The 72089-nt window shown below is 35.2% G+C and overlaps 1 protein-coding gene across 2 annotated transcripts; it reads left to right on the forward strand.

Moving 5' to 3' along the window:
* The first annotated feature begins 13850 nt into the window (after positions 1–13850).
* On the forward strand, positions 13851–19846 carry pcdh18a (protocadherin 18a). Of its 2 annotated transcripts, none has more exons than XM_088630216.1 (4): positions 13851–16861; positions 17278–17333; positions 17862–18031; positions 18732–19846. In XM_088630216.1, the coding sequence occupies exons 1-4, from the start codon at positions 14363–14365 to the stop codon at positions 19394–19396; spliced, it is 3390 nt and encodes a 1129-aa protein (XP_088486342.1). In that variant the 5' UTR covers positions 13851–14362; the 3' UTR covers positions 19397–19846. The 2 variants fall into 2 exon arrangements, with proteins under 2 accessions (XP_088486342.1, XP_088486333.1); XM_088630207.1 differs by having other exon boundaries at positions 13852–16861; positions 17245–17333.
* Positions 19847–72089: the final 52243 nt, after the last annotated feature.

Consider the following 72089-nt stretch of genomic DNA (forward strand, 5'->3'; position numbering starts at 1 on the left):
ACCTAAGATCTTGCTGTTCTTTCTGTATTTTCTGTTGCCCAAAGCACTGAAATCAAATGTGTAAAAAAAATATAAATACTGACTTGATTCATTCTTGTGTCTGTGTTTTTGCATCAAGACAAAGATATAACGTTGTACCATAAAACTACAACTATGGACATTTCTATGTCATATGTGTTTGTGTATGAGAAAGAAATGAGAATAGAGTGATGGATTGAATCAATTTTTTTAAAGTCTTAATTCCTCAAAGCAGAATTGTCGCTCAAAGACCAGCGATTCCTACTGTTCAGATCTACCACATCAAATGGTTAGGTGCATTTTCAATGTTGACTAATATCCACTAGGAGCCTCAATTCACATGACAAAAATGCATTCACTATTGAACTTCACTGATAATCTCCTGAGAGTGAATATGGTAAAAGATGGCAAAATGTATGTACTTATTGATAACATGAATGTCAGGATATTATTTAGAAGATATGGATCTGGAAATACATACTGAATAGACTGATGTTAGAGACAAACATTGCATAATTATAAAATGATCCCAGTCAGATTTTCAGCATCTTCATTCTACTTCTCACATTCTCATTATTTAAAATAATCTCAAATGGAGAATACTAGTTGGAGACTAGTGACTATAAGACTAGATACTTGACTAGTGTTTGGAGCGAATTGAAGGCAAATACTGAAGATTCTTCCACCCTGTCTCTTTGTCCAGTGGTGTTTATTAATCAGTCTGTTGAGCTAAAATGAAAATAAAACTTGAGAAGGACCATACACATCATATAGGACTTTAAAGATAAAATCTATCACTGTACTATTATAATCAATTATTTCTGTGGTTGTTTAATGGAAAAACCCTCTGCTTCATTTGTGTTCTCTTTAAGGAGAAAGATACAGGAAGAGTTAAAATATGAGTAGATTATAGGTATGAATAGACACTAATCATACCAGTAATCTGCTATAATGATTACAGGTACTGTACGTAGAACTGTGTGATTACAGGCCCTTTACAAATTACTTGGATTATGTCAGTAAACAGCATTTGAAAGTCCCCCCAGCCAACGCACATACAAAATTTCAATTTCCAGCCATAACAATTTAATGCAAAACATGATTCGTATACAATATGATTAATCTTATATTTTGTGAAGCACTTCACTTTCTCCCCAGCATCCATAACTACTGTATAACACTTTTCAATAATATGGATGTTAATCACAAAATTCTTTAATTATTAAATTGTTATTCTTTTAATCTGGAATTCATTTTAACTCCACAAAACGGGTTTATGAATATCCTGTGTGCTTTTTTGTATATATTTTGTGTTGTTTTTTTTTTTTTAAATGGCCTTTGAAGGTTATTTAAATCCACACATCAATTGGTGTATGTACTGTATATACATTTTAATAGCAGGAAGCCACAACTGAAGTTCAATATAAAGTGGACTTAAGTTAATGTCTGTCCTAGAAAGACTTTAATGATTTCTATGTTTCCTTTCTATGTAAAAGTCAAAATGGTGGAACATAAACAATAAACTTACCAAATAAAGTGATAAAAAATCATTCTTATTTTTTCATAGATTCAAATGTTTACATACATAAACTGATGCACTTCAAAAGAACTAATATTCTCAAAAACTGAGGGCACTGTACTTGGAAAATATTCATTGGATTTTGTGAAACAACTGTCACTAAGGAACAGATATTTAGCACTATCACTAAGGACATCAGATGATATCGAATACTTTGTCCACAGATTTTGTGACTTCTGACTAAATAATAGCTTTTTATATAATATGTACGTAATTCCATTTGAGACACACACAATGGCTCATCAACCATACCTTATCCTGGTTTCTAGGCATGAAGGGGTCAGAGTTTCCCCCCCTGGACGAGTGGCAAGTCCATCACAAAGCCTACCCCCAATAATGCTTATTCCCTTTTATACAGCTAAGTGAACTGGGGCAATCAGAGTAAATATCCTCACTCAAGGTACTGTAATTATAATCCTTATACTTACATAGCACTTTTCTGGACCCTCCACTCTAAGCGTTTTACAGGTATTGGGGACTCCCCTATAACACCACCAGGTGTTGATCTGGATGATGTGACAGCAGCCATAGTACACCTGTACACTCACCACACACCAGGTATCAGTGGGGAGGAGAACAGAGTAATGACACCAATTCATAGATTTGGGATTATTAGGAGGCTGTGATTGGTAAAGGCCAGAGGAAATTTGGCCAGGACACCAGCGATAACATCCCTATACATTTTGTGAAATGCCCTGGGATGTTAATAACTAGTGGGAATCAGGACTTCAATTTTACATCTCATCCGAAGGACAGTGCCTTTTTTGCAGTATACTGTCCCCATCACTATACTGGGGCATTCCTTTCTGGCCCCAGTAAAACCTCTTCCAGCAGCAACATTAGCTTTCCCAGGAGGTATATATATATAGCTAATAATACTCTTTTGAATCACAGTGTATTTATGATCAAGAAGGCTGATTTTATTAAAACAGTAAATAAACGTATTTGGCATCATAGTACTTTGTAAAAACTCTTTTTTCCATATTTAATAATGCCATTACAAACACCCCTTGTAGGTACAATTCAATATTATGTATCACAATAGCAAAAGCCAAACCTGAGAAATTTCGTAATTCGCTGTAAGATTCAAAAGTCATATAATATTCAACACAACAGCTATGTTTTAATTTGGCACTCTTCTTTTTAATTAAAACAAGATTCCTAATCATATCCTCAACAGACTTGCTTGCTAATGAGCCTAAGAAATCTTACCTCCCACCAAGAAAGTTATCTGACTCTGCTCAGACTTGTGTCTTTCATGCTGTCACTGCTTGACTGTCTCCTCTGTTATTATTAGAGTGTTTGTGGGGTCAGGAGATCATTCAGGGTTTGACAAAAGCCTAACCACCACACAAGTCACAAAGTGTGCCAGGCCAGATTAACATACTGGATAAAGCAATGATAAAATTCTATCAGGCAATGACATCTTTAAGTTTTACATGTCACTTATCTATATTCAAGAAGTACCAGAAGATGTGAAATGAAAAACACATGGCAAGGTTAATTGTGGAATACTAATGGTTTTTCCCCTAAGGGAAAATACTTCAAAATTAAAAACATATTTCTAATTTATCATCTATCTATTAACTCTCACTCTTTCAGGGTTTATAGTCATAGTTATGGGCAAGCAGTTCCCATGAATTATGGAAACAAATGTTAATTAGCTTTCACCTTTTCTCAATGCTTTGAGGCAGAACTGCCTAAAGAGACTTCTAAGTCCCATAATTCACAGTGACTCCTTGTTCTTAAAACACACCATAACATTGAATGACATTTTTCATAAGACATTATCTGATAGATGGAACTTTTGGTAAGAATTACCTTCATCCGTGTATGACAATAAAACATGAGAGGTCTCTGAATGGTCCACAAAAGAAGAGATAATACTCTCAAAAAACTGATTAATAAAGTTAATGCAGTTATCTTGGTAATGTAAATCAACACTACTGCAAATTAGCATGGTCTCTGAAAAATAATTATGTTAATTTTTGTTTCATTGGATGCCTGGGAAAAATTGAAGTGAAAATATTTGAGCATTCAGCAGCTCTTCTATACTCTGTCTGAATGCAAGTAAGACTGAATCATAAAACTCCTGAAACAAGAAAAATATTTTGACCCATTTATTTCATATGAGGTTTGACTCTAATAAATAGCTCACTAGTCAATTACCACATTTTTTAAACTCAGTTGCCATGACTTGAAAATGTGTGTAAATTAAACTGAAAAGTAAATGATTAATTTATGAGGGTACGTAGCTCTTAAAATGGCTAAGTGTTCTGATAATATTTTGAAACATATGGTGGCTTTTAATATGTCTTACTTAATTTGTGTTTCTTTTGACCCACAATGCAACTTTTGTATGTAATTGAATTCGAACCTTGGAAACCTTGCAGTTTTTTTCAGTATTGCAAGACCAGACTGGAAGTGCCTTAAGTGCCTAAGTTCCTGGTCTTTCATTCATTACATTTGGTAATAAACTTCTGATGGGTATTCTCATGTCTTTTGTTTAAAATTACTAGTTAATAAAAATATAAATCATTGTTATATTCCTTTATATTCTTTAAAGTGGACATTACATTCAGACTTGCAAATATTTAGTATTCTAAAGCATGTTTTGTGAGTTTTTTAGAATTTGCAATATTTTTCAAATCATAAAACCTAAATCAGCATGCAGAATATAGAAGACCTGGTAAGATGATATTTCTGCTTATGTTTATTATAATCAAAACAAAAAAAAAATTAAGCATATACTGTATGGTCTTGATAACAGGAAATTCTGAAAAGTCTCCAGGTAAGTTCTTTGATTTGAATGTGGTTTTGAATAACCCTTTTCACAGAAGGAGCTATACTGTATCTCAGCCAATTTTGAGGAAAGATTTGAAAGCTCTTTATATGGGGTATGCCTGTGCCTCAGACAGAATGTTGCATGGTTTGGTGGGATACAGAGCAAGGCAGAAGTAATTTAATTTTGGGACACATGATTTTTTAACTGTGAACTGTAGTATGTTTGAAAGGGCATTGGAATAAATGCAAAAATAAATTCATAGCAAAGTGCTGGAGATATCCCAGGAAACGGAACTGTATTGTTACAGTACATTGTATTTTTCAAATTAATAGGACATATCCAGGTAGTACCAAAAATTGGAAATAAACTCTATAATAATGGAATAATTTATGTTGTACTAAGATCAGGTATTATTGCTCTCAGGGTATAGAAATAATTTGGAGAGACAAAGAATTTGATGATTTTTTTTCTTTCATTTCATTTTCTTTTTTTTTTTTAGTCTCACCAGTTTCTTATGTTCTTTTGAGATGGCCAACAAATGCCTTCTGGAGAGACACATTTACATACAGATTTAGTGGATGTTACTTTCAGACTGAATGTTAAGATTTTCAGAGATGAGACTATTGGATATCCAATTATTGTCAAGTTGAGGTCATGTGGTTTTGTGGGCTTGTATTCATTGTTGACTATTGTGTCTTTCCCCGTGTTTGTTTAAATGAGCTGAAAAGCAGGCTACCTATACTATTTAATTATAATGATCAACATCCTTTGTAGATTGAAATGTTGAGCATTTTATATGTCTGATGAGATAATAAAAATATGTTTAGAGCAAATAATCAAGAGTTCAGGCAGACACACAGATATTTGCAATTGATAAAATATGTTGAAAATGTACAGTGTGTGCATGGGGTTTTCAACACCCAAAATTCTCATTATAAGATTGGCAGTGCAAGGAAACAAAGAACTTCTACAAATCAAGACACACAATTCCCTGGAGTGAAGTCAAATTTATAAAAGGAACTGGGTTCCTTTACTTCTGTAAGCACACAAAAATAAAGTTATATTTTTCTTCAACAAAGCAAAAGGAATTCCTTGAAGCACATTTGAGTTTCCACAGAAATAATCTGAAATTGAAAACACCTGGCACTATGTGATGGAGACAGGACAGCATGAAACTATTGCACATCTGCCAGAATTAAGAAGAAAAGAAAATGCAAATCTTATGCTCACTAAAAACAAACCACAGAAAAATGTCATTGATGGCCTCTTAAACATGAAGGAGTGCCAAGACAGTTTCCTTTATTATGTTTTTCTTCAGTTAAATGTCACTGTTTTGCTGCAATATATCATATTAAAAACTAATAATAAGAATAAAAGGTACAAAATATACAATATGCATAAGAGAATGTTAGTGTTCAAAAATGATAATAAAAGATCAAAATGTATAATCGTTTTGCTGATTTGCTTAACATATGGGCTGATAAGCATATTGAGATGAATCTAGAGGGTTGTCTCAGAAACAAACATGTTTTTAATTAGATAGAACTTTTCTCAACTGTTGCACACTTCAGATATTAACACTCATTTTACTACATGGAGAGCAGGAATGAGCTGGGGTGAGATCAGAGGGACATCTATATGAAAATAAAAGCCTAAGGTATAGTCAGTTTGGAAATAAAAAGTTATTTCTTTCTTACCTTTACTTTGAACAAACAATTGCAGTAATGAACATACAAAGAGCATAAAATACTACATATTTAGATTTATAGATTAGATTAGAAGATCGTGATAAAGTTCTTCAGATTAATTCTAAGATCACAGACATTAAACATTCAATGCAATGCATGTGTTTTGATTAAGAAGTTGTTAATAGAAAAACAAAATATACAGTAAAGGGGTTAATGTTCCAATTGAAATGCGGTACTATAACTAGTGGAGTATATCTCTACTAAAACAACTTATTTTCCTAATTTATATCAATGATCTACATTCTAGTATACTTTTGGTGTAGAAAGCTTTCAATCAATAGCAAAATAGGATGATTAGGAAATTCTGTATAAACTGGAAAGGAAATTATAAAAGGGTGGGTAAACACATGGCGGATGCCATTTAATGTACACTTATTGTAAGTGAAGAGTATAATACAGATGTAGCAAAAACATAGTAAGCCATAAATTTAAAATGGTACTTGAAGCTGCTTATGAAACTTATCTAGGCATCTGTGTTACAGATGATCTGTGATCACCTACATATTCTATACAGTTTGAGGAAAAACAAAAAAGATTAACAGAATTTGAGGTCATATAGTTAATACAGTGTGCAGTTAATATAGTATAATTGAAACAGAGAAATGTTATTATTACAATGGATTCATGGGACTCTAATAATATTTTGTATATTTTAGATGACTGCATTACAAAATATATTTCTGTTCTGGTATCAGTAAATAGAACACCAACTGGATTCACTTCTAGTCTTAAAGGTGAATGCCAAACTAACAGGTTAAAACAATCTTTTGTATCATTAATAGAGAAGACTATGAGTGAAGCTGAATAAAGTATTCAACATCCTCAATGTTTTTGACAAGGTCAACCCTACGGATGTCTACAGAATCAGTGAAACATGAACACAAATGGAAACAAAGGAGAGATGCATGTAAAACTGACAACATAAAATACTTTTTTACAAAAAAACATCTGGGACTCTGGAACAAGGTACAGTTTGTTGATTCTTATTTCGTGACATGGGTGGATGTGATCCCCTGCTAATAAAAATCAAATGGGTTAAATCTAATATCCTCATGTCTGTAACCTTTCTTATTTTCCCAGACTAGTATGAGATTGAACAAGAATTTGTTTTTTTACAGATTTTATCCTTATACAGTACATTATTCCTATTTCAGGTTTCAGAATCCTTTTCAAAACATTTTTAATGTAATATGTAATCAAAGCACAGGCAACTGTAACACGTTTCAAATTAAACGAAAATTATAATAATTCACTGTAAACCTATATAAAGCACAACATTATATGAGTTGTCTGTGTCTATCTAGCACCTGTTAGAGGTATTCAGTTGTTCACTTGAAAAGGGTGGAACGCACTGTTTTAAAAAGTATTGGTTACTAATTTGGTATAAAAGAGCTGACATCTGATAGCTGAGTTCTAATAATAGGAAAATTGTTGAGGATGTCATTATACAGTACATTGCAAAAGAAGTTATCGGGTTTCTCTGTAACATATGTTAGATGCAAAATTACTGGCTTTCAATTTCTGTTTTTTTAAGATTTTTGTAAGTCATTTAAAAACATACAATTTACAAATAGAAATGTGAAATATGAATATTTTCCTTTAAATACAATTCTCTAATCATGTTGTCTTTAAAATTCTCTCTGAGCATCACTTACACAACATAAAGGCATCCAAAAATCCTGTGGGATTTCAGTGTGGATTCAGTAATTATTCTGTATTGTGATTGGGATTCAAATACAGAAACCCAGAGCAAACACATGCAAGACAACTCTACTAATTAATTTGGCTTAAGGTGTATGGCCACTGAGCCCTGTTACACTTAAATTAGTGTATTTCAGTTCAGTATGTGTAAAGTAAGCTTGGACAATGTGTTCATATTTCAGAATATCATTATATAATCAGAAACAGACAGTACTGAGTTTGTGTTCAGTAACAGCATTTTAATTTTCAAAATTATACCACCCATATTTTACTTATCTCTGACTCATATAAGAGTTCAGTTGTTGTTTTCACTTTTCAGAATGCAATTTCAATTTCATTCGACGTGAGGTGGGGCTGGACCATATGCTTAGGTGGGTTTCCTCCAGATCCTCTGGTTTCCTCCCACAGTACAAAGAAATACTGGTAGTTTAATTGGCTTCTTTATTAGGGTCTCGGAAGTTTAATTCTTATTATGGTATACAGTACGTGTGTGTGTGTGTGTTTGTGTCTGTGTGTTCCCTGCAATGGACTGGCATCTCATCCACGGTGTACCCTGCTCTGTAACCAATGCGGCTCCAGTTCCCCCGTAACACTGTATTGGATAAAGCAGTTAGATACTGGAATGATGAGATGGAGCTGTAACAGTTGGATGGCACTTAATTTCATTGACAGTCTTTTTCTGAGCAACACGCCTCTTGGCCTGGTCATCATCTACTTAAATAAAAGCTTATTAAATGCACATTCTGTCTTGATTTTACTGTCAAGACGACCTGGATCATGAGGCAGCATTAAGAATGATTCTTGCCAGACAGTCATAAAACATGACAAATGCTTGGCTTAAATTAAACTAAAATGAGCATGTAAGCACATATCCCCTGGTTTAACTCTCTTGTATTAGCTCCCTGTGGATTTCTGAATAAAATTCAAAATACTGCTGCTCACCTTTAATGGTTTGGCTCCTGTCCTGACTATATCAGTGAACTACCAATCTCCCTGTACACCTACATGTTGTTTGTGATCTTTGGACTCTGGCATTCTTTCAGTTCCAAAAATGAGGCTCAGGGCCCTTGGAGACCATGATTTGTGTTCTGTTGATTCAGGACTGTGGAAAAATCTCCTTACCCAAATTAAATCCTGCAAGTCAGTCAGCACTTTCAAATCCTGACTTAAAGCTCACTTTTATATATCAGCATTTAATTATTTTTAACTTACTTAGATAAAATTATCTTCATTGTTTATGCCTTTGTCTTGTGATATTCAAAGTGCCTTTGAAGTGTTATGTCATGAAAGAACCTATATAAAATATATAATTATATATCACTGTTTATTTGGAACTACTGTAGAAGCAGTCAAGAGGATGGCCTGGTACATGAGATCTTCTGATGTCAGCCTTGTTGAGCATGGCATAGCAAAGCAACCCAGGACCAAATGGGGCTCAAGGATGTCTATAACTAAATATGAACTCTAAAAATGTTTATGCTATGTGTTTTCTGGGATGTTAATATGCTTTTTTTTCAACTAATCATGGTCAATCACCAGAATTGACTCCTTATTCTATTCATATCTGACCATAGTTTTCTCAGACCTTTGTGAGGTGGCATTTTCTATCATTAACAATTAATGAATTGATGTCTTTTTTTATTAAATGTGGATTTTCTTTAAGATAATAAACTAAAGGACTTTTTAACCTGAAAATACATTGCTGTAACATGCATATTATACTTATCATTATATCAATTCAAATGAAAAATGTCATATTTAATCATTTAAACTGTTTGCATTTTTGGTTCACTGATTTGGTTCCAAAGGAGTTCCTAAAAAGCTCAATAAAGAATATAAATGTTGCGACAAATTGTAAAGCCATTTACCTGTACCAAACCAGCATTACAAAACAGAGAACAAGTACATTTTATCTCCTAAAATATTTTAGTTCTACACGTGTCATAAAGCAATAAACTTTGCTTGTTACTGAAAGTAGTGAAAGTTGGTCAGCAGATGAATAACAATGAGCATTGTTGAGGGCTCTGAGGGGCCACACAATTGAATAGCTCTGTTGAGTCTAAGATCCGCGGGAGCTAATTGAATGAATGATAATGAGACAGACAAGGCAGCAGATGCTCGCGTGCCTTTACAACACCAGTCCTAACGACGCATTCCACCAACACAAACTTTTGAGTGATGTTCTGGCACCCTGCAGTTGGTCTGAACCTCATCTCGGCTACGTTCCACCTGCTAGATCTATTGTTAGAAGGCACCCCTTCATTTTAATAACAAACTTCAATGCCCTTGTTTACAATGACTTTATTGCACCAGGACAGGAATACTACGTCTTTCGAAGGGCTAACTGATGCTGTAACAGTCTACATGTCAAGTTCTTGGCAACTTTTTCTAAAAGCAAATGCGATATACCGAACGTCTGATATCCAGATTAAGAATGTTTTGCTGTGTTAATTGCCATTATGTAATGCATATGGTAACCCTACTAGTATTTGATGTTGTCAGACCCTTCCATAATCATCGTGCCCAAGTTGTTGAATATTCTATAAAAAGTTAGGTTTCGTACATCCGAAATTAAATTTTCTCATAAATCAACATTGTATTGGTGTTTATCCTAATGTAAATTAAATCATTAGAAAAAATAAAAGCTAGGATATGTTTTATCATGGCTTTTTAAGGGGAATTTGTAAAACTAATTTACCTATGCTCTAAACCTAAAACTATACACACAAATGCGTTAAAAAGTTTAATCGAGGGGAAAAAAATCAATGTTTTAAGAACAAACAGAAAAACGTATTTGCTAACACAAGCCTGTTTGAAAAATGTTTATTAATTAGTCACTGCATCTGTAATTCCTTTTTGAATGAACTTATTGAGACCCCAAAAGTGCTCAGTAAACATTCTTTTCACTATTTCAGGGTGTGAACACAGAAAATCGATGGTCTCTTTCAGAAGGAACCATGTCTAAATTTATTACGTCTGCATCTGCTTTCAGAACGTCTGAAGTTATTTTCTCTTTTTTTTTTCACCAGCGGACAATGTTCTTGAAATACCCTGTCTAACTTGTTTAAACCCACATTGATTTCAACTTCTTGTGCCAGGAATGTGATCAGCACCTAGTTCGTATAGCAGTAATTGCATTACTGCTTTGAGCTTGCTCTACGCTTTGGAGTAAAGATGCAAAAGAACCAGACCATCGGCCCGTATCTAACTTTATTAAATCTCATCATAGATAGCTCCTGGTTCTCAGAGCTACTAACGTTTTAGTAGCTCTGTGTAACGTTGTGAAGTATGAAAAGTATATTCAAAGCGAATAAAGTTCGCGTTCGTGACAAGATCTGAGAGGCTGATGGGCAAAAAACGATCCGACTGAGTTGCCGTATTGTAAAATTATACCATACTAAATGTGAATCCAGCTTCACATTTCTAAAATATAAATGGAACCTGAAAAGAAACGTTTTCCACATCTAGAGAGTTTGTATTGCAAGCGATACTTTATTCACATGTGTTTTTTCTCAGTAACCTGTCAGGGTTATGTCACGTTATTTTACGTTTTTACAGGCTACACTGTAAAACAAATATTCAGTAAAATTGTTCTGTTCTGTAGTAATCATCTGGATAAACGTGCAAAGTAGATAACAACAAAGATCGCTTTATTGGCCATTACATCCTATAATGACTAAAGTAAAGATATCATTCATTTATATCAGCACAAGCAAGCATGGCTCATGCTAAATTCTGTTTGGGGAGATAAGTTGAACATAATGGTTGAAAAACACTTGCACTCAATAATGATACCTCTTAAAAGGTCTTAATTGAATTGATCTCATCGTGCTAGTGACAAATCATAATGACGAACTATCAGCTCTTAGCAGTGTGTAAATAAGGAATTTTGCGAAAAGAACAGAAGGTAAATAAGTAGGCTGTTAGAAAATAAAACGTCCCAGACATTTTAGCATTATGCGCTTTACTTCTGATATTTTTAGTCATCTAACAAGTATCGTTTTATATTTATAGTAAAGAAAAACAAATCAATGTAACATAAACTGAAATCCTCTGTAATTGAATGTTATGGCTCCAAGGGAAAGAGCTGTGCATTTAAGGCCAAACATATTTGCTTTGGAATAAAAAAAATCACTTAAGACGTTGGTGCTGTGAAGTAAAAAGCTTTGAAAGTTTCCTAACAGGAGGGTGCTTTCGGGGCAGCGTAGCTTTCCTTTTCACTTGGAAACACTCACGTGCCAGAGGGGAAAGCACAAAGAGGAACCTATATTAAGGCAACGTAGCTGCACGTGTGGTTCTTCGCACTTCTTTTGTGTTCCTTAAGTCTGTCATGTCAAAGGGGGTGAAATAGGAAAAGTCAGTTACTGTACTCTGTTTTAACGATACACGCACCCGTTTTTTAGACACAGCCGTTATAATGAATGGGTAGGAAAGAGTTTAGTGTATATTTAGTACTTCTTGATTTTCACAGTAGGCTATAAAACATAATGAGCTAATGCAGAAGCAGGGCTGCTGCACAGCTGACGTCACATAAAAAAACTTGCTTTTGGTAGATCTACCCTCCTGAACAAAGTACAAAAGACAAAAAAGATCTGGATGACATATGGTATAGAGGATTGATTCTCTCCAACGGGACTATCAATAAAAAATAAATCCTGTTAATTTCAGGTTATGACACTAAATGCGGGTTAAAGTAAGCAATTTCTTTCAATTATGAGATGAAAAGAAGTTGCTGTTGGAGTTTACAAAAATGTTTTGGGAAGATTTATAAACGCTCTTGGAAAGCAGAGCGTGAACTAATGGAATTAGATTATCTCTGAATCACGATCTCAATGGGCACTAATTCCCCATTGGTGTTTTAAAGGGGGTTTGCTCAGAGCTGAATTGATGTAATTATTGGGTTGGATTGTTGGAGACCCACGCCAGATGGCCATGGGTTTCTAAAGCCCCAGTTGCTCATGTTTGCTTTTTAAGTCTGCATATAGGATGCTAATTCAGGGATCAGAAATCTGAAAGAGCTCCAAAGTTGTAAAACAGTATTATTCATGGGGACAGAATGTTCATCGGCGTGACCCAGTACTAAATACATTCATTAGAACGGATTCTTTTCACTACGATTAGTAACACGGCTGGATTCAGATAGAGGAGACAATGGCATGTAAAACGCATGTGAAATGTTAGAAAGGGGGAAAAAAGAGAGAGGAGTTCATGCCGCGATTTTGTTTTTCATTTTTACACTGGAATCGTCTTAGTGGATTCTCAGTTTCTCTCACACAACACAAGCAAGATCAAGAGAGAAAAGGAAAGCTGGGACTGAATGGTCTGGTCTGAACGATGTGCCAGAGAGCATATACGATTTTTTTTACACATCTTGAAAATGACCAACATCCAAAATGTTTCCCCAAACCTTCTGAAATACTCCTTTAGAAATGTTTTCCACATCAATGGTAATTCAGATGTAGCCATTAACATCGAAATTAGGTAAGGTAAAGCAAGTTATCCATTTATACTTGTTGCGCCTTGGTTTAATACATCACACACTGAAGCGCCACGACCCACTTTAAAGAAAGTTAGCCGCTTTTAAAGTTTCAAAACGATTGCCTTCATGCACATAATTTATTCGCATGAGATATTCTCAACTTGAACGAGTTAATAAAAAGCCATTAAACATGATTCCTGTTTTTCTCTTTTTGAACGCACCCACCCTTAACAACAACATTCTAACATTATCATGGAAATAACTTGTCGCACAACACAAAGACAACAACAGCGATAATAATAATAATAATAATAATAATAATAATAATAATAATAATAATCTAGATTGTGTTAAACCCTAAAAATTTCACAGGGACTATGAGTAGACGTCATTGGCGTAGACATCATTAAAGAACAAGGGAAAATCTCCAAAATAAAAGTTTGTCTTGAGCAATTTGTTTCAGCTTTTGTTCAGGCACGCTCTGAGAAAGTGAATTCAAAAAGGCGGGGTCTGGTCCTGTAGTCCTTTGTAAATCAATAGCTGCTCTGTTTTGAGTGGTCTTCGGGAGGCTATAGGGGCAGCACTTGATTTGGGTAGCGCCGTGAGTGTGTTGAAGAAAAGCTGCAGTTTTAGATTGGGGCGGGCTATCTGGGACAGTCAGTCTGCAGAAAATCATCACAGAAGGCAGGAGTTCTCTGCTGGGCGAACACGAACTGTAGTTGTTCTTCTTACGGATGCTTATGTGGATGCGTGTGCAACAGATCTGTCTACGCGAGCAATACTTTTCATAGAGAAGTTAAAATGTTTTTACATCAATAACACTTCAACGACCAAGCCTACGACCAAGTGTTTCATCTATAGGCTTCATTCTGTAAATCAGGGCGTTGTGCTACAGCAGAAGTTTAATTCGACTGGAAAAAAGAATCGTATGGCAAAATATTAAGATTTTTTTAGAGAACGAACTTTCAAAACCTGGTGGAATTAATATGTTCGAGGCTTAATACAGTTTTTCAAACCCTTTTTTCCCCCCGGGAGATATAAGCCTGTTGGAGATGATTTCCAAAATGAATTGCAGGAGGGGGAACGTATGTTTTTGCTTCTTATTTCTGAAACTACTTTTGGTGATCACGTTAACTCAGCATGTTTCAGGTAAGACGTTGAAGTATAAAGTGTATGAAGAACAGAAAGTAGGGACAGTAATTGCAAGACTTAAAGAAGATGTGTCTGATGTGCTATCGAAACTACCCAGTGACATTTCTTTGCGGTTCCGAGCTATGCAAAGGGGGAGCACGTCTCTGCTTTCTGTTCGTGAAGAAGACGGGGAAATCAGCATTGGGGCAAAAATTGACCGGGAACAGTTGTGTGAAAAAAACCTAAATTGTTCAATTGAGTTTGATGTTATTACTCTACCGACGGAACACTTACAGTTATTTCATATCGAAGTGGATGTGCTGGACATTAACGATAACTCACCACAGTTCTCTCGGTCCATTATTGCCATTGATATATCAGAAAGTGCAGCCGTGGGAACAAGAATCCCTTTGGACAGCGCTACAGATCCAGATGTTGCTGAAAACTCCCTTCACACTTACTCCTTGTCCCAAAATAACTATTTTACTATTGATGTGCGAACAAGGACTGATGGGGCCAAATACGCAGAGCTTGTTGTTGTTAGAGAATTAGACAGGGAAGTACAATCAAGCTATGAACTTCAGCTTATGGCTTCTGATAAAGGGGTTCCTCCCAAATCTGGCTCAACTCTTCTTAAAATTAGCATTTCAGATTCAAATGACAACAGCCCTCTTTTTGAAGAGCAATCTTATGTTATTAATCTACAAGAGAATTCACCTCTGGGATCTCTACTAATCGACCTCAATGCAACTGATCCAGATGAGGGCACTAATGGGAAAGTTGTCTATTCATTCAGTAGTCATGTGTCTCCAAAAATACTAGAAACTTTTAAAATCAATCCAGAAAATGGCCACCTAACTCTTTCAAAGCCAGTTGACTATGAAGCTTCTAATTCATATGAGATTGATGTTCAAGCTCAAGATCTGGGACCCAATTCAATTCCAGCTCACTGTAAGATTATTATTAAAGTGGTTGATGTCAATGATAATAAACCAGAGATTAATATTAATTTAATGACCCAGGGAAATGAAGAAGTGGCCTATATTTCCGAGGCAGCTCCCAAAGACACGTTTGTGGCTCTTATTAGAGTTGAAGACAAAGACTCAGGTTTGAATGGAGAAGTTATATGCAAGCTTCATGGTCATGGTCATTTTAAACTTCAAAAGACTCATGAAAAAAATTACATGATTCTAACTAATGCTTCCTTAGACAGAGAAAAGAGGTCTGAATACAGCCTGACAGTTATAGCAGAAGACAAAGGTATTCCAAGCCTCTCTACAATTAAACATTTTACTGTACAAGTTCAGGATGAGAATGACAATCCACCACATTTTGAGAAGAACAGATATGAAATTTTTAAGTCTGAAAACAATTCTCCTGGAGCCTATCTTACATCAGTGATGGCAAGTGATCCTGATCTTGGAGAGAATGGACAGGTTACCTACACAATTTTGGACACCTTTGTCTTGGGTAGCTCCATCACTACATATGTTACAATAGATCCATCTAATGGAGCCATCTATGCTCTCAGGAGTTTTGATCATGAAGATATCAGTAGAATTGTGTTTGTTGTGCAAGCAAGAGATGGAGGTGGCCACCAGCTCATTAGCAATACAACTGTGGTACTCACTATTTTAGATGAAAATGATAATCCACCAGTAATTGTTGTGCCACAGCTCCGTAACCATACTGCTGAAATATCTATCCCTAAATATGCTGATGTTGGACACTTAGTTACTGCTATTAGAGCAACAGATAGAGATACTGGTGTGAATTCTGAGTTAACGTGTCTTATTGTATCAGGCAATGAAGACAGTATCTTCACCATGGACCCAAAGAAATGTGAGATATATACCAATGTTAGCATGGAAGACATTCCATATGAAGAAATTGAAATTACAGTTGTAGTTCAAGATAAAGGAGCTACAAAGCTCAGTGCCAAAGCAGTTCTGAAGTGTATTTTATATGAAAACACGGACAATCACTTCCAGCCAGCACCAACAGCCAGCAGCCAGCCTTCACTTGATGTATCAATGATTATTATTATTTCCTTGGGAGCTATTTGTGCAGTTCTGCTGGTCATTATGGTAATGTTTGCCACCAGGTGCAATAGAGAAAAGAAAGACACAAGATCTTATAACTGCAGGGTCGCTGAATCCACTTACCAAAATCACCCCAAGAAGCCCTCCAGACAGATTCATAAAGGAGACATCACTTTAGTGCCAACTGTGAATGGCACATTGCCAATCAGGTCTCATCACAGATCACCTTCATCGTCACCAACCATGGAGAGGGGTCAGATGAGTAGCAGGCAGAGCCATCACAGTCGACAGTCATTGAACAGCCTGGTGACCATATCTTCCAACCATATTCCAGAGAATTTCTCCCTAGACCTTGCTCACACCACCCCACCAGTTGAGGTAAGAAATCATTATTAAAACTTTTAGACTAATTTATAATATATATATGTGTACATTTGTATATCACTTATAAATATAAAAGACAGGTTTTGAAAACATCACATTTTGATGTTTTTGTCTGCTCTCAAGTAACGTGTTTTTTTTTTCCTTTAAAAATCTCTGCTGGCAGTTGTGTAAAAGCCCACGATAAAATTCCTTTTTTTAATGAATGGACAGTTAATATTTTTTTTTAATTGTTATTAACATTTAACATTTAACATTTTCATTTGCATTAGTTTTCATACTCATTTTTCTCACTGTTTTGCATAACAAATTCATTCATTATTGTTTGTCATTTGTTCCATTAGTATTTATTTATTTTTATTTATTTATTTTTAATATAGCAAGTCTCACAGCTTCTGTCCATGCTTCATCAGGGCCAGTACCAGCCAAGACCAAGTTTCCGTGGGAATAAATATTCAAGAAGCTACAGGTAATCATTATATAAGTTAATGAAATAGAATGTTTTAATTTAAACAGTTTTTACAGGCTAGAGGCAAAACAACAATAACACATAAGGAGAATAAGAAAACAATGCTCCTTCAGCTACTTACTGTATACTGCATGATGTGAATATATCTACAGCCAAGTCACAGAATTCTTGTTTCTGTTAGTTGTATATTTGACAGGAGTAATGGATAATGGACGCAATTTTTTTAAAGTCTGCTGTTACATTATAATTAATACTGAAAGTAACCAAACTAAACAAAGAATGCTGAAATTATATTATGTGTTGTCAACACTTGTAGAAATGAATGTTTGTTGTTTGTTTTCTTTGTTTCTAAACTGAGTAATCTTTGAATATACAGACCAGTCAACTAAAGGATTAGTTGCCTTTCGAATCCAACTTTTAATTTGTGACTCATTGTAACTTTATATTTCAGTATATAACACTGTAATATGTCAAATTCAGAAAAGGAAAGCAGTTGCATTTTATATACATTATTTTTTAATCTTTCAGATATGCTCTTCAGGATATGGATAAGTTCAGTCTAAAGGACAGTGGTCGGGGAGACAGTGAAGCAGGAGACAGTGACTATGACTTGGGAAGAGAGTCTCCCATAGACAGACTTCTGGGTGAAGGATTTAGTGATCTTTTCCTAACAGAGGGGCATCACAGACTTCATCCAGGTATGGTTAACAATGTAGAAACTTTCAGGTTGTTAAAGTATTCTTCTAGTTTTTATTCCATGTGTTTAAAAAATAAATTCACTGAACTCATCAATGATTATTAATTATAATTATAAACCCATTGAAAGTAAAATGGTTCTCAATTTAATCACAATAATGGAAGATTAGGCTATATTCTTCCATTTTATTGGATTATAATTTCAAAAAGTTCTTCAGACAATTTGGACTATGTTTACAATCATTGTGGTTATTGATTTACAAGAAATAACACTCAAGAAAATAGTGGACTTACTTTTTAGCAGGTTTTCTTTTAAATAGCAGTTCTATTATACAGGCTTTTGACTAGCACACTTTCTTTGAAGGTCACAGATCTTATCTTTCATTGTATGGTATGCTTTTCAAATAAGACGTTGTTTTTAAACCTATTTGCTTCAAATAAAGCCAAATACGATTTTATTGAAGCAGAATTATTTATAAAACTTGATATAAGTGAAAAAAAAGTTTCATTGACTTGTGTTCTTGGTTGCCATACATTTATAGAAGTTTACACAATTTTACTATAGATAACAAAATAGTCAGTACACAAGTAATGAAAAACTGGAAAGGTCACGTATGGCTAAGAATAGCATTTTTGATGATTTGAGAAAGTTCTTAGATGGTTTGTGAGTTTTGAGTCATATTGGTACCCATTTTTGCACAGCCATGAAGCTATGCACAGAAGAATGCCGTGTTCTCGGGCACTCGGACCAGTGCTGGATGCCTCCATTACCCTCTCCAGCTTCATCTGACTATAGGAACAACATGTTTATTCCTGGAGAGGACCCTCAGCAGCCACCACTGGAAGAAGATCAGCAGTCAATAGATTCCAGTGACCGGAAAAAGAGCTTTTCCACCTTTGGCAAAGACTCAAATAGCAGTGGTGAAGAAGCAGCAGGTGACCTTTGCAGCACTTCTCTCCTCTCTGAAATGAACACGGTCTTCCAGCGCTTGTTGCCTCCATCACTGGACTCTTATGTGGAGTGCAATGAAGTGGAGAGAACAAACTCTCTAGAACGTAGGAAGGGACATTTGCCAGGAAAGTCTTTAACATACCCTCAGGGGGTGGCAGCCTGGGCAGCTAATACCCATTTCCAAAATCCAGGAAGTAGTATCGGGCCAACTCAAGTGAATCACATGAGTTCTCAGCCCCCCTTTAAATGGCTGCCAGCCATGGAGGAAATCCCAGAAAACTATGAAGAGGATGACTTTGATAATGTCCTCAACCAGCTTCAGGTGAATCGTAGTGACAGTAGGCATGAAATAATGGATGCCAGTGAGCTGGTTGCTGAAATAAACAAACTTTTACAAGATGTTCGGCAGAGCTAAGACATGGGAATGGACCCTTTTTATTTTTTCCATATTAATGGAAATGAAGAAAGCAAAGAGAAATTATCATTTAGTTGCATTTATAATGTAAATGTGTCTTTGAACGCTAATTATTTGAATATGTTGTATTTTATTGTTCGGTACACAGTGTACACAATGTGGGTGTAATTATCTTTGTATTTTAAAAATACATTTGTACTCTTTATATTTATATATGTATATATATACAGTAATTATTCAAAAGTCTATTTTTATATTATTAATGCATGTTGTAAGCAAATTTTGAAAATGTCTGAAAATATGAATTTAAATAGTTCTTTTTTTATTTTTTTCTGCAAATTTAAAATATTTAAGGGGCACAATTCTTTGTAATGTGACGTGGGTGGGTGGAGGAAGATGTCCAATGTTTGATAATTTGTTTAATAAAAACATTCAAACTTGTGAACAAAATTCAGTGAGGATTGAGTCCTGTTGTAATGAAAGTACAAAATATGCATTTGGTAATATCAGTGGTGTGAAAGTGATCACCATTTCTTGACACAAATATAAGTTTTAGAAGGAATTAATCAATGCGAATTTAAAATGTATTAATTGCATATATAGCACTTATAATTTCAAAGGTTCCAAAAGCACTTAACATACTGTATGGAAATCTTAATTCACTACTGAAATGGTACACCCAACATCCCCATTACATGGCATGTCTCGCCATTTGAATTAAAGGGGAACTTTAGGGTGACTAGATTGTGCAACAGTACCTTGGAATTGTTAATGGCTAAGTATAAGGACACCATCTCAAGACTCAGTTACATCTCACTATTCAATACTTAAATACTTAAATCTTTAAGTGGGTTTAGAAGTAGGGATTTTTTATCCTTTAAAAATACATTTGGAATTTCACGTCATTTTATTTATATCTCAAGCTAAAAGGTTTGTGTGAATTATGGACATTACAATAATTTCTGAAGTGTTAGCTTGAAACTGTGTGAAATAACACTATTCATGCTTTTTATGAGTTTATGCAAAAAATAGTTTAATGTACATATGAAGATATACAGTAAGTCTTCAGGAAGTTTGTTGCCCTTCCTTTTTGTTGAGCTCCTCCTGCTGTTTGGAGTAATGCATTACCATTTATGGATTCATCCTTCAAATGCAATTTTAGTTTTCAGACTGCACGCAAGTCAAAAACACAAACTTAATTTGAGTACTATTGATTTAACAAAGACCAGGTTATCTGTGTCCTGCCAGAGTCTTCATCCACCAGATATCAAATAAGTAAACCTGAAATTTTACAGGACCAAAGACATTTAAGTGTGTAATATATTATCTTTATACTACTTGCTTATCAATGGCATTTCTAAAAATGCATAAATACAAATTTCTCATTTGCTCAAATTGTAATAACATCTAAAATAAATCATACAAAATAAAATGCTAAAAATGTATCGAATATGTGTTATTATTAAATCCTCTGTGAGTTACAAATACATGTTTTTTTATCACTATAAACAAAACAAAACATAGATAATGCATATTTTAAAGTATGAATGCAAACAAACAGATAATAAGGGAGTGCTTGTAATAAGAGGATGTTGGGTTCTTTTTAGCCTCAAGATTAAATATGTTTATGAATATTTTAGACTCTCTAATTTCCAGGAAGACAATTCTAATTGTCTGGTTTTCATCCAGCCTAAAATTTTAATTTTGTAAGTAATAAAATGTGCCACATGTTATGCATTGGATATGCCCATTCTATATGTATGGTCACATAAACATACTGTATCTATTTCTTTGAAGGAACACCCTTACAGGTAAGAAGGTATTTAGAGCATATAGCTGCATTGAGTTATGGGCATGAATATTAATACGTTCTTCTCCAATGCTGTCATATTGTTGCAGGAGATACAACTCAAGACTTAGGACTTCTCATTCATGCATTCTATGTGCAAAATGATGGACTAAGAAGTTGTATTACAGTTGTGTTGTATTGCCTGTCGTATTGTGATTGTGCAATGGTTTCTTCATATTCATACCCCTAGACACCATCCATCTCTAGATACAGTACATTGGATTGCTTTTAAAATGGACCCATACTGGCCTGCTTAGAGAACTACAATATATTACATAACTAAGAATGTGGAGCATCATGGTTACACTGTTTTCAGAGAAATGGTAACTAAATGGTGAGATTGTTTCCTGTATCTCAAAATAATATTGGGAGTTCCTTATTTAAGCAGGTTTTACAAATGGTGCTACAGTACCCTTCTCATATCTGAAGTACAAATGTACTATTAATCATTTTTAATAAGTCATTGGACTGATGTTAATAATAATAATAATAATAATAATAATAATAATAATAATAATAATGTTAATAATGTTTCTTTATTAGCCCTATACAATTTCTTGCATTAGGAATGCGTCTTTTCGCATACCCCAGCTTTTCTCCAGGGAGACACAGACACAGAGACAGGGAGAGAAGCTTGGGGTCAGAGCGCAGGGTCTGCCGTTATTGTATTAATAATCACAAAGGGCAATACCATATTGTTTAGGTATAGTTTTTGAGCTTTTTATATGAAAATATTTTCATCTGTAAACAAGTCAAACTTAAAAATGTTTTACACTGAGTTATAACATAAACTGGGCTTGATATAGAGCTGAATTTCTACATACTAATTTATTAATGATATTTACAAGGCATTCATCTTTTACATCCTAGTTGTCTAACTGGATTTTTAATGTAGAGCAGAATTAGTTTCCAGGCAATAATTTATTAATTACATTTACTAGGCATTAATTTTTCATCTTATGTTGTCCATTTGAAATTTTAAAGGTCACAAAAAAAGCCCTTCAGTTTATGGAAATTATTACAAGTGGAGAACAAGACACTAAGAGAAACAATGCTGTGCTTCATTTGCAATAAATAAATCTAAATATAGTTCTTTATTAAAACTGTGTAGCCTGTATTCATAAAAAAATGATAATCATTGCAATTTACAATTCAAACAGTATTATATTGTGCCATTAATATTATATGGCATTTTGGAATAACTCAGATTTCAAGCATTAGACATTCCTATAAAAATTACAGCAGAAAGTAGTGGTTAAATGTCACAGTTTTCTATTAGTCAAACAGCAAAAAAAGCTATGATTGACATAAAGATGCACATTAAACTATCTTAAGTAATTTCATCTAACAATATGTAATTGTGTTATTTCTATTAATCCTATAACAGAGTATTTGATTGCTTATTAAAAATATAATATATCCTGTTTCAAAAAATGATATTTTAGATCACAGAAATTAGTTTTGTAAATGGTTAAATGGAGTGTAATACAGAGACCTCTAGGGATCACTAGAATGAATTGCATATAAGTTTAGGGAAAGAATACATGAACAAGTGATTTCATCTGATTGAGTTTGTAACGTCAAGAATAAAATATACCTAGGTAAATGTAAAGCAACATTTTCTGTTTTGAATTGATGTCATTTGTACTTAGATGCACTGAAGCAAAATAAGGTTTGACATTTTTATTCTAGAATATTATTTTATGGGTGTGTAAAAAATAAAATACAGTATATTGTATGCCTTGAAAATAGTATATTGGACCTTTCTTTTTTTATATGGTACAAATTAGTCTTCTAAAAATGAACCATGAATCCATAATTGATGTTTTAGTCATATTATTTTGCAGTATATTGAAGCATTAATGCAGTTACCTGCGAGTAAAATAAATTAGATAAAATAAAAAAAAAGAATTGCAATGGTTTAAGTGACAGTACAGTATTACTGAAAAAAAATATTTAAAATGTATTTGTTCTTATCTTGAAATCTCTCTCAAACACACATTTGTATTTCTATACTTGTGATCTCCTATTAAATCTTATTTTATTTTTTAATTTACTATATTCTGACAAAATGAAACTGAACACAAAGTGAGAGCAGAACTATAACAAACAGTTTTACCACTTAAGATTTTTAGAAAGACAATATGTTGTTTAAAAAAAGGACCTGTGAAATAAACACTATCTTTTTCTCAGGAGTTAATATTTTTGTGAGAGTGAATCTTTTTCTTATTTGCTCCACATGTACTGTATGTACTCTATGCATGTTCTTATATGCAGTACACACTTTTATTACTAACTTCAACATAGTAGATTCACTACCAATTGTTCTTATTATGGCAACAATATAATAACAAAATCAAACAAATTGATAAGATTTAAACAAAACCAGGACATATCCATTATTATGGTAAGCCAATTCCACACTATAACAAGGGGTTATACTAAGGAGTAAGTGAAAGGGTCACTATGCAGGATTATTACTTAGAATACCTTTCCTAGTGACCATTACACAGCCAAGCTATAGAAGTAGGTAGCACTATATTTTTTCACCCATAAATTAAAGTGTAAGATTCGAATTTGTCATGTATTGGAAAGTGAGTGGGAGGTACCCCAAAGTAGTACATTTGCTTGTGACTGGTCATGGACATACAGAATACAGGGAACCCACCAATAATCTTGATAGCGTGAAACAAGTTGCTGAATTTAACAAGAACTGGAAGGAGGGAATTGGGAGAAGATTTTGTTTTTTAGTAAGCATTTGCTACATATTGGTGTGATTGTCTATTAAATGTATGCTACAGTGCCTTGCGAAAGTATTCGGCCCCCTTGAACTTTTCAACCTTTTGCCACATTTCAGGCTTCAAACATAAAGATATAAATTTTTTATTTTATGTGAAGAATCACCAACAAGTGGGACACAATTGTGAAGTGGAACGAAATCTATTGGATTTTTGAAACTTTTTTGACTAATAAAAAAATGAAAAGTGGGGCGTGCAAAATTATTCGGCCCCCTTGCGTTAATACTTTGTAGAGCCACCTTTTGCTGCGATTACAGCTGCAAGTCGCTTGGGGTATGTCTCTATCAGTTTTGCACATCGAGAGACTGAAATTCTTGCCCATTCTTCCTTGCAAAACAGCTCGAGCTCAGTGAGGTTGGATGGAGAGCGTTTGTGAACAGCAGTTTTCAGCTCTTTCCACAGATTCTCGATTGGATTCAGGTCTGGACTTTGACTTGGCCATTCAAACACCTGGATAAGTTTATTTGTGAACCATTCCTTTGTAGATTTTGCTGTATGTTTGGGATCATTGTCTTGTTGGAAGATAAATCTCCGTCCCAGTTTCAGGTCTTTTGCAGACTCCAACAGGTTTTCATCCAGAATGGTCCTGTATTTGGCTGCATCCATCTTCCCCTCAATTTTAACCATCTTCCCTGTCCCTGCTGAAGAAAAGCAGGCCCAAACCATGATGCTGCCACCACCATGTTTGACAGTGGGGATGGTGTGTTGAGGGTGATGAGCTGTGTTGCTTTTACGCCAAACATATCGTTTTGCATTGTGGCCAAAAAGTTCGATTTTGGTTTCATCTGACCAGAGCACCTTCTTCCACATGTTTGGGGTGTCTCCCAGGTGGCTTGTGGCAAACTTTAGACGAGACTTTTTATGGATATCTTTGAGAAATGGCTTTCTTCTTGCCACTCTTCCATAAAGGCCAGATTTGTGCAGTGTAAGACTGATTGTTGTCCTATGGACAGACTCTCCCACCTCAGCTGTAGTTCTCTGCAGTTCATCCAGAGTGATCATGGGCCTCTTGGCTGCATCTCTGATCAGTCTTCTCCTTGTCTGAGCTGAAAGTTTAGAGGGACGGCCAGGTCTTGGTAGATTTGCAGTGGTCTGATACTCCTTCCATTTCAAGATGATCGCTTGCACAGTGCTCCTTGGGATGTTTGAAGCTTGGGAAATCTTTTTGTATCCAAATCCGGCTTTAAACTTCTCCACAACAGTATTACGGACCTGCCTGGTGTGTTCCTTGGTCTTCATGATGCTCTCTGCGCTTTCAACAGAACCTTGAGACTATCACAGAGCAGGTGCATTTATACAGAGACTTGATTACACACAGGTGGATTCTATTTATCACCATCAGTCATTTAGGACAACATTGGATCATTCAGAGATCCTCGCTGAACTTCTGGAGTGAGTTTGCTGCACTGAAAGTAAAGGGGCCGAATAATTTTGCACGCCCCACTTTTCATTTTTTTATTAGTTAAAAAAGTTTCAAAAATCCAATAGATTTCGTTCCACTTCACAATTGTGTCCCACTTGTTGGTGATTCTTCACATAAAATAAAAAATTTATATCTTTATGTTTGAAGCCTGAAATGTGGCAAAAGGTTGAAAAGTTCAAGGGGGCCGAATACTTTCGCAAGGCACTGTATATGTTTGAACCTTGTTTATAGAAAGTACATCATAATCAATTTAAATCAATTCAAATTTATAGTATATTCAACTGCTTACATATTGATAAAGGGGTTATTTTAAGGGTATAATCCAACATGTTAGCAATTTTAGCCATTTTCACTATACCAAAGACACTAAACCTTACACTAAACCTTCATCTGTGCAACACCATTAGAGATTCTGCCATTTTAAAAACTAACTTAGAGATCTATCTTTTTTACTAGAGCTTTAATTGGATACATTATTTTTACTTTTGACCCAATGTACTGGGTCACTTCACTGTCGTCTACATTCTTTATTATTTACTTTGAATATGTAAAAAAGATGTTATGAATAAAATGCATTAGGAGGCAGATTTATTTTTTATAACTATTGGTGTTATTGTTTCTACTGGTGCAGAATTGCTGCAGTGCTTTACTCAAATGAGTGCCTCACTTCACAGGTGCAAGATGCTTAGGGATCCTTTGCAATAAATAACACTAAACAAATTCAAGAAATTACCATTTTATTATAAAGGGAGAGTCCTGGCCAATTAATCTCACCAACTCTCAGTAGTGGTCGATCAATTGTGTGACATCTCTTGGGGAATCCTGGTCATAATTATTAATCAAGTCTCAAAACCATGATCATAGAACTCAAACTACTGTACATTTAGGCAATATTAATGAGTTATTTGGGAGGATTGATTTCTATATGAATTAATATCAATTGTTTGATGGTGCGTTTAACTGTGCACATACAGTATGTTATTCATTTTTCTGCGTTATGAATCTGGCTTTGTGAACCCACACATTTTGATGTAAATTTCGGTTTGGCTATTATTTTAAATATGCAGATCTTAAATGTTGTGAATTATTTATAATTAAAATTATAAAGATATGGAAAGAAAATGTGTGAAATTATAATATGCTAAATTTGATTAAAACAAAATAAATCCTATTCTATATTTTTTTACTACATGCATTAAATTGCATTTTATGTTTACTGTGTTATGACATTTTTGCTTTTTCTCTGCTTCATTCAATAAAATCCCATACATTATGTCTTAACAAGGTATATTATCAGGTGCTTAGAACATAAGACCAGTTACAAATGAGAGGAAGCCATTTAGTCCATAAATCTTGTTTGATTGCTAGTCACTGATTAAGCCAAGGATTTCACTCAGCCTTTGCTTGAAAGAAGCCAATGCTGAATAGCTTCTTCCATACACTTACTGCTAAAGCCTTTGGCAATGGTGGGATTCAAATCTACTCCTTCAAAAAGACTTGTCAGAACTCCTAGCTGATTAAAGTTGATGGTAATCACCATTACTAAGTTTTTTGCAGGTTGCCATCAGTAGCTGCTGAGCGCAATGATTTTAGAGACTCTTGTGAAGAGAAAAGTTATAATCTGTCCCTTGAAAAGGAGGAGAACTTCCTGTCTTGTCCACCTGATCTGGAATCTGGAGGATCTGCTAGGAAGGCTTTCTGTTATGATACATTTCACATTGATGACTTATTCCTGATATCACAGAATGATTCTCTTTGGCTGCATAAAAATCACTCTTACATGTACATACAGTATGGTATATTGTTTTCCTCTCCTGTTTTTGTAATGCCTATGTACTGTAATGTTGCTAACCTTGAGTGTGAAGAGGAGGAGGGAATTGATATAACTTCATAATATGTGTTTCCTTGCTTTGTCTTTCTGTGTTACATTGTGGGTTGGGCAGGATTACATATGACTAACATCACTTTATGTTTGCCATTATCCCTTATTGTTAGAGATTTTGAAAATCTCTGTGGAGAAGGGTATGCACTTTGATGTTGATTGTTTTTCTGTTTTGGTCTTATATGGGGTGATGGCATGTGTAAAATAAAATGAATTTTATTATTATAGCAGTTATGAGAACAGAATTTGTAGATGCTGAAAAGACCTTCAATGATATAGAATGGGACTGTCTGTGGGTGCTTAGAACATATGGGTTTAGAGAGAGAGTTAATTCAACTGATAAAAATTTTATATGCAAAACCCCTTGGTGGTGATGCTTTCAGGCACCAAATGTTCTGCATGGTTCTTTATTTCCAATGGCACTCATCAGGGGTGCCCTCTCTCCCCGCTGTTGTTTGCCAGTTTCATTAGAGCCCCTCACACAAACACTCTGCCAATCTGTTGATACTTTGGGACTATAAGTATTAAAGCATGCAGCATCACGTCTTAGTTTATGCTGATGATATTGTCTTATTTTTAAGTGATAAGATCATACTTTTGTGATATACAAGTATCTGGGTTTGAATTGTCCTGCTGCACTTCACTGACATAATTTTACCTGTAAACATACTCATTGTTAAGCATTTTATATATATTACCTATCATTACATACCATATAATATAACGCAAATGATTGCACTCTCCACATTATATTTTCCACTTTTTACCCGCCTACAGTATGCACAGTACAATTTACAATTCCTCATAAATTGTGTGGTAGGTACATTTCTGTGGAAAGGGATATGATTAAGCGTCAAACCCCTTACAATGTATACTTATGGGGCTAATCTGCTATCTGTGCTATCTGGAACAGGGACATAGCTCTTTTAGCTGAGACCATTTAATGGGGGATACAGCTTGGAATATCATCAGTTTGGTTTCTAAAAACCTTGATCATTAACTGATCCATATTAATTTTATTCATAGAAATTACTTGACTACTAAGAGACATTCCATAATGGAACTCCCCCAATACTGGCTCCCTAAAGTGTACTCGCTGTCCTCAGAAAGTGACAGGCACCTTTTTATTTAATGTGGGAGTGCTCAGATATGCCTATGCCCTTGAGTGGGTCTCAACAAATTTACTATTCTGGGGAGAAATATTCCTTGTTCTCAAGCCTTTCTTTTGTTGAATAGTAACTCATCACTTGATTAGTCTGTCAGAATAAGAATTTGTGAACTGTCAATACTGCTTCTTTTGATGTACAGTAGTTTATACAGAGCTTTCCCTAGCATGTGTCCATGATTTCAAGGGTCCAAGTCTGGGAAACTATTAATGAATCCTCCTTAAACATACTATCTTATGATGAGTTAAGGGTTCGCTTTAGGTTAGAAAGAGAGAGCTGAGATGTGGCCAGAGATGGTATGCTACAGGCAAGGGATGTCAGAATAAGGAATTATTGCTCATTTTATTGATTTTTTATGGTGTGTATAGTGGGAGTACACCTGGAGAGGGCTTGAGGAATAGAGGAAGGGGGGTAGAAGAAACCGTTATTATTCTTTATTACTATGTTACTATATTGTCTTGTTTCCTAGGAATTTGATCAAACAAAAGAAAAAGCATAGTCTATACTGAATACAAAAGGAATCTTAGTGCAGATGGAAAGAAAATTATGCTGCATGAATTATATTCATAATGATTTTAACATAAATGTTAACATGACAAAAGCATTTTGAATTATCAATTCATGTGGGGACTTTAAAGGTGGACTTTGCTGAATTAAATCAGCAATGGATTGGTCATTATAAACCTGCAGGGAAAAGGAAGCTTAAAGCTGTACTCACCTAGGAAATGATTAGATTCATGTAACAAGCCAACTATGCATTTTCATGTAAAATAAAATGAAAGAATTAACTAATATGTGTTGTAAAAATGTTTTGAGTATATGTATGCTAAATGTTAATGATTCCCATAGTCATACTCACGGTAATAATTTAGGACTCATTGCTAGCAGATTGGCTTTAAAGTGCTTTTTATTTTTCACTATTCAACTGATAAATTGCTTTAAATAGTCAATTAAATATTTTATTGTTCTATTAAGTACTTGCCTTGGAAAGTATATTTTTATGCTTGCTTTGTGTATATACAATGACTTGAAAAAGCACACTCTTGCACAGTTTTTGCTTTAAAGCTTGCAGTCATGACCCTGTAAAGTAGCAAATAATATTTGGTGTATAATGTAAAAGATCTAATAGTATGTAATCCTAATTCAAAACTAAAAAAAAGAAAGAAGAAAATAGACAACTTGAAAGAATGGAAAAATGTTGACAAATATACCTTTGTACAGTGAATTTCAAGAACAGATTCAGCCACATCTCAGGGATGAAGTTGTATCAAGGCACAGATCAGGAGATGGTATAAACAATTCTAAAGACATTTTCATATCTCTTTGCCTAAATCAAACTGTCCCTCCAAACTGTGCAGCCAACTGGTTAGGGATGCAATAATATGGCAAATGCCAACTTTTGGAAGAGGTAGAACAAAGGGACTGTATGGAACTGAAAACAATCATCTTAAATACATGTGGTTTACAACAAAGAACATGGTAGAATATTGCAAAAGGTTTTGTGGTCAGGACAAAATTGGAACTTTTTAGTTTAAATGCAAAGCGTTACATCTGACTCAAACTAAACATAGTGCATGGTGTCGGCATTAAATTAATTCTGTTTCTAATCATCAGGCACTGGAAAGCTTGTTAAGACTGATCGGGACATTGATGGAGAAAAGTGGAGTCAAATCTTAAAAAAACGTCTTCAGGTCTAGAACTGGGACATACATTCACCTTTCAGCAGGCCAGTGATCCAAGGCATAAGGTCAAAGCCAGACTGGAGTGCCTTAAGAATAAAAAAAGTAAAAGTCATTGCATGGCCCATTCAGAGAGCTGGCCTGAATCCTATTGAGAATCTGTAGAAAGACATGTATACTGTCTATGAGCCATCCAGAGCAACTTGAGAGAGCTTGAGCAAATCTGAGAAAAAGAACTGGCATAAACTACACCATGCCAGTGTGTAAAGTTGGTAGAGACTTTAGTTGCTGCCAAAGATAGTTCCAACAAATATTCGGTTCACAGTTCTGAATAATTATGCAATCAACATGTTTCATTTTTTTTTTCTTTTTTGCTGACATTTATGTGACTTATCTTACCCTTTAAAGTCTTCATTCTGAACATTTTGTTTTTGAACAAAATATGGAATTCAAAAAATAAGTAGGCATCATTTATACTGCACTTTCACAAAATGAGACTTGATAAGAGGAGTGAATACTTTTACAAGGTACTATAAGTTAAATTGTGAAATGAAAACATAATGAAAACACAAACAAGGTAAAAGAGGCAAAAGATGTTAGCAGCTACAGTATCTGTCACTTGAAAAAAATTAAGAAGTCAGCACCATGTGCAGTGATTTGCTCAAAAGTAGACACATTTATGTTTTCCTACATCATCTAAAAGTAAAACAAACATCTAAAAGTATTCAAACAGGTAGAATGCTTTTTAAGAGAAATTGTAATTTGGTCAAGAATTTAATTTAACAATATCTGTAAATATTTGTTTTTTCTTGTGTGGTGCTGCACCAAAATCCTTTGTCTTTTTTTATTTCCTGTTTTAAAATAATATGAGTTTATATGGAGAATAATTTTAGATTTCCACTATAACACAAATTATCTGTGCACTAGAGAGACATTATACAGACATTTAGGTGTGTGTTTGTCTCAGACCAGGCATGAAACCTGACACACAAACAAGGGAGTGATACTACCACAGCAATGACAAATGCATTTATTTTCAGAAAGCAACAGAAATCATTCAGATATATACTGTAATACAAATGGGGCATTAACCTCTGCAGGTGTACAAAAATTGTTTTTTTTTGCACGTACACCCTGTTCACCAAAGAATACATTGCATTTTACATACATTTTTTATTTCTTTAATTTTAGCAGCCTGTTCACATTTAATTTATGACATATTATTTGGGTAGATAATAATAAGTGGAAGATCAATAAAAAGTATTTGAAATAAAAGGGTATGAGTGACCTTGGGGCTTTCCAGCTAAAATAAACAGAAATCTGAGCAGCAGGTCTGTGTAGAGTTCCACTTGGCCCAAAAATCCCCAGACAGTTTGAAACAGAACAACACTAATTTAGTAATGCTTTTGCAGTCAATTTAGACAGGATTCCATTTCAGGGCAACTTTAAAATCCTATTCCATCTCAAGGTGTCTGGAGAATTTTGGGCCAGGTGGCAATTGTTGTCTGTGGCAAGTACCAGGCTATCCTGCAGGAAATGGAGCAGGACAGCCTTGAGGAAATCACTTCTCATTTAGTACATCTTTGGCTGATATGTGGGGTTAAATGAGCCACAAGCTTCCTACTTTTATAAAACTCTTCTCTGCCATGATTAAGGTAAAAGTAAAAACAGATACTGTAAGTTTGGTTTGGATTGGTTTGGAATTGAAAATAAATAAATAAAGGTTGCGGGTGTGAAAACCAAAAAGATAAGAAGAAAACTTGATCTTTGGTTTGAGTATGTGTCAAGAACCAACACAGACATGCACAGTTATAAAATTGAATACAGTGGATAGAATTGTTTTTAGGTATAGGGTATTACTTTATGTTATGAATAACTCATATATTCCTTACAAGAATCCACAAAAAGAAAGAAAAAACATACAGTAGTATAGCTTTTTTGTAGATGATTGAATCTGTATTCAGCAAATCACAATCCAATTCACTGGCTTGCATCTCTGAAACATAACGAGGTTCACTGGGTATCTGTGAAAAGGCCACTGCTGTTGGAATAATGCTGTCAACAGACCACAATACCTATTATCTTGTCTTGTGTTCGCAGATCAGTGTTCCCTGCGGAAGCAGTCTCAAGCTCAACCACATTACACCGTTCATTCTCATGAACTTCCTATATATTAACAGTTTCTTACAGAATCTAATTGCTTCTTAAAAACTGGATAGAATAGCTGATTGAACTATGCATTAGTAAGAAAATGCATATTCTAACTATAATTAGAATATAATTAGAGTATAATTTGTACAGGAATAAAAATAAGGAGAAGAAAAAATAATTTTCTTTGGGATTTTTTAAATCATTAAATCTTTTGAATTTTAAGTATATAAATGAATAACTGTAGTCTGAGCTTTTGTCTGAGATATACAAGGAAGGGATAGATAAAAGGTCATCATTGCATGTTAAAATATAAAACATAAAGTTATGATTTTCTATACATCATTTTGACAATATTTCAGGGCCATACTGAAACAATTATGAGTTACATAAGATGAATATCAATTAGCTACAGACTTGCAATGGGTTGAATGTACATGATGAGTGGTGGTCTCAGTTAGGGAAAGAGTGCTGACCAGGTATGCAGTGGGTATCCTTAATCAAAGCAAAGACTGAAATGAGAAATTTGAATCATTGGTATTTTTCACTGGAATAGCTACTTTGTTATTAGTGAAACAGTACTGTAACACATTTATGTGATGATATAGGTCTGTCCAGGACAATGACTTTCCAAAGTAGAAAAACAGAATTTTAGCTGGATGTGTTTCAGTATCTATTAAAATATCATTCTAAAACAGGAAGGAACCTGCACTAATTGTCACGATCCATCATAATCTTTCACTTAACTGTCCTAAACGCTGGCACATTCCCACGACACCAGCCCGATCCAATTCTCGTAAATGACAGCGCATTAAATAATCATCCAATCACGCCTCTTGTCTTTCACCGCACGTGCTATTTATACCTTCCTCAAACCACACTTCATCGCTTGGAATTAAACAGCCTGCTGTTCTCCTAGCTCATCTATCCTTTTCGAAACCTTTCTAAGGAAATCTTCTTGCCTCAGTCTTTTGGATACCGACACTCAGCCTGCCTTACCAACACCGACCTTGCCCAACCCAATTGTTTTTGTTCGAGACCTGCATAGGGTTCTTCGGTTTGCACCGTGACACTAATGACAGATAATTAAAGAGGGACATTTTTTACATTGTTTTATTAATGGTTACAAACAAGAGGGGGACATTCGGCCCGTCTAGCACCTTTGGTAGTTAGTAGCTACTATTTCTTGAAAGAAAAATGGTTTCAACAACATGGCTTGCTAGCTTGTTCCATATGCTGACAATCCTTTGGGTTTGAAGTATCTCCTGATCTTGGTTTTAAATGCACCTTCATGTAGTTTCCACTTGTGCCCTTTGGTTTTACCGTTCACTTTGAAGAAATCTGCTGATTTAACATTTTCAATCACTATGAGAATTTTAAATGCTTGTATCAGGTCCAATCGTAGTCATTTTTATTCATGAAAAGATTGGTTATGTCTGTCTTTCAGTGTAAGCCTTTCACTTAATCTCCAGAATATATGTACTATATATGCTCTTATATGGAGGAAGTCCAGAGCAACAGTATCTTTTATATAACATGGTGATGCAATATTTGAAATAAGACCTTTCAAGTGTATTATACAGTTACAACATTACATCCCTTTGACTTAAATTCTATTCTTCTAACTACTGCATATATCCTCACATTTTGTTTGTCTTTTTAATTGATTCCTCACATTATATTGAAGATGTAAACAATACTGTATATCAACGTGAACACTGAAGTCTTTTTCATAGCTCTTCTAGCTCAGGGTTTCCTATTTAGGATTTATGTTTTGATAACCTACCATAAATGCAATATCCTGCACTTGTCTACATTAAACTTTGTATGCCAAAGTCTTGTGGATATTATTTATATTCTTTCCTTCGAACTGAACCACATGCACATCCTTGATATAACCATTTGATCAACATCAGAATTTTAGACATCTATCGTCGTGGTCAATATTCATAACTTTCACATCTATTAAAGAAATAAAAAATGGACAGAAATCAAAGATTGATTAGTATTATCTTGTTTTAATTTTACAGATTATTTCATATAATACTGTAAATTATTGTATACAAATACAGTAACTAGAGAGATTATTCCTGATATTATGACCATGGTATGAAAATGCTTTCATATGGGTTGTTTTATATTTTAAAATAAAAAAAAAGTATACTTAAAAGCAGACTTTAACTAATTTCTTATTTAAGAAGGAAATTGGGGTAATATTTAACAAATTCTTCAAATTAATAATTATTAACAATATAATTCAGTAATAAACAGCCTAAACTGCCTGAAATCTCATTAAATTAAAACACATTAAATCAGAATTTATTTTATGTTTATTTACACACATGACACCCACGAAAGGAAAGATGCAGTTGAGTAGTAGAAGGTTGTCTTGGTGTGGATTTACTTTCAGTCTGATGTGCCAGTCAATGTTTAGAAGACATCTCTGTGATGTCAATATAGAGTTCAATTTTGAGCAGTTTATTTCCTCTTGAAGTTGTTTTCCTCTTTAGCTACCAAATGTATTTGTGTTCTGTCTTTGTTTCATTTCTGAAACTAATAAAAATAGCTGTTTATTTGGCAAAAAAATTCTCACATAATAAAGTTTGCATCTGTGGACTGTACTGTATGTCCATCAGGGGAAGGTATTCTCACATGTTCCAGCTTTCAAACAGATGACCAGTGTTCACCGACTTTTTGTTTGGCTCTTAAAAATGTTGTCATTAGGAAATCTAAATCTTCTAGACTAGACTTCTCAATTGAGTCACCTTCCTGCAGAATTGATACAGGCCTCCATTTACTAGCAGAATCCAAAGAACTAGCCTTTCACCTTACAGGGCTTGACTTTGAATGTGAATTAGATCAGATTTAGTGGCCTTCAGTGGGAGGTAGATCACATCACAAAACAGCTGCTCCGGACAGGGCTGACTGAATGCCACTGTTGACCTTGAGAGACACAAATGAGATGCATTGGCTAAACTTTGTGAAGAGTCTGCCTCCAGGCTTGATGCCACGTTGAAGTCATTGTCCTTCATTCTCTGTGATCACTAAAACTCACAACAGGCAATGCAGCTGGAATAAATATACTAATAAATATTCTTCAGATCATTATTTTACCTCTTTAAACCTTTCAAGTAGAAACACTTTTTGTTTACTATCAACATATTATGACTTTAGTCATTCTACCTCCATTTTACTTTGGGGAAAAAAACAACAACTCTTGGTTAAGTTTTAAAAACTTTTTTATTTGTTTGAGGGAATCATTTAGCCAGAGGAGAGGAAAACATCTAATTAAAGTTTTGTACAAACTATGATATCTCCATATAAATGATTATTCTAATGTTGATGTCTGTAAAAATGCTAACATCTGCATCCATTTAACCTACATTTTTTTTGCTTAATTGATGACATGCAGCTGCTGGACTGCAACCAGAATAATTCATTTTATGAATGATACATTTCTGGTAATGTGCCAGAGTCAGCTATTTATATTAGTACATGGTAAATTGAACATATCTTTCCAGAGAGTTATTGGTTTGTTGAAGGCTGAAACACAGCTGCCTGTAAAACAGAAATATGAAATATGATCACTCACAATGAGCCATGTGCACTGCTTGTAAAACCTCAAAGGTGACAAAATGTCTCTGCTCTGTCAGTTCTATGTTTTTTTCAAAGCCTTTGTGCTCAGTGATGAATTTGTGAAAAAATGTATAGTGAGATTTTTCTATTATGGATAATGACTAGGGCAGTGTTGTGGCACAGTGGTTGGCACTGCTGGCTCTCAGTGCTGGGGCCCTGGGTTTTCCTGGGGTGCTAACATGAGTGGAGGTTGTATGTTCTCCCTTCATTTGTTTAAGTTTCTTCCAGGTGATCTGGTTTCCACCCACAGTCCAAACATATTCTGGTAGTTTAAACAGTACGGGAAAACTGGCCATGGTGTGAGTGTACGTGCACTGTAATGGACTGGCATCCCGTTCAGTGTATATCACACCCTGCACCTGTTGCTTGCCAGGATAGGTTCCCTGTATTGGAACCTATGGATAGTAGCTGTATTGGATAAAGCAGTTAAAAAATAAAAGTTGTGTCTCTGCTTGAGATAAAACAAAGTTTAAATTTGGATCAGTTAAACAAAGGATGCTTGTAAATATGACATATTGCAAAAATTGTGACACAAAGAAATACAGTACATAAATAAGTCATACTTAGTTGTTACAACTTTATTTTGGACACCTGCACCTGCAAGTTGTGTAAAGGTTGATGCCCTATTGGTATTTTATCTAAATTATTTCCAAATTTAAATGTACTGTATTTGAGATTGCTGTGGTATTGTCACCCCCTTGTTTATATGTTTGATTTCATGCACACCTGTTCTGCTATATTTTTGTGTAATGTCTCTCTAATGCACAGGCAGACCATACCCGCTTAAACAGAACCAAGAACCTGACTTTACATAGAATACAAACAGAATCTAGATGAACTTAAAATAACATTATATTCAAATTATTATCTACTGTATATAAATGCCATTTTTAACTAGTTACAAATGTTGTGATGAATATTTACTTAATCAAAGTGCTGTGTAAAAAAACCACCATGCCTGGTTTCAGTTGGTCTTTTCATTCCTGTAAAACAAGTCCTGATGAAATGTCTTGAATGGAGCAATAGTTGCTGGTATTCAGATGTCAAGCTTTTCAGCTTCAAGCGTATGGTGCTTGAAAGAGAGATGTAAAACACAAATATCTCCCAAAAAAAGAGAGACATTTAAATTTCAGTGCAAATGCAAATTCCTTGCTTGAACTGCTGTAAGCTAGAAATGTTTAAGATCACCTGACAATCTTAAAAAGCAATGTCAAAGATTTTGGAGCTTCCAGGGCCACTGGTGCTTCACTGAAATGTTAGAGAAGAGGCAGACTTCCATGGCTCCCAAATTTTCTTTCTTAATCTCCATCAGCATCATACAGAAGTCCTCATTCTGAGAATAGGTTGATTCCAGCATTGTATAAAGAGTGTTCCAACACATTTCGACAGATGCATTTAAAGTCTTCTGGAGCCAACTCCACTCAAATGACTACTGTATATAATAGCTGGCTGCATTTTCTATGTAGACTTCCCTAATGAACTGTCCTATTTATTTGATTACATTGTTCTGAAGCATCCAAGTGTTGTTGACCTAGTGTACAGTCATTAAAGTATCTGAATTTGCAGTGATTGCCTATTCTTGTATTCAATGTAATAGCTCCTTGACTTGTTTTGTTTTTTTAAAGTTTTTAAGTTAAGGAACAATAAATTCTTATCTTTGTTGATAGGGATTTGGGGATTTTGAATAATTGAATCAGGACTCCTGATTCAAAGCTTTCCCTTTTCAAGACTAATATGATTCATTTCCTTTAAACTGTCAGTGTGGGATAATCCTTGGAACCAATGAATGGGCCTGGTTACTCGTATCTAGCGCTTAGTTTATACATCACAGGGTATCAGAGTGTAAGGTGAACAAGTACAAGGGGTGACAGAGGCACTGCAACACTATTTTTGAAACATTTTCACTCTCATGGACCTGTCTTTGGGTCCATAGAGTTTCAGAATCTGTATGATCTCCCTCTAGCCTATACCGTGTATGTAACAGGACTCAGAGTTAATATCTTACAGAGGTGAAGCCCTGCTCTTTAAACACAGAGAGGTATTTGGCACGGCCACATTTGCATCTGTCTAGGAAGTAGTGGTGTATCTGCTTTGAGCCCTTGAGCCCCATATCAATCCTATTAAATTTCTTATAATTATTTTAATGCTCAAAAACATAAGTGGGTTTAGGATGTTTAGCATCTTTGTAGGATGTGTGTAAAAATGTTGGGATGGTGAATATTTGTTTTGATTGATCACTGACAATGGTCTGCACTAAAGGGAAGTCTTCAGTTTTCTCCAAAATCTTAGATGGGGCTAAAAGCACTTTAAATTGAGAATATTCTACAGTGCCTTTCTGATCTGATGAAATTCAATTTTTCAGTAGTCCAAACAATCGGAAGCATTTGAGTTTCTTTACCAAGATTAATATCCTCTTTACTTGTTGAATCATCTGGCACATACTGCTCCTCAGTTTACACAACCGTGCTTTTAGCCAGAGCATTATCATTGGTCACAGCCACATCAGTAGCACAACTACCACCTGCATATTTGACTGACTTTTAGCCACTTTTAAGTGAAGAGGATGGCACATTCAAAAATAAAAAGGGCTGCATTTAAATTATTTTAAAATATGTATTTTAAAGTTTTTTGTGTATACCCACGTGCTGCTTCACTTACACCCCAAATGTAATCAATGCTACAATGTCCACTTGCAGCTTGTTAGCACTGCAGCAAAACATAAAGCTCTGCATTCTGTTCAATTTTTATATTTCAAATCTATTGTTATGTTTTTAAATTTTTAACACACGCTACGTTTTCGTTAGTGGTCCTAAAGCTCATACAAAAATTGAAAGATGACAGACTTCTGCGCTGGTGAGCTTAATTTGCTTAACATAAATTAATCACAGCTCTTCTCAGGACTGACAGGTTATGACCAGCAAGACTGAATTGAGATGGAAATCAGACAATGTTTTTTGGAGATGTTGTTGGAATTTTCACTAGCAAGTGCCTCTATTGTTGCTCATCTGAATAATAGATCCTCAAAACAGTGGCTGCCCACCCAACCACGCTTAGAAATTCCTCTAACATAAGGAATTACAGAGTTGATCCAGTAAAAACAGAGTCTATATGTTTAGAAAGATGACACCTAAAGGGGCTCCACCAACAGAAGGCTATTGCAAGTCATGACATTGACTAGGAATCAAGATCAGGGAGGATTGAACCTCTAATAGGCAAGCAAGGAGGCATTACTTTATGAATATCATTTCCAACAATCTCTCCAAAGTGTCACCGATCAAGTACAGAGAAACATGATCATGAACCCTTTTAGGCAGAGGTGATGCTGGCTTGAGAACAGAACACATTTAAGTGAAGATATGGATGCATTAGGTGGGCTCTGACGGTCCATCGCAGGAGAAACTGTGGTGAGCTCCTCAGCAGGGATGTGTGCTCATGCAATATTGTCGCCTCGATGGGAAGTGGTAGTGTTGATGGATCATTTAGCCTTGAGTAACGGTTATGTGTAGTCCTATCTGGTGTTCTTGTATTTATTTTATGGTTGTCCTGTGTAGGTATTCTGAGCAAGCTTAGAGAAGAGGAAAATGACAGGGGAATAGAGCTCATTTATATCTAAATATGTGCTTTTTTACTTTAAACAGAAGTTTTAAAATAAATATACTGTGCCCTGGCTGGCAACATGACACTGGTAAGAACATTTAATTGAATCTATGTGATTTTTAAAGCTTAGAGCAGTGGTTCTCAAACATTTTGGACCAATTACCACCCCTGATCAAACCAAAGCATCCAAGTACCACCTTCAAGTCATCATCTCATAGGAACTACAGAAAATCTCAATGACCAACATGAGCGTACGTACACACACACATGTAATAAAAATAGCACTGAGCACTTACCAATTCAGTGAGAGGGGTGAGCCTGTTTAGTCGAGCAAAGCCTTGCAATATCAGGGACAAGGGCAGTGAGCTTCAAATGCAGATCTTGCTCAGCGTCCATTTTATTGCGGTACTTTGTCTTTATTGCAGTGAGAGCAGGGAAGACTTTCTCACAAAGGTACAGTAGGTAGTAGCAAAAGGCATCATAAACCACACAGCCTTTAAATAAGAGGGCTGGGTATGCACTCTGTCTTTGGATCCAGAATTCCAACAGTGAGTGCTGTTTCAATTCTGACATCAAAGTCACATCAGATGATAACTTGAGCAACTTCTCTTGTTCAGCACAGGTCAGATCCTTGGGTATTCCTATGACATCAACAGTAAAGAGTTTCCTGATCCACTCTGGTGTGGCCTCAACTGGAAAATACTGAGAACTGTTCTTCCAATGACAAGAGGTGCACTGCAATCACATTACAAACAACATATGTGTGCAGATAGTTATCCAAAGTTGGGAAAGCAGAGACATCACTTAAATTGTTAAATTGGGGGCACATAAATTGTTAAAGAGAGCCCCTGCAGTCCCATATTCAGCTCATTCAAACGTGAGAATATATCAGCCAGGTAGGCTAATTTTACCAGCCACATTACAAAGCAAACTGAACAGACATTAATTCATTGGTCGAACCTTGATACAATTCAGAACAGTTCACTGTCACCAGAGGCTAACACAGATTTGAAATCCTCAGGCATTTTCTAGATTGCCAAGGCGTCACATGTGGAGCAACCTCTCTAATTCATGCAACTACACCTCTGTGTCAGCTTGTCATCGCTTTAGTACCATCTGTACAAACTCTTACAGTACACATTTTTTCCAGTCGATGCCATTCTCTTTGATAAATTCATCCAGAAAATGAAATATGTGCTCTTCTGTAGTTCTTGTTGGTAGTGGCTTACAGAACAGAAAGTCCTCATGGGACATGCCCTCAAACTTATATCTAATGTAAACGAGCAAATTGGCTAAATCAACAACATCTACAGACTCATCAGTGAAAAGCATTATGCTCATCTTAACGCGCTCTATCAGCGTGCTTTTGACATCATCCACCATATCAATTATTCTATGAGTGACTGTGTCATTCAAAAGGGGCAACAGGTCGAGCTGTTTAGCAGCTTTTTCTCCACACATAATACGTGTCAGTTCTTTTGCCAATGGTAAATAAAGTTCTTCACCAATAGTATGGGGCTTACCTGCTTTAGCAATCCGCAAGCTAGCATTTCCCCATAAAAGACAGTCAGGAGTCTGTCTCAGAAGTTAAAATAACTTTTTATTTAATGCACACGGGAGCAAAACATGGAGATGCTTGGTGTATTTGTGTCTAAACCTAGAACAGTCCTTAAATATTTTTCTGTTATCTATCAAGCTTTCCAGTGCTTACATGATTGGCAGTGTTCCAAAATCACACACATTCTCCTGTCTCACCATTTGCTAAAGATAACTACTTTTAATGCAATTGGTCACTTACGTTCGTAGCACGCATTCCTATGCAATGGTATAGAATTACATAGTAGCTCTTGTGTCCACTCAAGTATTAGCTCTCGCTATATCATTGTAGCTAAGTACGTAGGCTGCGTATTTGACACATAAACTAATTTTATTAAAATAGAAAATATGAAATCCCATCCCAATTTTCAACAAATTTCCAGGGTCATCTGGCCTACCACCTGGGGGCGCTGGTGGTACGCGTACCACTGTTTGAAAACCACGGACTTAGAACATGGGATTTAACATTGCATTCTTCTTATTTTTAAATTTAATCAACCAGCAATCACAAGTTATATTACAGTATATTAACTTGCCTGTACAGAAAGCTAGGATGTACAGGTACTTTTCTGCTACTTAAAAACTTGGCAAATATATATTTTGACTTGTTGCCATACAACATGTGCATGACGAAGATTACATAGTCAAAATATTAAGGATTTTCAGCCAATTTAATTGTATTATTACTTCTATTTTTCAGCATTGAGTTAAACTCTGATTTCACCTTCATCTATATACATGTATCTCATCACATCCTTCTGTTGTCTTATGAAAATATCAGAATGTACTTATTAACAAAATGTAATAGTTTAATCCTTTCTATTGTTTTATCTCAAGACAAGAGAGGCATGTCAAAGACTTGGACAAGCCAGCACCTGCTGCTTCTTTTAAAATGAAGACTGAAAAGAGAGGATAAGTCTCCCAAGAATCCAAGGAAAATCAGATATCAATACTGAGTATCCAAAACTATACTTCACAAAGTGGGGCAGTGAACACCAAGTCAAACACTGCATATTTAGTATGTTATAGTACAACAGTGTTGGAAACTCTTTTACATTTATTAATTAATTTCATTATTGTCATTATGGCGGTTATTGCTGTTATAGTTTTGTACAGTATGTTATTTATAAACACATTTGTCTCCTAAAATCAGCTCATTTAGGATTGTGGCAAAAAGATTCTAAAATGTTCTTTGCTGTTCAAGACGTTTTATGGAATATTTTCAGAACTCCAAGTTTTTCACCTGCAAATGTCTTTCATGTTCTTTTAGATTCTGTGTGACTAGCTGATATTTTGGTTAGGATTATGTGCAGTCTGATTTTAGTATATTAGAATAACATTTGAAAGTATAAAAAAATGTATACTGTGAAACCTGTGGTAAAATAACAACTTTCACACCTTCTTCATATTCTGCTTTTGAAGGTTTTATAGAAGCTATTCATTATACAATAGTCATAGCAGATACAGCAACAAAAGTAATGGAAAATCACGTAGGATATTAAATAGGCAGGCATATACAGTAATTACAAGGAAAATCCAGCTGTCAAACATTTTCTTAAGTTAGCCTTCTTCTTGGAAAAACAACCAATTAATGAAAACATTTCTTTAAATTAATTGTATCACCCATATTTTAAATTAACTAAATGCATTTGTCTCTTTGGAGGTTCCTAATATATACAAAAAAATTGCTTATCTCAATACTACTGAGTTTCATAAAATGAACTTCAGTCATATTTAAAAGGGTAATGGACTCATAATACAATGATGTCATAAATCTTCACAAGAGTGAAAGCTGAGGTCCATTATAACATGAACTAGATCTCACTGAAATCAGAACAAATCTCATTTTGTGGGGAAGCCCCCAAGGCTATAGACATAGCATAAATTTAAAATAAATCATTGTTTTTACAATGAAGAAAATAAAAAAGTACATAGAAAAGCAGATTATGCACACAGTCAGTGTGTAATAGCCCTTTCATCCAATTCTGAACACAAAATAACAGGTACTGAATATTCCAAATGCAAAGCACATTGATCACAAATATCAGCGTAGTATATTCTTATAACATCACCCACAAATTGTAATGAGAAGAAGGTATTTTTTTATAATTTCATATGCAATTTAGGAATATTTTGTGCTATTGTTTCCCTCATACTAGTTAACTGCTGTAAATAATCAAAATGTTGTAGATTCATTTTTATTCTTGTAACTAAAAAATTGAAAAACAAAATAAGAACACACTGTAATATATATACTGCAGCAATATTTATGGAAGTCATTGTAAATGCTTCCAGAAAATGCATAACTGGCATTAGAGAGATGCATTTAGTTTGAATTAATCAAAAATGAAAGACCATGTAAGTTAATTTAGAAATCTTCTAATTGAAAATTAGACAAGGTAAAAATGTATTTCTGTAAACATTTTCCATATTACAATTATCTAGGAGATTTATTAGCCTTGGCATGTTCTTGTTTGTCTTTTTTTAATTAGGGTGAATATGTTGGCCCAGATCCTAAATTAAGACTCAGATTAATATATGATTCAAATGTGTTTCTTATAAAAGAATAATTTATTGCTGCCATATGTGTGTTGTGATTGATGACACAACTGGAATAATGCATAATATGTTAGATATTACAGAGTCTTCACTCCAAGAAACCCAAATAAACAGGATATTTGTCACATGAAATGTAATATGAGATAATTTTTCATCTTTTAGAGTATTGTAAGTATGTCATAATGGTGGAGCACTATATCATTTAATGTACCAGACTGAACAATTCCTCATTATCACTTTGGTCCTCTTGAAATGTAATTTTCATGTTGTACAACAAAAATGGTTGACACCAGCCAAAAATGAAGGAGAATCTCAGATGTTCTCGGGTTTAAGCTACCAGTTTCAATGTCAAAAAGGTTGCATTTCCACACCATGCTGGCAAAATATGTCAAATCCAGCCATTATGAGTCTACATCTTTCTTTCTTCCCGGATATTACTTGCTTAAACAACGGGAGGGCTCTTTCAATTTACACATACAATACAGTTACAGTATTAACATTGCTGGATGCATTTTTATGTAAATTAGTTTAATGATTGATGAAGTTTTAATATATAACATATAAGATAAACTTATGGACCTCTTTCAGCAGTGCTGCACTCCTTGTCTTATATTAATATGTTTTGTTATGATGTTTTGCAAGATGTTAATGTGTTTTTTGTATTTGAATTAATAAGTAAAAATTCTTTCCTTTAACTTAGAAAATAGCAAGAAAGATGTGTAGCTGTGTAAATTCAAAACCTTTCTCTCTGTAGCAGTAATATTCTAATCTTCAAAGGGTCTTTTCATCATCCGACCTATTTAATGGTTTATGCAATGCATTATGTAGTTATTTCATGAAGGATAATTGCTGTATGTCACTAGTACAATCACCTGGAGTCTGAAGACCTAAAAAATGGTTACACAGAAAAAAGAGGTTTTGAATTAAATAACCTCTACTGTATGTACTGAAAGAGGAAGATTAAACAACTATGGAGAGTATGATTCTGAAAAATCCTTTCCATGTCAAACCTCAAGGCCTGTGCTTTCATGATCGGTGTATTTTAATAAATGAGCTACAACTCTATACTACATTAAAAAAGGCTATGAATTTATCCAAATGGCCAAAGGGACTGTAAATCAAGTTTCTCTTAATGAGTTCATGTGGAACATACTTAGTACCTTTGTGCATGTAGCTAATTTTTAATAATAACAGTGATTTAAATATTAAAGACAACTTTGTCATTACCTCAAACAAAATCATTACCTCAAACTTTGATTAATGATTTTACCATTAAATCATGGTTATACAGATACATACCAATAACAAAGACTGAAAAATTGGAGGCAAAGTGCATTGAGAAGTTTTATCATTTTTCATTTTTTTCTTACATGTCAGTGCGATATAACATTTAAGCCTTTTTAACATTGATCTGTACAGGTTTTTATATCATACCTTATGATGTCTAACATCATGAAACATATTAATACCATTAAAGCTATTTTTTCATGAATATTCAGTTTTATTTCATTAATAGATTTTTTAGTCCACTAGATGGCACTGTCTACATATTTCGGATAAATGTTTCTTCACTATGTACTGTAAAGGTTCAGAGATCTTGTTAAACACAGATATTGGGGGATGGTTCCAATTCTCCCTAAACAGACCAAAAAGTATATTCAATAAGAAGCTATACATTTCTAAATATCTGTGCATTAATGGACATATGTTTCCACAATTACCAATCTGACTACATGCATGATCCTGTGAAATAAAGCAATCTAAAACTAACTCATTTCGGAGTGTTATTAATTATGCATGGTAAAACTCAACATACTGGCTGCTACTCCACTGTATAGCTAGTTGACAAGTATACAGGAAATTGAAATATGATGAGACTCGAATTCTGGATGTTCCAAGAATCAGAAGTGAAAAATATTACTGGCTAATAACTAACTTATTTAATAATTGTCAAATGTAATTTAATCTGTGTGGAAGTATTGATTCATACAAAATGATTCTATCTTTCTACTTCTTATCTGTGATGACAGATGATTAAATGTAGAATAACAATATAAAAGACTGACATCCCAAAATGTAACTGAGCTGGTCAGAATAATCTGATTCAATTCTAAAGGCACAATTTGCCATTTTAAGCATTTAAATACGCACTGTGTTTACTGATGCAACGAGATCAGACAAATCTGGTCATGCACATTATTCCTTACATTCATTAGTTCAAAAAATGTTTTACAATTTTATTTGTGGCAATGATGGCATACATTTTTGGATGCATTCATGAATGAAGGCAAAATGAATTCCACAGAACATCCAGTTAACTGTTTCACAGCTAAAGGAATCTAACATCAGCTAATTTAAACATTATGTAAATAAAAAAAGTATAAACACAAATGTTAAGTCCTATCATGCCAGTATTAAATAACAATGAACAGCAAGAAAGAGACATATTTTCTGTTTCTAAGAACAAAATAAAAGCCAGTCTGCTCAATGTGTTGAGATAGAATACTAATTCATTTCTCAGAGGCTTTTGATATTAATTGTTTTGATTATTGTTTTAATTTATGCAAGTCCCAAACTGAAAAAAGTGGATGCTTAAATTAATACTTTTCAATGCAATCTAACACAACAGAAGTATATTCTGCATGTAGAAGGTATAATTGACAAAATACATGTGTTGATAGCAAAGTCTTCAACAAATCGGCAAGTATACACAAGCGACATCTTTTTTTTCTATTTTTAGAGTTGCTGAAAATTTTAATTTTAATTTTGATACACCCCAAAACACAACTCATGCTGTGTCTGCTCTCACACACTTACCATCTACAGCAGACACCATTAACATACTGTAGCAACCACTCCCCTTAGCTTTTATATTCATAAAAGAAAGGGACACATAAAAACAACTGTAAACAAGGCTAAGCAGGCTGATTCTCTGTACCAGAATTCATAGAGGACTTCTCTGTGTGGTGTAAGGTAGCCAGTTTGCTGGTGCTGTTTCAAATGAAAAGGTCCTCTTATGAAGAAATAAGCAGACACTTCAATTTTCTAGAGTGGCATAAAATGCACTACATTTATCCTGATGTAATCTGTTAATCTAATTGCTATGTAAAGTGGTTTTACCACTGCTTGAGACTGTGTTTTGTAAAATCAAAAGAGGTTTTATTTCTCTCGCCTTTACAGGATCCTTTTAAAATGAATAATTCTGCTAACTGGTACTGATCTATTTTTTACACAAATCTTTAATATTTATTGCAAGTTCTTATTTTTCTAGACATACAGTACACATGCAGAGGGAAATTGTATTAACACCAGAATATTGTTAATAATAAGATGTAAATATTAAGACTAATAAATATGCTTGCTTCCTGTCTCCTAACTGAAGTCTAATTCATGGACATTGGAAGATTCTAAGAAGAGTCTGTGTTAACAACATGTAACACCTATGCAAACACAAGAAAGTTAAAAAAATAACTAACTATATAGTTCTGACAGGTTTCAAGCTGGAGAACTTTGTTTACTAAAAATAGCGGTTTTCTGCAGTATTCTCTGCAGTTTGTTCAGATAACATACTGCATATATTTATAAGCATGTTTTACACTGCATGCTGGCTGTGAAACAAATGTCCAAACTAATGGACTTCTTTGAAATCTTAGATTTCCCAAATATGGGAAACATTGAGTTAAAAATTTAAAAAAGCAAAATTGCAAGGACTATTTACTTATTTGTTCAATACAAAACACAGTAAGAAAACAACCCCCCCAAAAAACTTTCATTCTTTCTGTTGACATCTACAGATACTGTATCTAGCTATCTGAAACTGAATTTGAGAACAAAAAGACATACTTAACATTGAATTTATCTTAAGCAGTATGGGAGTACAGTGATTAGCATTGTTGCTTTGTAGTGCTGGAACCCTTCAGTTCTTGACCTGTAGTGCTATCTGATGGAATTTGTATGTTATCCTTGTGTTAATGAGCGTTTCTTCCAGGTGCACTAATTTTCTCCCACAATCCAAAAACATATCGATTGGTTAGTTAGCCCCAGTGTTCACTAATATATTTAATCAGACTTATTGTATTGTTCGTGTACCAAAGGACAAAATAGCTTGTCTGAATGACTATAGACCAGTTGTTTTACTTTTGTCACAACAAAGACTTTTGAACATGATAATTATCTCAAAACTATTACAGATTCACATCTCAATATTCTACATGTTGCATATAGGATCTACAACTCAGTGGATAATGCTGTTAACATGGGCCTTCACTAAATTTTGATGCATCTACAGATTCAGCCATTCAGAATGAACGGGGGATAATGCAGTACTTTTTGATTCAGGTGCTGCGGACTACTGCAGCTTTTTAAAATTACTCAATATGGGACTGCACTACTTTGTAAAACTATCAGGTGGAGCAGTGAAAGCTTAACATGGCGAGTGGAGAATTTGGGCTGTCGCCAGAAAACACCTGCTTTCAAATCCCTGTCAATGCTGATGGACAATCTTTTTCCAATTATAGAAGTTAACTTGTATAGTGTTTAGACTTTTGTTAATTTTAAACCGTGTATTACAGCATATTAAATATTAAACTAATTAAAACATAGGCATATTTTATAAAAGCAAGATTGCTCAGATGGATGCATAAAAAAGAGTTTATTATTATACTGTAGGTTGTGAACATGATGTGCCTTTTTCAGGCTTACATCCACATTGAGAAATTCCAAAGGTAAATTTTGGTAGTGGAAAATAAAAAACAGCAGTATAACGTAATATATACCTAATGTACACACAGTAGATGGTAATGGATGCTAAATATAAAAACATACACAACAGTATTCCACCTTCTTCATAAATATTTTACGCATCAAAGTCTTTAACTTGGTGACTTACAGGGTTCTAACATTATTTAACATGAATATTATTTGTTCTATCATTATAAAGTTTATATACTGTACTTCATAAAACACCACCATTTAATACCACTTGATAATAATATTAATATGGAATCATGTAACTAAGCAGCTGAAAATATCATAAGTGGATGTTTTGGGAACATACTGTGATTATTATTTTTTTAACTTTTATTGTCCTTATAGTGATAATGTCCGTAATGTAGCATGCTTTACGCAGGTAGTTCAGAGTCCGATCAGAGCATTACTTTGTTTAAAAAACGTTTGTTTCTTAAATAGCCGAATATATAAAAATAGTTCACTATTATAGCTTGTTGTGAATGCGATATGCCTCTTCAGGTCTACATCTGAATTGAGAAAATCTATAGTTTGTCTTAATCCAAATTTCAGCAACCAGTAATCAGCCAACAATTTAACTTTAAATTCAAAGCTTTAAACTGTATATTGTACTCTGCACAGCCCAAAGACTTACTGGGAGGTTGTTTGCTGCAAAATTGGCCCCGGTGTGAGTGTCTGTATCTGGATAAATTATTATAAGTGATGGTTTCCTGATTAAGGATTTCTTCACAGAATTTTTTAAGTTAAACAAAGGAGGGAAGAAGGTTTATTTTTGCAATTGCCAGTAACTGTAGAACAGCTTATCAATGTGTTGAAACTGTATCATGACAGTTAAGACAGACGTATTACACCTGAGCCAGTGACTACTGTTTACTATGTTGTGACAATGCTGTGTGGTTCTGCGGAAATTATTCTGTAAACTGAAGAGTTATAGAGGAGACACGTTGTGTATTTCCTCTTTTTATATTTGTGAAAACGTTCCAATTTAAATGCATTACAGAATATATTATTAATAATATTAATTTTTAATGTTAAATTTAAGGTATTAATTATTAAAGTTTTAACTGCATTAAGAAAATCTATATTTTGTCTTAATACTAATTTCAGCAATGAGAAATGTAACTTTTAATTTTGATTAAGAAAAATATTTCACACATACTGTACTGTAGTGGCTTTGAAACCGTACGGTATCATACTGTATATACACTATATTTATACAGTATGGAAAAAAACAAAGTATACGAAGCTTTGAAAAAGGTTTAGATGTCTATGTAAACAGATCATTATCATTTTCTAAACATGGAAAAAGAAATGTAAAAGGAAAACAACAAATAATAATAATAACCAAAAGAGAAAAAATACAATAAAAAAAAACAAGAACATACATGATAAAAGGTTAAGGTAATCAAACTAATGTCCTAGTAAAAAGGTGAGTTTTAAGTTTAATTGAGAAAAGAATAAAATAATTTGTCTTTCAAAGAGTTAAAATAATCTAAAGTCATTCTATAACAATGGAGCAGCCAAGGAAGGAGTGTAAATGTGACTCCTGTAAATCTACTGTACCTGCAGAGTTTTGGACAAACTGTATTGCAACTTACTGAGAGGAGTGTGAGAGAGCACATAAAGTAGAGAGATGCAGAAATCAAGCCTTAAATGTTATAAATGCATGAATGAAGCACTCATCATCAGACATTGATAGAAATTGCCTAATGCGGGCAACATTTCTAAGGTGAAACGTGAGGCTCAAATGTGACACCCAAATTCTTTGGAGAGAATCAAGTATGAATCCCAGATTCCTGACTCTGAAAGGTGAAGCCATCCACCATTACTGTGAAGCTCTCCAGCTCTTCCATTGGTGCCCAAATATACTCTAAAATATATTTATAGTTAATATTGTTACAGCTATAGGTGACTACAGAAGTGTATATAAGAATCTAGATACAATGACAGAAAACATCTAAATACGTGCTACCAAGTATTCAACTCATAAGACTGTAACATTTAAATTGAGGATAGTAAATTGTATCAGAGAAAGGTTTCCAGATGTTTTACCAGGCACAAATCAATGTCCTATTATCACAGTGATCCTACTGGATTTGAGAATCAATATTGAAAAACAAACCAGTTTACAGTATATAGGATGTACTACTATTTTTTTCTGCATCAGTTATACTAGTAACCCATGTTTTACAATGCAGGCGAGTTGCACAATCAGAACAGATTTGTGGAGAGCTTGTATTTACACCAGACAAATTTCTGAAGTGCATATTTTGAGAGCTTCTTAAAGAATATTTTGAATAAAGTGCAATAAAAAACTCATAATTCTCAATATAACATTAGGTCTTGGTGACGGTTTCTGTTTATTCATTTTTTTTTTCTGTAAAAAAATGCAAGGCCACTGCAGAAGCATGTTATACCTGCAGCTGGTGTGAATGGAGACATTGATTAATATGGACGCTAATTAAAAGTGGTTAAAAGCAGTGAAGAAGTGCAGAGTTTTTCGCTTCTGGTGGAAAAATTGAGTCAGTGACATCACTAGGGAGCACTTACAAACTGTATTCTTTCATTTTTTCACTAAATATTTTTCCTGCACAAAATAAACAGGAAATCAATAATAAAAACTTACACACAGTACAGTATCTTGGAATTTAAGGAAATAATAAGAACATAAAAACAATTTTCATTTTAAAACATTTTTCAATCCAGTTTATTGGGAGTTGACCATGACCACAAAACACAGCATGCGGTAATTAGGCTGTTTTTTTTTAACAAGGTCAAAACAATTGGATGTGGCAGTTGCTGTGTTGGGTAGCAAAGAGTCTCACAAACTCACCCACATCAAGTGATTGTGATTGTTCTGAAAAGCACTCTAAACCTGCTCAACCCATCATCTACCATACAGTAGTTGAGTGCAGATGATTCTTCACCAGTTTTAAACTTGAAAAGCTGCACTCACAAGCAGAACTACCCACTGTAAAGCTATTGCAATTCTGCACCTGTGAAAAAGTTCATGACACATATTTAATTGGCTTTAAAAGAACACAAGTGGAGAGCCTTTCCATTAACAGCCACCTTCCTTTCCAAAATTTGGAATGCAGCTTTAATGCAGCTCAAGCCTCAGATCCTCCACATCAGACTCATGGGTTCTGGCCAATAACAGAATTTCTGCAGGCTAAATATCTGCAGGCGCACCTTGTGTCACTTAGCCTTACCAAGTTTAGACAATATCCATTACAGTATACATAAAATGCATGTTTGACTACCGTCTTGACTCTCATTGACACACTGAAATGCGTTACACTCATGACTGTTGCTCCATCATATCTTTGACCTAAAAAGTATTCCTTGTATTCCAGCCCATATCTTTCTAAACAGACAATTATTTTCTGTCCTGTAGCATCTAAACCATCTGCTTTCTTGCACTACACTAGTACTGCAGAACAAAATACATTTGGTCCTTTTTCTTTGTTTTTTATCATGGCAATTTGTCCATTTAACCTCATTTATAATCTCTGATCTCACCATTTCTGTTGAACATTGCAGAATTTCACTTTGCATTGTCTGTCCGGATCATTTTTGTCTTAACCACTGGATTGTGTTTCCAACTATCTGTAAAATAACATTTATGTTATTTGATTGCTTTGACTCATTGTGTCCTCTCTGAGCTATATTCTGGGTTGCAGTAAAAAGGAGAACTTCAGCTTTGAAGAGGACTTTAGTTTAGATGTACTGTCAATTCTCTAATATCATTTTTCTGTGGGTGAGGTCCATAAAGTCTATAACCAATGGGTTTCTCTCTGCCACCCTCTGGGAGAAACTTAAGCTGTGGCTGCACTGGTCCCTCAATTAGGTTTTTGGAAATATCGTCAAAAAAAGGATAAAATAGTAGCCTAACAATATTAATTAAAATAGCCGCCTCAGCTATTCCTCTATTTCAAACTTATGGACATTTCCCATTATGTTCTTATTCTTTATGCCTAAACATCAAGCCTTAATATTACATTATTGTAATATTCTGTTTCAATCTTTAGCATCACAGAAAGGTTGTGCTTGTAAATTAAACAATCTAGTAACAATTACATTGTAATTTACAGAAAGAATATTTGAAAAGATTTAACCACCATGAAGTCCAGGGTTTCTGCTGCTGCTAGCACTGTACGCACTGTGCATTGACTGACCCTTGGCACTGTACTGTACACACTGTGTAAAAAAACTTGCCTAAGTTGGGTTATGGGGTCTCACTGTATTTAAACTTGGCTTTTTCAAAATGAAGAAGGTCTCTATGCCTTTTCTTTTCATAATTTTCTCTTTCCTTACCTATATTCTAAATTACTCCTAGACAAAATGTAAAAAAAGTTTAAATAATTTAAATGAATAAGCTACTATGTCTGTTGCATTTTGGATGTTGTTCAGGTACAAAAGTTAATATCGCTTTAAATATTAACTTTCTATAGCAATAGTAAAAGCGATCTGATCATGGTTTCCTTCAGAATGCAACAAAAAGCAAGGTTAGTACAGTGAATTCAAAGTCAAAGTCTATACACAAGTAATTTAAATTTGCTATTATAATAATGTCAGCGTTGTCATGATCCTTCCGAAAAGTACATTCATTTACTAATTTTCTATGAAAGTTTTACTGAACAAAGCTGTGCTGAAGGAAGTCATATTCTGCTTTAGTTTAATCTTTACAAAGTTCTGATGTAACTCTATCTTAGCCTAAACAGTTTGCTTCCAAGTCATTCCCAATAAATCTAGGGACAATGTTATTTTATATATATGAAATAAAATTGGGATGGTCTTGCTGTCATGCCCCACACTCTACCTCGCAAACGCCGTTCCATTCCTGTCACACCCCACACTCTCCCTCGCAAACGACGTTGCATTCCCAGAACCACTGTTTCACAATCTTATTCCTGATTGAACCCATCACATTCTCACATGCACCAGATTCCAATTATCCAACCACATCCCTTTCCTTTCAGTACTTAAACTCCCCTCACACACCTTCCCATGCTCACTATTGAGAAGCCTCTTGTAGTATTCTCCAGTGTGCATTTCCAAGCCTTTTGACTGATCTCCTGTTACTAATCTTTTGCTTCCACCTTTTGACCTTGCCTTCTGGATTTTGTCTTTTGGATTGTTTTTGGATATCTCGTTACCAGACCCTTTCCCTCCCTAATTGACCTAGCCTTTGGATTTTGTCTTTTGGATTGTCCCTTTGCTACTCTGCGTTCTGTGGGATTCACGGTCACGCATAAGGATCCTCCAATTCTACCTATAGGTTCCCTGACACCTGCCACAGTGTGTTACTTTTTGCACTTCTCTTTTGAGTGAAAAAGTGTATTTATTTTTGCCCATTTTCTAAGTTTTAATATTATATACTAAAATTTTTACATACATTATAAAATATATATATATAGGATTATCTTACACAGAAATTGCACACTGTCAGTGTATTATAATAAATTATATTGGACAATATATTTCCTTTCATTTTTTGTATAAATGTGTTCATCAAAATGTGAGTATAATTTAAAATAACAACAAATGGTTATATCAAAGGATTGTCATTTGGTTTACTAAGGTTCACCCATGATCTCGATCATCTGTTCATGTCTATATTAGCTAATTATGCACTATTGACATCTATAAATAGTAAATCAGGCTAAAACATCATGAGTGCAACTATCACAATTAACATATTAATATCACTGTACATTTATCAATATTACTGATGTTAAACCTTACCTTCTCTGTCTCTTACCAACTGATCTAACATCTGCTGACTTTGCTTGATCTGTGATGTCACATTCCAGATCAGAAATCATGTGCAACTAAGCTTACTAACATAGCTGCAAGGGAAAAATCTATAATGATCTGCTGCCAACACCACCAACACCATTTGCAATATCAGCTTCATTTACACTCTTAAAAAAACATTTAAGACGCATCTTAATTGTTTCCTGTGTTAAGGTTTTCTTTTCTTGGTTAAATTTAGACAATACAGGACTTTAGATAACCCCTAAAATGGGATGGCAGCTGGGGTGGCAAAGCCATTTAGGGGTTCCAACTGCCAGCCCGTGCCATCTCTCTGGTTGTGCCCCTGCTTGTAAGTAAAAAATTGTAAATATTATAACGCTTACGGCCGACAGGCACTGTGTAAGAGCCGGCGTACCAGAGCAGGTGATGTCACCGCCCTTCCCTGTGATAGCAGGACCACAGCTACTGGGCTGTGGAGAGATCTCTCTTTAGCTCACGGGGCTAGGTCGCTGCAGAGAGACGCAGGAGTCCCGGGTTCGAGCCTCAGTCGGGATGGGGCCGACCTGATGCGGCAAGGGCGCCCGCCTGAGCCCCCGTTGCGTTACATTGGTGTCAGAAGCGGGGTGGGATAGCCCTTCGCCGGGGACGGCGATTTAAGCGGGGGAGAGTGTAAGAGCCGGCGTACCAGAGCAGGTGATGTCACCGCCCTTCCCTGTGATAGCAGGACCACAGCTACTGGGCTGTGGAGAGATCTCTCTTTAGCTCACGGGGCTAGGTCGCTGCAGAGAGACGCGGGAGTCCCGGGTTCGAGACCCCGACGGTGGGGGGCCGACCTAATGCGGCAAGGGCGCCCGCCAGAGCCCCCGTTGCATTACAATATGTATTTCTATGGCGCTAACAACACTTTCAAAATAACAAGGAAAATGATTAATCCATGAGATGAATTAAAAATCACTGAAAGAACTGTATAATCCTGGATAGAAAATTATAAACAGTCACATTAATATTTCTTTTAATTTCAAACAGTAAACAGATAGATAGCCATATTTCAAAATGGAATGCTTTCATTGTTCTAATAGAATATTCCTACCTTAAACCGTTCAAGATAATAGTTTTTTTATTTAAAAAGATTTGAGATTTTATTGTATAGAAGACTGTAGCTCTGAATCAATTATTTGATGTAAGGGAAGCTCTGGACCAATGTAGCTTTTGCTAATTTACAGCCTGCAACCACTTTGGATGAGAGCCAGATGTGTCTCAGCCATATACTTTGGCATTAAATTAATACATTTTGAAAATGGCAGAAAATCCTTACTGTGCCAGTCCACTTTTTATGCTTCCCATGGAGGGACATCTCTGTGCTCATGTTGTAGCCTGAAGCGTGTTGCAATGAAAGCCAGATGGCTGAAATATTTTAGTTTTAACTGAGGCCATTTCTTTTAGCAAAATTTCTTATTTTACTCAAGGTTATTTTTCTTCATGAGAAATGTATAGACAAAAATCCACAAGGTCCCATCAGGTACTGTATCAAAAGTGTGCTTGTGATACATTTGCTGATTAAAGGGAAATCATATAAGGAAAATGAAGGTAAGCACAATGTATTGTTTCAAGCAGTGATAAAATATGGTGTGGTGTGTTTAGATGTAATCAGCTATTTTCATATGACAGCATAGTTACATATGATTGACAAACAAACACTATAGAGTGAAATTATTTTAAACCCAGCATTTATTTACCAATTCTATAACCCTGGTTCCTATTTGAGGCTTGGATACTATACAACATCTGTGCAATTAATATCTGCTACTCCACTAGAAGATACAACTCCCGTGGAGACCAATGATGATGTTGATTATTATTATTTATTGTGTATCAGATGACCTCATCCAGGGAGACTCAGTGTTTAATGAAAGTATACATATATACAGTATATATATATAACAGTGTGCAGTAGTTTTAGACATCTTAGGATCTCTCAGGGGCTACAATGTGCATATGTTATGAGCATCAACAATTACTCACAGCCTCCACTTTTGCTTTCTATTATTACAGCTTACTAATATAGCTTTGTTTGAGTGAAATGAAACCAAGCCTGTTGTCTAGCAATCTTTAATTCATATTCATCAGAATTTACAACAATATGACCACAGCAACTTAAGGTAAATTATTATAATTATAACCAGATCTCTTTCACTCATTATAGGATGTTATTTGTCATAAAAATCAATTGCTCCTTTTTAACTTCAGTAAATCTAAAAAAGATTTTTTTTCTTCCAAAACGCATCTATTGGGAGTAATTGTTAACATAAAAAATGTCTAAAAAATTCAGTTCTAGCATTGCAGTTCATTTCTACATAAAAGGGGACAAATACTGAAAAGAGTAACTGCAAAAAGACCTTTTCAGAAGCAGTGTGTATAGACATCCTGTAGATATAATTTCTACACTATTTCCTCACCATAAAAGTTTTCATTTATACAAGATGGAGGAATTCCTACTTGTTCTATCATTTAAGAAAATACATTTTTTATAAATACACTTTAAATAGTGCTAGTGTGTGTTTGTGTGTTGAAAAATTTGGAACACGGGGAACAAGGTGGTTTATATATTACATATTTGATTCATTAGCAGTGCTTTAACACTTGCAGATTTTGTCACTTATTGTGCAAAGCAAACACTATGATGTTAAAAAGCAAAACGTAAGCAGTGATTCAAATACATACAGTAAGTGATTTATCAGGCAACACAGACCATCCACAGTTGTTATTCATATAAAGTGGCTAAATTTGACATATTAGGTCTTCATTAATGTTTCTTAATTTGTAAAGAGGAAACAGCTGTTTGGGTTCGGGTGTTTACTGTTTGGGGGTGCAAGCCTTCTTGATTCAAAACTTTTGTGTCTTTATATAAATATCCAATAGGGTATAAAGTAAATAAGTACATGTCTCTTGAAACAATTATGTCTAAATAAGACAAAAAAATGAGCAGTACATGTGAAAAAGTCAGTGAAGGCCTAGTTTTATTGGCTCAATTAAGGGTATAATTATAATCAGGTGTTCACTGATAATTACAGTAGGTACATCTTGGGGGCTGAGTTTGGAAGTGCCAACCCTACTGGATATGCAGATTGAAACGTTGTGAGTTTTGTCTTTTTCCTACAGGTTTGTGGAAACATGCCAGCCACAAACTAAGAAAATCTCAGAGGACCTCAGGTAAAGAGTTATTGGTGCACATCAGCCTGGGCTACAAAACCATTTCTAAAGATTGGGGCTCCACCAATCCACTGTAAAACAATTAGTCTACAAATGGAGAAAGCTACTGTACATTACTTGCCCCTACCTGAGATTGAACCCAAGATCTTCCAATCAAGAGCTAGACACCCTTACCGTCTGAGCTACCACAGCTCCAATTGAATAAAGGGAGGTTAAAATTACTAAATAACAAATATCTTTTAAAACAGGTCCTGACTCCAGCTTGTTATGCAAGCAAATTTATAAATTAAGTAACAATTACATATCCATTATAGTTAGGAAATACTGAGTATCACATGTCATGTGTTTTCTTTGGTTTTGCTGCACAGAGTGATAAAGTAATAACTAGATGGCAAGCTTAAAACCAAATATTTATTAACAATAATGTAACAAATAGGTGTTTTACAATGTTATTTATACAGTAGATCAGTGAGTATCAGAGGCCTGCCTCCTACAGTGATGAGCAACACAAAGCTCTACCCAGCAACTGAGGAACAAATACTACATAAGAAAAAAGGAAGAAACTTCCTTCCAAGCTGAAAATCTAACTTAGAACTACATTTTTCTCTAAACAGATGCCCAACAAAAGGGGAACCATTTTCTTATTCAAAATCATTAAACAATACATTTCTTTATAGCCAGGTGGAGAGAAATTAGTATTTACAACAAAAACAAAGCAATCCCTTACTTAAGGTATAGACTACAGTCTTTATACTGTAGTGCTCAAATTACCTGTACAGTTTCTGGCCACTTTCTTTGTCTAAAGAGCTGCAATACCACAGTTTCATCTTTCTCCTCTCTAATGTTGTTTCTCTGTTTTCTCTTAACTTGTCTTCTCTATTGATGATCTAAGAATGTCTACTTAAAGACTTAACAGCAAATAGTTTTACTCTAAATTAGAAATTAGCTGTTTTGCCATTCGGATCTTTAGTCATCGCTATTACTTCAAGTGACAAAACAAGTTAAGGAGACAATTCATACAAATATGTTTATGGCTGCACATTTTTATATCTTTTTAGAATGAGATCCTTCTGATGGGAATTTAACACAACAATACACATAACCTCAGCTGATGTTTCAGGAATGATATGCTGTTTCCCAGACTGCATGACTTTCCATTTGAAAGGAGAACACATTTAGCGATAAACACATTGAGAACATTGTAATACAAAAGAAAAAAGGAGTGTTTTTTTCAGGGATGCAAGTAGCAGTATAATCTCCAGTTGCTTCCAGAATTCAAAAATGTTTACTCAGACAAACAAAGTCCACCTTACAGTACAGTGATATAGTACACAACAGTGTATAAGTATGAAAATAATAACGTTAATTATTCGAGTAACATGCTTGAAGCCGTATCAATAATAGTTATGAAGAAAATAACACTCCTGCCATTTAAGATGCAGTACAATTATTACATTGTTACAGTCATTAGGAAGTGCAAAAACATTAGGTACTATCCTCTACTAATACACTATGTGCACTTATAACATAAGTCTATTATTATAAACATAGTTACAATGTAATAAAAATAAATTTTCATCCAAGAAAATGTGAAAAGGGAGGTATCTCAGCAATGCTATATGAAAGCCCTCTGGGGGTGAAGGCTTTGACACATGGGGGTACTAAAAGGTTAATCTCTTAGGGAAAATGAAAAAGAAAATCTGTATATAAGATCACTATTAAGCGATTATTTTCCTATTAGTGATATTTTAACTCATTATTCCCTGTTAACAAAATATCGAAACCTTTAATTCCTAATAATTGCTCTACTTAGCAATCATTATCATGAAGAAGAATTCCTAGAACAATTTTTAATATGGGGTATATAGCACCAGCTGTTGTATGATTGGTAATTAACAAAGATTTCCTACTCATGTGTAGTGTGCTCTCTGAAGGCACCAGTTCTGTAGGGTTTGGGCATTTACTGGGACAATTATTAATTGTAGCAGTAAATCACAAAATGATTCTTTTGATGGCTTTAGAATCCAACCATGCGATATAACTCAAACAACGCACACACACAGGTACTAATACACGAGGATACATTTATTAATACATAGAATATGCATATAAACCTAACAGATCTTATCGAGAGGGTTATCAGAATACAAAAGGTATATATTCAGTCAGTTACAAAGAGTTACATATATCAAGAGGACATACGTTCAGTATATCATTCATTTAGACCGTTTTGTAAATGAACTTGGTTATAACTTCTACATTAGATACTCAAAAGAAGTACATAACTCTTAGGAATTAAATTGATATCAACTGGTTGGGATAACAATTGAATTCTCGAGCAGTTATGCATTGAAGTTGAATACTCATCCAATCTCTGGGGATTCAGATCTCCTGCGGGCACAAAGAAACAGTTGCAGGCTGTTGCTGTCCAATCCACGCTCTCTGGCTCGGTGCCAGGCTTGCGACGGTGCGCTGCTGATGCTCACTGACCGGCTAGTTAGTGTTGGCTTTAACTAGCAAAGTTTGCGCACAGGAGAAAAGATGACTGTGAGTCCCAGCAAGTCAGGAAGAGGACCGGTTCGTTCCTGATGAAGAGCTAGTTCTGAATAGTGATTCAGCTGTCCACAGTTCTGACCTGTTCACGAGGCCTGCTGCTGGTGCTAACCTCGGGTGGATCCTCTGGTTACTCTCTGGCAACCTCCGCTCTCGACTCTTAGAACAAAGGAAAGTTCTAGCACTCGGACACACTGGCCGTTCCGTGGTTGTCCGGGCTGAGTCTCAGGATGGTCAGGAGGCGCGGTGCGAGAATGTCTTGCCCTTGGGAGCCTTCTGCTCCTGGGCCGTCCTGCCCTGGAATTCTCCTTTGAATTCCCTTTAGAAAAGTCCACAGAATTCTCCAGAATCTCTCAGGCCCTCTGTGTTGCCTGTTTTTACCTGGAGGAACTTCAGCTCGTTCATTGGCTGAAAGTTCCATGGGCATCAGAGTCCCACGTGGGTTACTCGGCCCTACCAGTCCCTGATTGGTTGATCAAGGTGAGATATGAGTCACTTACTCCTGACACTTAGGAATGCAGTCCAGATGTCCATCTGGCACTCCCTAGACAGATAGGCGCCAATGGATGACCATTGATCATGATAGCCAGGCTTAGCTAAGTGCATCCCCCTTTGGGAGCTGTCCCTTATCAAAAGAAACCTTAAATCAGCCTGCATGAATAGTTTCTCTGTGGCTGCACCACAGAGATGAACAGAGATGGGGCCTCATTTGGGAAAGCACCACAACACTTAATTCTGTCTTATTAACAAGCATTGCCGCTACACATGATAGCACAGAAGGATCCTTCATCCCATTAAAACTTTTGCAGTTAAAAAAAATGCAAATTAATATGAAATTTAGAGTTAAATTCAACAGCTGTGTGAAATATATTTTCTAAAATCAAATTAAGTTTAATTAATTACTAATTTCTTGGAAAACATTTTCAAAATCAAAAAAGACAATCATTTTAATTGATTCCATAATCATGTATTGTAAATACAGCACATAATTAATTATACTTGATTGAAGTTCGATTTTCTCAGATTTTTGTTTCAAAACACAAATTATATTTGATTATAATGTTTTTTTTAATTTGTGTTCTTAGAAAACACTTTTTCACCCTATTTCAGTGGATGTACAGATGCAGCCATTCAAAACAAGCAGGCGATACCGCATTATTTTGTGGTGCGCTTGACGCAGCCTACTGCGAGTTACCGTAAATTCTCGCATAATACCTCATAACACCACGTGGTACCACAAGTAAAATAATAGTATCCGGAATTTCCGCAAGGTGGAGCTAATAAAGCTCAACCTCTCATGTTTGAGCTGTCACCATCAAAGTCTTTAACGAAGATATTACTAAAAGTATTAATAATGAATGACCTTGGACAAGCTGTAAACTCAAAGTATTGCCCTGGTCCACATTCTTTTTTTCATTGACCGTCTTTGTAAAAGTAACACCACAGCATTTCCCAATCACGCATTTGTTTCCAATCATGCAAAGTACAGTAATTTTTGAGAATCTCTGATTCACCATGCCTTTCACATGCTCATAAAAGAGATTGATTTAGGAACATAAACATATAACTGTATGCAAACTGTACTGTGTACTGTACTGTGCCCGTTTAAGTATTGAATATTTATATGGAATTTTACCAATGAAGGGAAATCTTAGTAGCTGAGCATAAAAAGAATAGGAGCATACTGTAACGTGTGTGAAGGCCATAAACTATATTAATTTTGGAACATAAACATACAGTATATGGCTGGTCTCGGTACTTTAAAGAAAAAATACACACCAGTATTCCATTTCTCCCTAAACATTTTAAGCATCAAAGTCTTTAACGAACGTGATACCAGAGTCAACTAGCATACTTTTAGAATTTGATTAAAAGGGAATATAATATGGAATCGCGTACCTAAAGAAATTAATAACGATATAATTATAATTATGTACCACAACACAAGAATAGTACATGCTGTACAATGTCTGTTGACACTGTTTTTGAAGTGCTTTTTCAACACTCATCATGTGAGCTTGCCAGTGGCGCTGTAGGCTAGGTTCCCGACTTATACATCACACATTTGGTTTTGGAATCCAGCCGGAGTCATAACTTTTTTTTTAACAAACATTTCTTTGAAAAAATAAAATAGGGTTAGTGTTAGGGTTATGGTCAAACTTTAAATCAACAATTGATTTAAGGACGATCTGTCAAAGTGCAATGAAATACACTCTTGCTTTCTCAATACGCTCTGGCTTTCCCATCTAAACCGATGCACTGCAAGTACAACCCCCCCTCCTTCTCTGTGATGGGCAACAGTTGGATAGAGAGGTGAACATTATTACGCATCATGAACAGAGATGGGGCCTCATTTGGGAAAGCTCAGAACACTTAATTCTTTCTTATTAATAAGCCTTGCCGCTACACGGTACATGAATTATATCGTTATTAATTTCTTTAGATACGTGATTCCATATTATATTCCCTTTTAATCAAATTCTAGAAGTATGCTTGTTGACTCCAGTATCACTTTAGTTAAAGACTTCGATGCTTAAAATGTTTAGAGAGAAATGGAATACTGGTGTGCATTTTTTCTTTAAAGTACCGAGACCAGCCATATACTATTTGTTTATGTTCAAAAATTAATATAGTTTATGGCCTTCTCATGCGTTACAGTATGCTCCTATTCTTTTTATCCTCAGCTACTAAGATTTCCCTTCAGTGGTAAAATTCTATATAAATATTCAATACTAAAACGGGCACAGTAAAGACATTTAAATCTTTCTACGACCGACCAACGCACCATGAGTGCCCCTGTCGGTCAACCAATCACATACCGCGGTATTTTGCGTCATCGCGGGTCACGATGCACGAGGCCGTAGGCAATTACCCGCGGTACGTGTCTGTGCCGCGTACTTTGAATGGCTGCATGTGTAATAAGACTTTTTCTTTTATTGTTTTAATTTTTGAAATAAGTTATTGTATCTTTATACTGATAATTATATGTTGACTTACGGTAGAAGAATGATTAAGCTGCCACTAGGACTATTGTCATTGGAGGCTGCACTTGGTCCAGTTTCTGTTTGGCAAATCCTAAGTTTATTACTACTAGTCAGACGTACTAGGGAAATGGAGTAATATGAGGAAGTATATTTTCCTATTCATGGATAACTTAAATGGGACAATCTGAAAAGAAATGACGCAGAGAAATACTTTTTTTTATTTATTTTAAAACGTTAAGTTTTATGCCTTTGCCTTAAGGTTTTTTTTACTGAGGCTGTAATTATGCATTTTTGAAACTTCATAAACTTCTGTAAACCTTTCAGTGCATCAGATTTTATCCTCAAACGTTTTACCATTATCTCAGAAATATAATGAATAAGTCACTATTGTCAGATTGTTTCAAATAAAATCTATTTTAAAATTCTCTTTAGTTAAGTAGTTTATAATCATTATTGTGCTGTTAATCATGTTAATAGCATATAGTATGCTGTATATAATCAAAATTATAATTTGAAATTTATGTCCTCTCATAATGCAAGAATATTTCTCAGATGTTCCTGGTCAGGACGACCACATACTTTACATTTGACTTAGGCTATATATTTATCATTCTGAAAAAATAGATTTGGTCTATCAAACATACCCTAGAGCTGTTGACTTGGACTATAAACTCACTGTAGCAGTGATCCTGCTGTCTGTGGAAATATATGACAAATGTATGTACATATTATATATTTTCAGCAGCTATTTTATCCATATTACAAAAAATATGTAATGTTGTCATTAAAATAGTGCCCATTCCCTGACATGATACTGAATACCCATCTCTCAATGGAAAAAAAAATGCTCTTCATGGTTTGGCTTTGTAAAATAATTATGTTTTATTCTCACTTTGAAAATCATTTAGAAATTGCCACGGTTGCAAGACATTTGTACCTTTGTTGAGTGATTTGGTAAGAACTGAACTATAGCATCTTTAATAAGCTTTTAGTGTGTGCTTTCAAGTAAGTATATACAGTATGTATATACAGTAATAATGTAATAATAATAATGATAATGATAATGTTACTTTATAGTACCGTATAGAGCATTTTTTTTTAATTACACAAAATTATCTATACAGATTTTCAAATAAAGTGCGAGTTTTAGCTTACTATGTTTAAGTGTAACATCTAAAGTCATGACATTTATTATTGAATATCGCACTTACATAATTTATATTGATAGTAATATTGTGTTTTTTTATTGTCTCTCTCATTTTATCAGATGTTACTGACAGTAAATAAACAATTATATATTAAGTAAAAAATTCTGAAAAGTCCTGTTATTAAAATTATGAATTATATTAACTTTTATCGTCCTGTGGCATTGTGTTTCTATTCTGACACATTGGTATTGAACAATCTGTTAGCAAAACTAATAATCATGCAGCATTTTGGTTTAACCTACAGTCAGGTACTGAAAGGCACCCATGTATCAGACTATCAATCTATGACCTAGCACACAGCACACACTAAAAGCTTATTAAAGATGCTATAGTTCAGTTCTTACCAAATTACTCAACAAAGGTACAAATGTCTTGCAACTGTGGCAATTTCTAAATGAGTTTCGAAGTGAGTTTCTTATAAGTGTTGACAGGAGGAACCGGGAAATAAGAGTTTCAGAAAATGAGTTTTGGCTTCACTTCCACTCTGGCCTTCAGACATACATTTACTTATAACACCATTGATTGGACTATTATGGGTTGTTTCCATGTGACAAGTGGTGACCAATTTCACTTCACAGTCTTGGTTAAGAAGCTGAAATGAAGCACGTGATCTAACTGTCAAGTAAGATTGTGAGCCATGAGAAGAGTAAGGTCTGGCTGTAGTAGAGTAAAAACTGTGACACTACACCACCATGGGTATTATGAAATGTATACATTTCTGTACCAGGGACATGATTTAAGATTTCCTAAAAACAATTAAGCTATTTCTGTAAAACCATGATCCTACAAGTATAAAACAGTTAATAAAAAAGGACTAAAAGATGTATCTGAAAAAAATATGCATGGAAAAATATTTTCAGTTATGTGCACAGAAAAAAAGAGGGTATGTTTTCTCTATGATACCAAGTTAAATTTGTAACAAACTAACATAATGTATGATTCTGCCCAGAAATCACACTGAGAACTGGATATCTACAGTACATCTTCAGAGACTCACAAATATAAAGTGCATACTTTTACCAATGCAAGTGCTTCACATAATAATACAAACCTGTAATTAGACAACAATGTAAGTGTTAACAAAATTAACATTGCTACTAGTGATCTGTAGTGAACTTCTGTAATAAGCCTCTCCTAGAGCCTCAAAGTTTCTAGCTACAGTAAGAGTGATATTCTATTCAGAATATCCCTAATGAACTACCTCAAGATTTCTCTTGATGATCTTCCTGCTGACCTCCATGTGAACACTCTTTTAAATCGGCTAATTAATTTTTTTAACATTACTTTGTTTCTAACACCAAATGGATATAAAATAATCAGATGATTTAAACAATTCTATGAGAATTGTCACGGTGGACCGGACTTTGGAGGATTGGGATCCTATGAGAGGCTCTTCAGAGAGGAAGGTTTGGAGTAGAGATGGGATGTTAAGATGTAGTCGAGAAGAAAAGCAGGGTCCAAAATCTGGGAAGGCGTCTAGGGAGCATCGGTACCAAATCGGGAGGCGAAGGCATAGTTGGAGGGAAGCGTAGAGTCGAATTGCCGGTAATTTAACACTAGTAAATGTGGGTTGGGAACGTACAAGTATGGAGCTCAGGGAGGAGACCTCAATCGTGAGCAAGGAAAGGAAGACTAGTGAGGATTTAAATAGCGCTGAGAAGATTGGTGCATGAACGTTTGGGGGGAGAAGAGCTGGTGGGAATGCGGGAGCGCTTGCATGCGCGAGTGAGATTCGTAACAGTACCCCCCCCCCCCTTCAGGGGCGGCTCCGGATGCCATAGGTAGCGGAGGAGAGCGAGAGTGAAGAATGTCCAAAATAAGGGTCTTGTCCAGGATGTCCCTTGCAGAGACCCAGGATCTCTCCTCAGGACCATATCCCAGCCAGTCGACCAGATATTGCCTTGAACCCCTATGCCAATGACAGTCGAGAAGTTTGTTGACCGTAAAGGTAGCAGATCCAGCAATGAAGCGGGGTGGGAGTGGGTGAGGTTGCGGCCTGGAGAGGGGTGACCTGTGGTAGGGCTTGAGAAGGGAGATGTGAAAGGTGGGGTGGATCCGAAGGGTGGGGGGGGGAGCCAGGCGGTAAGAGACTGGAGTGATCTGGGAAATGACCCTGAAGGGACCAATAAATCTGGGACCCAGCTTGCGAGAGGGCCGGTGGAGAGGGATGTTCCGTGTGGAGAGCCAAACAAATTGCCTTCTGCGAAGTCTGGGAAAAGACATTCTGTGTCCCCCACAGGAGAACGTCGGAGTGGACCCGATCCATCACAAACAGTTTGTTAGTTAATTGAGCCCACGGGATCCATCTTTAGGCTCATGATTCTGTCACGGTGGACCGGACTTCGGAGGATTGGGATCCTATGCAAGGCTCTTCAGAGAAGAAGGTTTGGAGTAGAGATGGGATGTTAAGACATGGTCGAGTAGAAAAGCAGGGTCCAAAATCCGGGAAGGCGTCGAGGGTGCGTCGGTACTAAATTGGGAGGCAAAGGCATAGTCGAGAAGAAAAGCAGGGTCCAAAATCCGGGAAGGCGTTTAGGGAGCGTCGGTACCAAATCAGGAGGCGAAGGCGTAGTCGGAGGGAAGCATAGAGTCAAATTGCCGGTAATCTAACACTAGTAAATGCGGGTTGGGAATGTACAAGTACGGAGCTCAGGGAGGAGACCTCAATCATGAGCAAGGAAAGGAAGACTAGTGAGGGTTTAAATAGTGCTGAGAAGATTGGTGCGTGAACGTTTGGGGAGAGAAGAGCTTGTGGGAATGAGGGAGCGCTTGCATGCACGAGTGCGATTTGTGAGAAGAATAGGAATCATCAATTAGATAAGTCAAATGCTAAGAAATATGCATTACTAGTTGCACGTTTAGTGTTCTGTATATACAATATGTGGCTGTTTTTACACATTTTTTTACCATCAACATCTGCAACTTTTCATATGCACAGATTCAAATAAGTATAGCATATCCATGGTTAGGAAGTGAAAGGAATTAGATCTTTGTGTGACTTTTGGTGGTGAGTTTTTTTACATCCTCTTTTCTCTAGTTTTAGAAAAGATCTCTAAAAACACCTGATAATTCAACAGCAATGTAATTTACGCTGGGATTTATTTTATCAGACTCACCCCACTGATTTTGTGATTCACATGTATGATACTTGTGTGACCCTGTGTAATTAATTTTCTTTTATTAACAATGAAACACATTTTACTTATGTCACTTATAGTATGTTGGGTTGTTTGTGTGAGGCAATTATGTGTATACAGTGGGAAATTGAGGAACGTCAACCAGCTACACACTGGTAGAAAGTGGTGAGATCTACCACCTTAAAACAAAAAGCAAAGGTATGCCAGGCCAGATCAGGAGTAGATTGAGGCTTCAGTTGATTAGAAGTACTTGTATAGACTCACTATAGAGGTGAAGTAGGAAATAATTGGATAATTGATTAAGAGCAGAGATTGCACATATTCACATGGATGTTAAGTTTGGTTGGGTATGAAAAGGGCTTCAACTGGTTAGTTCTTGATTTTTTGAAGAGCATGTTTTGTGTATCTGCAGAGAAATGTCTTTAAAAGTCTCCCATTACTCTATCTCTTCTAGACATTATGATTTTTAATGTCGTCAGATCTTGTGAGCCATCATATTTAGGTTGAAGCCTGACACAAAGAAATGGGTTTTAATTCATGCTAATGAGCATAAGCTCTAGCTCTGCTCCAGATCCCTAAAGGCAAGAAAAGATATGCTACCAAATAGGAGACCAGATAGATGGAGGTATAAAGGGGGAACAAAGGAGTAGTAACTCCAGATGGTAGGTTTTCACTTGGCCTATATGCTGGAGTTTGTAATGGCAGTAATGATAAGGAGATTTTCAAATACTCTGAAAATGTGAATGCAATGGATCAAAGTTGATAAAGTAAAACGGTAGGAGAGAAGGTTGGACCTACATAAAAATGAATGAATGCAAGGAAGAGCTGCTCAAGTAGAATACAAATGAAATGTCTTTGAAAGGATCTTGATCTTGGTGATGCAGTTCAAATGCTTATTACCCATCTACCCAATATGATCAAGTGTTGGGATAATGGTGAACAATTGAATGACTACAAGCTAGTTTAACTTTCCACTGTGACACAGATTGTTATATAATCATTAACAATGTGTATGTTTGCCCTGGATTACCCATGTTTTCCTTTTTTCCATGTACAAGAAAAACGTGAAGTTAATAATAAAACCCCAGAGTGTATAAAATTGAGAACCTGCCGCTTTATTTATAGTTAGTTAAACCAATTATCCATGTTAACAATAAAAAATGTGGGAGCAGACCAGTGAAAAGCTAGAAAAAAACAATAAAAAACAGAAAACCTATGTTTTCGAGCAAAACTATGGATTTAAAACTGAACTTTGCTATTTGGTGATACGTTTACCAGCAAAATATTTGAAACTCCAGTAAATGTTTTTTTAAGGAGGCTTTTTGGATTTTAATTATTCTGGATTTTGGAAATAATTACCAGTCCAGTACCACAAAGTTTCAGACCAGGGCTGTTGCTGGTTTGTGAAGCATTAAGCAAACTTAGTGTACACAGTTTCATGTGTAATGAGATCTATTATACGATAGAGTACTCCCAGCATTGCTGGAACCCATTTGTACAGCAGTACACTGTGTAGGGGTTTTGTGAATTTACTGGGAGAATTTATTAGTTGTAGCAGTAATCACAAGGTGATTTGTTATGGCTATCAAAAAATGATTCGATCAGTGACGCAAACACTATGGATTCAATAAACGAGATCCATTTATTAATACATAAATTGTGCATGTAAAACATTTAACAGTCTGTCTGGATACAGGTGGCAGACCTTACTGTGAGGGTTATCAAAGTGCAAGGTATATAATCATGAAGAAATGCAAAACACAAAGAGATACAAAGAATATCAGTATACTGTTCAGCTATACTATCATTAATCAGTCTACATTATCTACTCAAAAGTAAATACATTACACATATGAATTGAATTCACCAATTCACAGACACCAAAGACCAGCTTATGGCTGCGTCCAATCGCTGCAGCTTTCAATAGGCGTTGTCCTGGAGTCCTCTGGCTCCCAGCCAACCAGTCGGGGTGCAGCTTGGAGTCGGACAAATTAGGAGGAGAGATTTCTGCCATGGCGACATGCCCGGCAGTGTCTCTCTCAGGGACCTACTAGTAGTCCAGTTGACTATTAGAAGGTATCTATGCACAGAGGATGACCGCGGGTCTGAGCAACACTCTTTAGGGGGAAGAAACTTGGTTTGCTTCCAGTGTAGCGCTGCTGAATAAAAACGTATTCAGGTTGTAGACAAACGTATACTCCAGTGACCAAGCGAATCGTCACATTGGCGTTGGCTAGCAATTTACTTATGGGCATTCCCCGGGCCGACACTTTGCTGAAACAAGTTTCCAGTCCCTATACAGACAACACTGGCCATCATGTGATTGTCTCTGTGGGTGTGAAAATAGGCCAGAGAAGCAAAGTTTCTGAGCTGTGCAATGTCTTCTAAACCAGAACCAAGACAGGTGATTGGTCGAAAGTTTAGCTGGCATTTCAGACCCACATGGGGTTACCATGCCCTGCATGTTCCTGATTGGTTGGTCAAGGTGAGAGATGAGTCACAGTGACCTCTGACATCTAGGACCACAATCCAGATGTTCCCAAGAATCTCACAGACAGATAGGCGCCAGGAATGGCCCTTGATCATGATAGCCAAGCATGGCTGGGTGCATCCCCATTTGGCAGCTGTTCCTTATCTGAGAAAAAAACACCTTAAATCAGAACTGCATTAATAGAGAGATGGGGCCTCATTTAGGCATACACTAAATTCTGACTTATTAATAAGCACTTCTGCTACAACTGGCTAAAGTGGGGTTAAGTACATTACTAAAGAGCACCCAGGAAGCATCCACAGCAGAAACTCAATCCCACAGCTGCCAGTGCAGAGCTCTCCCCACTATCCCATAATGCCCCAATGTAAAAGTACCATCAAGCTTAACTCTGTATCTATTGCTTATTTAGTATTTTTGTTCTGGTCAGTTCTAAACAATTCCAAGATTAACAAAAAAAATCAAAGACCATGTTTATTATTGTAGCTAAATTGAGCACAAAAACAAAAGATGACAACTCAAGTTTTTACAGAAAGAGGCTCTTATCTAGTTAAACATGATCATTGCCAGAAACAATGTTGTTCTGAATATCACCAGAGAGCCATGTTAAGTGCATTGGAATAGAATAGAAGAGCTTCCTACAGTATCTAGCATAAATGTAATAACAGATACATTTATAAGAATTTAGTATAAAAACTTTTATAAGAACTTTCAGTATACAATTATCCTTCTTGAGAAGTATTCATTTTAAAAATGACAGTATAAGTATAAGTAGTTAATAACCTCATACATTTTTCTTATGCTGTATTAAGACAAAATCAGTGATTAAGTCACATGGACAGTGGTCACATAGTGACCATAGTTGTTATAAAAGACATTAAAACAACTGTACACCATCCTCAGACATGTTAATCAAAATATTTAACAAAACTCTGAAAATAATAATCCAGACCATCATAAATAACATCTTAGGACTTTCCATAATACACGCATGTGTCTCTGTCACCCTGTTGAAGGCCATGTGAAAATAAACCAAAAAAGCTTTCAACTTTAATTTATCATCTTCGAAGCGAAGCTTGAGTATTTTTTCAAAACCAGTTCTTTTGAGATCTAAAAATAACGTGAGACATTAAGGAAAGAAAGGCAATATAATCAAGCAAAAATCCACTGTCAACAATAGTATATTCAAATACATCCCACATCTCCCAGTTAGAATTAATCTGCAATTTAGCAAAGCAGCGGTTGTTGATGCTACAGACTGATAATCAACTGGTTTGGTTCATCACTCAAAATAAAATTGCATGTCAAACAATTTACTGACAAATATTTTTGGTTCCAAAATAAACATTATTTTCCAGCAAAGGAGCTGAATTATTTTAATCATGATCTACATATAAATAGTTACAAAAGTTTATGGGCATTTTCACTGTTTGTTTAAGATTTTACAGCAGTGATCATTTGAGTATTAAAGGCATATAAGTCCTGTTCCTGAAAAAAGCAATTTAGAAATGGAAATTAATGAAATGCTGTCTGTTTTAAAATTAATGCAGCATAAAATATTAATTACAGAAATCATCATAAGGTTCCTAACCATCAAACACTTAATTATTTAAATGCTTGAACAGCAGAGATAATTGCACAAGCCTTTGTATGAAAGTATTTTGGTTTCAAATATTTGTTCTGCAGTTAAAAGAAAACAAGAACACCAAAAACATTCAAAGTGGGTTCTAAAAATTGTGGGAAGTATCAAGTCTTCATCAAATATACATGATTTCTAAGATGATCATACTATACCATATTGTTGTTATACAACTAAGAGTGTTAATAAAAGACATAACACACATCTCTAGCAATGATTGTAAAGTAATCATTCATAAACCAATAACGTGGAGAGAGTGTACTCGGGTAGTATGTGCTACCATCATTATAAAATGCCTGCTTACAGTATGTCTTTATACTCAAGTACAGTATACCATACTTCCCTGGTATCCAATCATGACTGAGGAGCTGTTTTTCACAAAGTCCTGTTCATGTGATTAAGGGACCCAATAGCAGTGAAACCCAGTGCTTTCCTGGTCAGCTTTGCAATTCCGCATAGTATGAAATGAAGACATTTCAAACAAATGTGGTAGGTGAATGCAATGTGATCTGCCAACACAAAATTACCTCTAGCTAAAGGCTGTGTTTCCTGAGGAGTGTAACAGATTGCCTCAGGCATTCATTCAGACACTAATTTAATGAGGTGGTGATGTTTGCCATGCAGAGCTGTTTATA

Source organism: Lepisosteus platostomus, chromosome 1 (genome assembly GCF_059453375.1).
Source record: "Lepisosteus platostomus isolate fLepPlt1 chromosome 1, fLepPlt1.hap1, whole genome shotgun sequence".
Taxonomy (NCBI): Eukaryota; Metazoa; Chordata; class Actinopteri; order Semionotiformes; family Lepisosteidae; genus Lepisosteus; species Lepisosteus platostomus.

What these genes read in the sequence shown, in the direction of transcription:
- pcdh18a (XM_088630207.1), top strand. Translation starts at nt 14,363, where the DNA reads ATGATTTCCAAAATGAATTGCAGGAGGGGGAACGTATGTTTTTGCTTC. An exon ending in ACACCACCCCACCAGTTGAG is followed by an intron (nt 16,862 to 17,244) that starts GTAAGAAATCAT and finishes TTTTTAATATAG; the next exon opens with CAAGTCTCACAGCTTCTGTC. An exon ending in GCATCACAGACTTCATCCAG is followed by an intron (nt 18,032 to 18,731) that starts GTATGGTTAACA and finishes ATTTTTGCACAG; the next exon opens with CCATGAAGCTATGCACAGAA.